The sequence below is a fragment of the Neopsephotus bourkii genome, unplaced genomic scaffold (assembly GCF_033783945.1).
Source record: "Neopsephotus bourkii isolate Nb327-2 ecotype Australia unplaced genomic scaffold, CSIRO-AGI_Nbou_v1 NB_1060, whole genome shotgun sequence".
In the NCBI taxonomy this organism is placed as follows: domain Eukaryota; kingdom Metazoa; phylum Chordata; class Aves; order Psittaciformes; family Psittacidae; genus Neopsephotus; species Neopsephotus bourkii.
The window spans coordinates 3044852-3116940 of NW_026901548.1; the positions used below are offsets into that span (position 1 = coordinate 3044852).

General features: G+C 45.8%; 1 long non-coding RNA gene across 6 annotated transcripts; it reads right to left on the reverse strand.

Annotated features, from left to right (window-relative positions):
• Positions 1-564: 564 nt before the first annotated feature.
• Positions 565-45569, reverse strand: LOC133216666 (uncharacterized). Of its 6 annotated transcripts, XR_009726692.1 has the most exons (5): positions 45345-45569; positions 44888-45046; positions 41782-41869; positions 4973-5102; positions 1880-2517 (listed from the first exon to the last, which is right to left on the reverse strand). It is a non-coding gene; the product is annotated as an uncharacterized LOC133216666 (long non-coding RNA). The 6 variants fall into 6 exon arrangements; XR_009726693.1 differs by lacking the exons at positions 4973-5102; positions 41782-41869 and adding an exon at positions 565-1857 and having other exon boundaries at positions 2331-2517; XR_009726691.1 differs by lacking the exons at positions 1880-2517; positions 4973-5102 and adding an exon at positions 24983-25161 and having other exon boundaries at positions 45345-45568.
• Between the last annotated feature and the right edge of the window lie 26520 nt (positions 45570-72089).

Consider the following 72089-nt stretch of genomic DNA (forward strand, 5'->3'; position numbering starts at 1 on the left):
TGGTCACAGCAGCAAAGAGGTGGCAGGCACTGGGGACAGCAATGACAGCTTGAATCATGCCAGAGCTAAATCCAGCATAGCTGAGGACCCAGAGTCCCTGGTGGTGCTCAACCAGTGGGCAGCAGGGATAAGACAAGGTCCCAGCCTCCCAGCTTCAGGAATGGACCCCTAAATTTACAGCTTAGATTCTGCGATTGAAGAACCACAGTGAAATCACAAATAAGCAGTGGAGGGGCTTAAAAGTCTTTCTTTGCTCATCTCAAGTGAAGATAACAAATCACATCTTTTTTATATTCTTTATATAAGGTAAAGATTTGCTTTTAAAGGTAAAGACCTTATCAGAACATAAAGTCTCTTATATATAAATCAACTATGAAACAACTTTAAACATCCTGCTTTTGGATATCATTTATATACTCACCTCTACCCATCACAGTATTTCTTTGGAAGGAAGATCTTTTCCTGCCACTGTTTTCAGGCTTGAAAACATAGAAATAATGTCCCAGTATCCAAATGAAAAAATAATTTAAATTGCATATATATATATATATATGTATACACACACATATACCTGTGTGGTTCCCAGTACATCCGGATGCACAATGAGATGTGTGCTTGGGTTTGTGGATCAGTCCCAGAAGAAGACAGTGGGGGGCTCCTGGAGCTGCCCAAGTGAGGGGTCTGCAGCCAGGCTCCTGCTGAAGAATTGCCATGAAAGGAGAAATTCCAGCAGCTCCCAAGCCAGAGAGCAGAGATGTGGAGGAGTTCCTCCAGAAAGCTTCACTGTGCACGATCGTGGCTCTCCCATTCCGCGATTCCCTGGGTGTAGATGAGTGTTACCAAAATACACATTTTTACTCACAGTTTCAGCACCTTTTAAGGATTACGGATGTGTCATTTCCCTGAACAGTTTTATCAAGCTGAAACAGCAGACAGGGATCAGCACGGTTTAACTGCACCACTGCAGGTTCTTCACGTACTTGTTTCGAGCTGCTTTCTTCGGCACTGCGTTTTGGGGTTATCTTATAGCAATGAGATGTCGGCAGGGATGGTTTTATTTGGGTTTATAGTACCTTTCCAGCCTTTCCACTGCCAAAGATGAGGCATTAATAACATTGAGGTGTCTGGGTGAGTCTCCACCAAGGCCAGATCAGTAACTCTGACAAAAGTGAATTGTCCCACTCAGTGCTCTAGGATGATGACATATAGTTGTTATTAGGAATAGTGTAAAATCAAAGAAGGACCACCCCATCTGTGTGGTGTGGGTGTCTCTTTGTTAATTCAGTGATTTTGGGTGGAGGCAGGATATGCCTTAAAATGTCAAAAAAAACCCAGAATTGCTTTGAAATGGCCAGTGATGATGAAACCATCTGTGGGGAAGTTGCTCTGATGTTACTTCTCCCAGTTTAAAAAATATACCCTTCCCAGCCTGGATTTTACAGTGTCAGCTTCCAGTCACCGGCTCTTTTTATAGCTCTGTCTATTAGATTGAAGAGCTCTCTCTTTCTGCATTTCTGTCTGAATACATCTGGATTGTCATTAAGCCATCCCTTAACCTTCTCTTTGTTAAGCTAAGCGCATTGGGGTCCTTGAATCTGTCACTATAAGGCATGTTTTGCAATGCTTCAGTCATTCTCGTGTGCCCTCTCCCATTCATCACCATCCTTCTTGAGTTGCGGACACCAGGAATAGCTGCAGTGCCCCACTAGATGTAACACTGGAGATACTTCACTCTGCTGCTTTAGCCATTTGTGCAATAGGATCTTTCCTCCTCCCAGTGAAATACTGGTTCCTGGATGTGTGCCCACATTAAACCTCCTGGTGTTTGCTTATATCTGGTTCACGAAAGACACAGGTCTGAAGAAGATGCAGAGCCACATACCAACAGTGCTTCTACTCCAAATCTTACCAGCAAGCTTTGACTGTAATGAGTTTTGATTTTCTACCATGTGCTTAAAATGATGAACTGAAACACAGCCACTTGGGATGATTCTCTGATATGTTTAAACATATCAGCGGGGTTTTCATCCGTTTAGCTCATGCCGTGTTGATTTCACATTGTTTTAGCTTCCTAATAAATGAGACAACATTAAGTTAAACACCTCGCAGAAGTCAAACTTGGCCGTGTTGATGAAATGTACTAAATCAATCAAATCTATAATCACATTCTTGAAAAATTATATCAATTTCATTTAATAAGATCTATTTTCCATTAGCTCATGTTGATTGTAATTAGTTATTCTCCTTAAATTGGTATTAATCAAGGCCCTTATCAGCTCTCCCATTCTTTCTTGCAAAAATCAACATCAAACAATCAGATTTATAATTACACAAGTCATCCTCCTCATCGATGTTCAGGCATTGGCACAGTGTCAGCGCTGCTTCGGGCTTCTGGAAAGCTCCTCACCCTGGAATGCTCCTGGGAGAGAGTCTAAAACTCTCAGGCACTGAATACTGAGGGCTGCTGATCACAATAAAAATCCTCTAGCTGTAGCTGCAGTTGTTTAACATCCTGAGCTGGAACCACAGATATTTCACATCATCACATTACACCGCTACCTCCTCTAGCTTTTTTCCCCAAAATAGAGAAATTAAATATTTAGCGTCTGCCTTTTATGCATTCTTTTTTTAATGTCTGCTATTCTGTCTAGACAACTACTTTTAGTCTCATGTATCTAAAGAGCGCTTCCCTGTTGCCCTCGGCTCTGCAAGCCATATGTTTCACCTAACAGCCTTCTGCCTGGGGCTGGGTTATGTTCATTATTACTCACTTTCTTTTCTTTCCTCTCTGTGAATTCCGACCTACTCTTGCTCCCCTTTGAGCTTCTCTTTTTAACCAGAACAACCTTCTCTTTCCCAACGCTGAGGTTTTCCTAGATTCCCTAGAAGCCAGCGTGCCTTTAAACAAAGAGTTGCCCAATATCATTCACATTTGCTGTTTTAAATCTTTCAGGTGACCTGGCTTACACCAATGAAAAGCAAAGGGACCTACTGTCAGCTCAGCCTTTCTCCTGTCTGTGCCCAGCACGTGTAATCGAAACGGGGTCACCTCTGTGCTGGCTGCAGCTACGTTTTGGATCTGTGATCAGCTCTCCAGCTGTCAATATGATCTTGTTGAAGAACCATCTGGTTTTGGGGAGGAAACACTCTTCTATGGCATATAGAAAAACCCAAACCCAGCAGTGTGAGCCCTCCAGCTCACATCATTTGAGTTGAGGTTCCCCAGAACATTGTAGGGAAATCTTCTTAAGTACTATAGATATGTGACTTAAGGAGCCAATAGTTCCTGTTTTCTAATGAGAGTTGATGGTCGGGAGAAGCATCTTCTTTGGCTTTTATTTGTACTTGAGGTCACTTTCTCTTATGTTTTAGTGGTGCTCGGAACACAGCAATGTCACTTCTCATATTGATTGTCCCTCCTGCACCTTCTTTGCCCACTCAATTCTTTCTAAATAGGTTACAGCTATTGATTTTAGTATTCCAGGCACATGGATTTTTCTCCCCAAGTTTAAGTCATGTTCTCCAGGTAGAATTTGTACTCATAAATTAGTCGTTCCCAGCTTTTTGCATTGCTCAGGCTCTCCGCACTGCTGTACAGGCAATTAATGTTCTCCCCATCATTTCCCTAGGTGTATTCATTAGCTCTTTTCTCAGTAGCTTAATTTTCTTCCTTGGGCCAGGGATGGGGGTGGATGCTAAAGGATTTCTGTGCTTCTCTATGGTCTCCAGTGCCTGTTCCTGCTCACCCAGTCCAAGTATCCCTCCTTCCAGAAAGGCTACCAGCCTAGACAGCTAGCAGGAGAAAAGGAAATCTTCAGTAGAAGGGAAAACCTCAGCCCAGTTGCAGCACAGATGGATTTCGGGGTCAACATAGCAGTGGATGCAGAATGAGTCAAAAACCAATCCATCATAGGTCTGCTTCAGATGGTCTCCAACCTCTTTATTACTCGTGGCAGCCACTTCCCATGTTCAGCTCAACCTGCTGTGACTAAAGGCTTCATTACAGTCTAGGTAGACAAACATCCACAGCCTTTCCCTCACCCACTAAGCAGGTCACCTTGTCATGGAAGGACATGACGTTAGTTCAAGCAGGACCTGCCTTTCTTAAACCCAGGCTGACTGGGCTTGATCCCTGGTTGTTCTGTATGTGCCACATGATGGCACTCAAGATTATCTGCTCCATAACCTGGCACCAAGGTCAGGCTGGGAGGTCTGCCATTCCCCGAATCCTCCTTCTGGCCCAGTCTAGCAGATGGGTATCACATTCACTATCACCCAGTCTTGCAGATGGACATCACATTCACTATCACCCAGTCTTGCAGATGGACATCACATTCACTATCACCCAGTCTTGCAGATGGGCATCTCATTCACTATCACCCAGACGTGCAGATGGGCATCTCATTCACTATCACCCAGTCAACTGGGACATCCCTGTTGAGACAGGATGGCCAATAAATGATGGAAAGAAGAATGCTCCCACCAGCACTGTGCTCATTTTAACAGGCTTTATTGGAAAGCAAATAAAAAAACACAAGACACCCCCCCACACACACCTGAATCTGTTCTTGCAGGTCCTAAACAGGCTGCAGCCAGGGCTTGGAACAGAGACTTGTGATGGTTTTGAAGTGTCCCATCGGGGTGGTTTTATTTGCAAGTTGTGCACATTAATGTATGGTTAGCATATCAAAGCACAGCAATTCTTCAGGCTCAGCCCTTGCTGGGCTCAGTGGCTGGGGATGTGCCTGTCCCTGCTCTTGAAAATAACCCTCCATCTTCTTGAATCCAGCAGAGAATTTAGGGGCAAGACTGTAAGCAGAGAAGTGGTGAAGTACAAGAGAAGAGAGCAGAAAGTCTGTAAAATAAACAAGCTACAAAATGCCTCCAGGTTGCTCTAAATTATGCATCCTTCCTGTGGGGAGATGTTCAAGGTTGTCTATTTCTTTGAATGGTTTTCCTCCTGGATACTCACCTTCATTTTCTGGGATGCCTCTGCAGTGGGGTTATGCTTATTTTTCCTTCCCTTTCACTGTATTTTAAACATCTTCTTTGTTACCTTTTAAAACGCAGAGCATGATGAGTGATGTCCTCCCTCAGCTGGGCTGCGGGGGAATGGGAAAGGGATAAATGCTGTCTAGAGAGGTCAGTGACTGCTGCAGGGCTAGCAGCATCCCGAACCCCTTGCGGCAGTTTCCCCCTGTTTAAGCCCAGGACAGATGGATGATGCAGTGTTTGCAGAGACCCTGCACAGACCCCATTGCTCCCAGCCCTGGTCCATTGCTTGTGCAGAGCCAGGAGCTTCACTAATACAAGCTGAATCCCTGAGCCTCCTGCCAAAAAGCATAGGGGCTGTTCTGGGAAAAAGCCTGAGCAGCTCGTTTCCTTAATGCAATCGGTGCTCTCTTCAGTTATGAATTTCATTTTTAAATTGTAGCTTCTACCTTTTCTATTTTTTTTTATCATTTTATTATTGAAACCTCTAAATTTCATTAGTTTGCACTTACAAAAATAAACCTGGCATCAAGTAGTGAGCTCTCTGAGATTGTGTCATCAATTTACCCTGCCACCGAAGCAGCCCCGTGTCACGCCTGGCACGGTGACAGCACCCAACTTCAGTCCTGCGGCTGCCTGCGTCACCTGCCCTGCCTGGAGGCCAAGAGGTACTTTCATGGACTTTCGTCATTAAGAACTTCAGTTTCAAGGTTTCAGGGGGAAGAGGAAAAAAACAGCCAAAAAAGGAAGTTGATTGTAAATTTAATTCCCGCATCTTAGTCATTTCTGGACCACGGGTCATTAACCACACATTAGTACCATCAGCCATTTTTCATAGGGGCTACAGCAGCCACATGGAGCACGGCTGCTGCATCCTGGAGCATCCTGCCTGCAGCCTGCGGGAATCTCAGTGTGGAAGGGGGCACTCAAAGCCTGTGGGCTTGGCAGTGTTTTACTAGGCAAATTCCAGAGGAGAGCCAGAACAGTGGCAGTGCTGTGTGTGTCTGGTAGCATACCAACATCCTCGGAGTGCTGAGTGTGTCTGGTAGCATACCAACATCCTCGGAGGGAGGACTTCTCTGTATTTTACATTAAAACACCTCCTTGTCTTATAAAACATCCCAGCACTGTCTCTCACCCTCTCTCCACACTCTGTTCATTTTTAACCCTTGCATCTATGTGATGGTTTAGTGTGAGGTGTCCCTGTCCATGGCAGGGGGGTTGGAACTGGATGATCTTAAGATCCTTTCCAACCCGAACTATTCTATGATTCTATGGTTTAACACTTCCAGGCTTCAGGGATGTGGTTGGCGACTTGTCCAGTCCTAGCAGCACAAGTGCTATTTGTTACCAGTGTAAAATTATCTCTTCTTTTAACTGAAAAGTTGCATTTCAGCATAAAAGGTAAATCTGTGCATATGTGAAAGACCCATCCCGAGACATTCAGCACTGCCCATGCTCAGCACCAGCCGGAGTCATCCAAACACCGGCCATGTCAGTCTGTCCACAGGCTTGACAAACAGCCCGAGGAAGCTGGCTCCTTTAATAGGCTTCAGGGGTTTATTTATAGCCCCTTTGAATAAGTGCAGCTGATACTTAAGATTGGCAGATTTAACGACAGCGAGCTGGCGAAAGGCCAGGTCTGCAAATAGTGCCACTAAAAGTCTTCTCCTCCATAAAATTTGTTTAATGTAAGAAATCATATCGCGCAGGTCTTTGCCTGCCATCTTTATAATTAGCAGGAGAAATCTCCATTTCACTCCAAAGAGCAGACAGCACTTTATGGGACTTGGCTGTCTGTTAGTAGTAGCTTCGAGATTTATCTCCACGTTTGGAGGGGTTCTTGTTCTGTGTCCCATGGGAATGGGGTCTTGCCCACCCTGGATCTCCTAGTGCTTCCCCAGAGATGCAGGGAATAGGAAAGAGCAGCAGGACCTGTGCCAGGGCCATGTGGTGGCTGATCCTGGAGGAGGATCACACGCCATATATGCCAACCCCAAGACCAAATCCTTGCCAAGGAGCCACAACCCAATGCATTGACATCCCTCACAGATTTGACCAAACCCCCATCAAATCAACCAGAAAAGCAGCCCGAGCAGGGCAGTTTGTGAGATATAGACATGCAAAACACATTGAGACGATCACATTTTGGTCTCACTTTGTCAATGTTTGATAACTTTGAGATGTTTTTCTGTAAAGAAAGAGCCACATTAGATTTTGGCAACTATTCCTGCTTTTTACAGACCTCTCAATCATACACAAAATCCTTGGCACCATCCAGCTTCCTCCATCAGCAGAAGAACTGAGAAATAGGGTTTTGCTGATCTTATTTTCTGAAGGATCCCCTTGAGATATGTCCTCTACCTGCACACCTCAAGAGCAGATCCTGCAGGTACCTTTGTCCTGAGATGTCCCATGGGATTGTGAGAGAATCTGGATTATCCTGGGTGTCTTTGTTGGAATAGCTTTCCCTGGTGTTTGAACTGTATATATCCTCTGCACCTCCTGCCAGCTCAGCTATGCAGAGATTTCGGTCCAGCTCCCTCCTATTATAAAGATTAACCATAGGCGAACCCTGGCCAGCTCCGTGATTTAGATTCCCTGTTTCTGTAATGGACCGAGCAATTGCCTGGCTGCGAGATGGGCTGATATTTATAGACACACTCTGGATCCCAGATAAAATGCTGTGTCTTTAGCTGAAGATGCGAGAGATGATTAGTGTCCTTTCCACGGGCTATGGTTTAAAGTTGAGGTACTTCCGAAGTGCCTTAATGCCTGGCTGACCTGGGACCTACATTCAGAAGAAGCTCTAAAATTAAAAAAGGCAGAGGAAGGAAAATAATTGGTGGATTGTGCTGAAAAAGGTGCTACCTATGGCTGTTCACTCTGTCTTTTTTTAATTTTTAAGCTTTCCCTATCATATTTTCCCTCCAGGAGGATGAAAAATTGCAAGAGCCGGGTGCACGGTACCTCCTCTCCAGATACAAGCAAGAAGTACACACACAGACATTTATTTACTGCAAGGAGGATAACTCCATCACACAGAGACATGAACGTGTCTCCTTCAATTGCCTCAGCACTCACAGAGCCTGGGAAGTCAGAGGGGGAGCTGCCAGTGCAGGGTGGGGGGTTCAAGCACAGGGAAAATGAAGTTTGTGCCCTTACAAGACACCACGCACCCTATTTCCAGGTAACAACAGGGTGTGATAGAGGCACCTTGTTGCCTGTACATGTGTTTAGACCTGAATTTCAAGCTTTGTTAGTCTTAAGGGTCCCAGGAGGCTCCTTCATGCTGCTTGTAGGGATTTGACCTTGGGAGAGGTTTGCAAGGTGGCTGCAGGTTGCGGCTCATGATGCCTCCTGCGATGGCAGGATCCGTGTGGTACCCACTGGGATGCTCAACGCAGCTCTGCATCAGCCAGGGCGCAGCTGTTAAATCCCCTTTGGGAGAGGTTGGTGCTGCTCAGGTGCAGCCACTTTCCGGTGGCATCAAGGAGCGATGCTCTGCTGTGCCTGATAAATGAACCCTCCCCTGACACCCGCAAGTAGGACCAGGCCGTTCTGCTTTCCACCAGAAAACTCCCTTCCAAATACACGTGAGAGGTGTTTGTACTGATGTGATCAGCAACGGGGGCTGGCAGCTGTATTTTGAGCCCCAAAAAGGTCTTTCAAGGCTTGAAAATGGAGTGCAAAAATCCTCCAAGGGACCTGACCCCTGAACAACTGATGTGCAGCAGCTTCAGCTGCCCCAGTTTCAGGACACCGACTCCTTCTCCTCTCAGTAAATGCTGCAAATCCAGAGGCTTTTCCACTAGAATGTATTAATTCAAGTGGGGTCCCTGTACAGTTCTCACCCACGATGCAAAGCCAGTGATCAGGAGCTTGCTTTTCCCAGCCTGGGGTGATGCAAACCCACTGCAGTCCTCTGGGTGGGAGCAGGAGCTCCTCAAAGGACTTCAGGAACTTTCTGGGGTGCAATGACTGATGTTGCACCCAAGGGGGTGCAAGGAGGATGATGTCCCCTGTCCCTCCATGCTGTCCTGCAGCCAATGTGCATGCAGCAGAGATCTCATACAATCACAGAACCCCACGCTGGTTTGTGCTGGACGGGACCTTAGAGCTCATCCAGTTCCAACCCCTGCCATGAGCAGGGACCCCTTCCACTGGAGCAGCTTGCTCCAAGCCCCTGTGTCCAACCTGGCCTTGAGCACTGCCAGGGATGGGGCAGCCACAGCTTCTCTGGGCACCCTGTGCCAGCGCCTCAGCACCCTCACAGGGAAGAGCTTCTGCCTAAGAGCTCAGCTCAGGATCCCCTCTTTCAGTTTCGGTCACTCTGGTACATGCAGGGTGGTTTCAGCCACTGGGGTTTGCACTGATGTATAGAAATTAATACTGTCTGTTTAGCGGAGGGCAGAGGGAGCAATCCGATGGATTATCCACCAGTACTCAACCCCAGGTGAATTCTGACAGAGCCCTGATGCAGCCCTGTCACACACATCGGAGCAGATCTGCAACACAGCTATGAGCACGGGCACCTGAAGCGAGCTCTGGTCACACCACTACATGGCAGAGGAGGAGGTCTGAACCTTGATCTTCAGGCACCACTTTGAACATGCCTGAGCTGCTCACCACTGCATCCCACCCTGAGCCTTAGCAATAAATGGTTGCATCAAAATAGCCGCTTTTCACACCAAAAGTGATTCTGCTACAAAAGCTACGTTTTCAAGGGGTGAACACACCTGATCCGAGCATGTAATGCTTTATTAGCATCCAAATCACCAGCAGAAGAGGGCATTTCACTCAATAAAGCAGCCAGTTTTGAAATAACCTGAATTATTCCGGCCCAAATTAATAATTGCAAATTATTCACCCAATTCTGGTAGCATGTCCTGGTTTTGCTGAACTAAAACCAAGTGTATAATACCCTCTTAGCCTACTGGGCTTATCTCCAGAGCTCAACGCTGTTCAACTTCCTTGTCTCTTTTTTGCTTCTCATTTATTTTCTATATGATAAATAATAATAAAGAAAGGATTTTTTTAACCAGAATAAGACAGAATTTTCCTTTCCCAGTGCATTGGGCATGGGGGGGGAAGGCTGCAGAACCTGAAGTATTATCAAGAACGTCACTCAAATTACAATATAATAGTATGGGGGGGGGGGAATATTCTGGCAGCTAATTCTGATTGCAGTGCACATTTCTGTGCCAGTGACAAATGATTTCTAAAGTTAGACTCAAGGACACCAAGCTTCCAAGAGGTCACTCCTCAATGGTGTTTATTTTATTTGCCACACCAAAAAGAAGTTTCAAATTCAGAGGAGGGAAAAGGGAACACAAAAGAATGGGAAGAAAAGCACGGATGAGCTGAGCAAAGATTGAAGTGGTTTTGTTTTAAAAGGACTGATGCTGGGAGCCATAAAGTATGAAATACAGGAGGGAAAGCAGATTTGGGGCTAACCTACAATAGCACATTAGACTTTAAAGCTGTTCCAACAGACTAAGCATTTGAGAAAGAATCGGAGCCGTTTGTGATAAGTTGCTCCTCTTATCGGCAAACTGTCATCCGTCTTGAGTGAGAACATTTTGTCCACCCTACCAAAACAAGTCAGAAAAATGGGATAAAAACAAAAATATAAATCAGAGCGGTAGCTGGGAGCAGGACTGAAACGATGGCAATTCCTTGGCAGGGATCGCCGTGCAGCTAAATGTCAGATGTGGCAGAAAGAGTTATACTTTCGGCTTGAGGTCAGGAATTACGTGCCAGCGTGTGGTGGCCAGACCCCCGGTGACCATAGGACCTGTGGTGACAGCCCCAGTGGCTTACATGGGCAGTGCAGCTGCGTGTCCTGGCTGCTCTCCTCCATCACTGTCCCACCAGAGGCTTTGCTCAGTGCACAGTCCAGCTCCCATGAACATCCCATTGATTGCAGCAGGGTCCATGATGCTGGGTCAGGCCCCCCTGCTCACAGCCAGAAGCAGAAGATCGCGGTGCCTGCAGCTTGCTGTCTCAAGGCAATCTTTGTGACTGGCTCTAAATGCTGCTGGAGCCTCCCTGCCCCACGCCTGGCTCCCTGCAGACACTTTTCCATGGGATAAGTGGCTTGCAGATAATCACGGATTAAGTGCTTCCCAGGCTTTTGCTAAATCTAATCATTTCACTGCATTCCCAAAGCACCCCTGGAGCTACACAGTGGGTGCAGAATGAAGGTACACCCTCTCCTGGGTATGTGCGTGAGTGTGGGGTCGTGGGGACCAACTGCACCTGAAGTGCTGGGCTCCCCCTCTCTTCTGGGTGTACTTCAGGGAAACCCTGCTTGGATCAGAGGAAAGCATCAGGGTACAACCTGCTCCTTGGCAGTGACAGATATGGGCAGCCCTTCCATCCACCCTCCCCTTTTCAGCCCTGCAAGGGGAGGCATTTAGCTGCACCTCCAGTTCTTAGTGCTTCATGTCCTCAGGTCAAGGGGATGAGGTGCATGTGTGCCTTTGGAGCATGGAAAAATATCTAGGGACATGGGCACGATATCACGGCAGGGCCTTGCCATTTGAGCTGGAGTCAAGGAGGGGTGTCCGTAACACCACGGGGGATGAGCTGTGCTCATCATCTCCTGGGCAGAAGCTCGGCATCCCAGGAGGACAGACATTGCTTTGAGCCCAAGGCATGCCCCAAACTTAGATGGGCAGCAGCAGGAGGACCAGAGACCTCGATGCCCAGGGCAGCAGGGGTGGAGGGCAGCCAGGGTGCAGCCTGCCAACCCCTTTCCCATGCGGCACCTGATGCTCCCAAGTGTTTCTCTCCTTCACGTCAACACATCTAACACTGTGTTCCCACTGCAGCAGCGAAGCTGAGATCACTGGAAGCAAGACCTGAATCAGATCCTGAAAGAATTAGCTATTTAGATGCACCATAGGTGCTGCTCTCTCGGCAGCAGTTAATCCACAAGACACCCAATTACAGTGTGGAAGCAGAGGTACAATGAGGGGAGAGCTGGAGACACCCTTTTACAAAATCACTGACTGGGAAAAGAGGTGCTGGGAAGAAGTGAGGAGTGTGGTACATCAGATCCTGAGTGATAAAGTTGTGGCAATGTGCATATGTGGCAGAGAACAGCACCTTCAATAGCAGGGGAGGAAGGAGGACATTCTCTGCCCCTAGTAACTGAGCAGTAACTGAGGGGAATCACTGGAAAACTCCCCAAAGCCTTTTGCAGGTGGGGAAAGGGAAGTTTCCACAGGGTCTCACAGCATCACTCCCTGCCCAACCTGCCCCAAGGTCACTGCACCCATCAAGAACCTGTGTTGCCAGAGTGGAGCATCTGCTATAGCAGGGATCTTGGAGCTGTGTTATGGTGCTTTAATTTGATTTTTAAAACTTCTTCTTTAAAATATTACCCATTTTGCAACAGTTTGGTGCTCAGGGCATTGCAAGTGCTTCTGTAAATGCAGGTGACTGAGCAATAGCTGAGCCTTTGCTTTCACTGAACTGGGAGCAAAACACCCTGACACACCAAGGTTAGATTGCTGGGTACCGCAATACCTGCTACAAATGCCAACAGCAAGTGCCCATCTCAGAAAGACCAAGCAACTTGTAACAGGAGGACTGGGATAAGGGACAACAATTTGTTCCCTTTTGGAAACATCCCAATAGCAAGGACATCAAAGCTGCCCTTTGAGCCGAAGCTGCGGAGGGGCTGGTGCAAACTCATCTTCTAAGAGTATCATTTAATGCACATTCTGTTGCAGAGAAGGAGTGACTCAGGCAAGGGTTAACCAAGGCTGTGCACCAATATATACTGCATTTGCAGCAGTGTGGGTGCATATCTCTCTCTCGCACATATACAGGTATTTAGTTATCTATGGCATGTGGGCTGGCGAGCAGACAGGCTCTCCTCTCACCACGGTGGGGTGTGGGATGCCACACAAATTCTCTCCATCACTTGTCTGGAAATCCTGGCAAGCCCATGGGAGCCTGCAGTTGATCAGAGCTGTGTTACTGAGCACCACTGCAGGCAGTGGGACTCCACTGCTGTGTTTCAGGGTGTCCTGGAGCAGCCATAGCCCACACAGCCCCATTCCCCCAGCACCCCAGGGATGACTGCGCACTAAGCACCTCCTGGGCTTCATCTGCCAGGTCCTGGGTTTGCTGATGGGACTTTTCAGTCCCGTTTACTGGCTTTTTTTTTCACTGTAATGCTCTAACATTGTGGCAGGTACAAAAGAGCTGGAATATCAGCAAAGTCACAGCTGGTCCCTCTCTGCCATCAGAAACACGGTAGAGCTAAACTTCTGCTCTGGTTGCATTTGGTTGTGCTGTTTGCTTGCTTGCAAGGATCACAATATTCCCTGCCTGTACTGCACCACTGACAATAAATCCAAAGCAGCCAGGGCCCAAGTTATTGAAGAGGCTTCCCGAATGGAATGTCAATTACCTTTCCCTTCCAGCACCACCGACATCCTCTGGCACTTACAAATCCCAGCTTTATTTTGAGAAATGCAGCCTTTTGCTCTAATTATTCAGCCTGCACTCTAAGGCGAGTGAGAGAAGTAATATTTAGTAGGTAAACCTGAAAAGGCAAGTGGTGGTTTAAATTGGTACTGCTGGGATGAGAGGCATGAAGGAGTACAGTCCCTAACACAGCCAGCCCAGTGTGTATGCAATGGTGTATGTGTGAAAGCATGGAAGTAGTGGGAGAATACCATAGAGTAACTCTTGAGGTCTCATTCTGGGTGGAATTCCTTTCAGAGGCAGCTGGGATTGCTTCTGCTGGTGAGGATCTGGTTAGAGAAAACAGCGCCATGACCTGGATGGGTATTTCTCTTTCTGCCCAGCACAGTTACTACACTTGGGCACGCTGAGAGCCCTATGGGTTGCAACATCATCACCTCTGGAAAGGGAAGCCCCTTTGGGTCTGGAGGAGGATGGAGGAGAGGAATTGATATGCCATCACCACAGGGACCAAGGGGTCCTGCTGGTGCTGCTGTGGAAATGCAGGAATTCCCCTGGGAGGAACTGTCCTTCTCTGCCCTTGGGTGAAGTGTTCCCCTCTCAGAACTCATCACCCAGGTGCTTCGTCTCTCTCCGTCCCCATCCCTTCCCCAGCTCTCTCCTCATGGGCTGCCACCCTCCTTCCACATTTAGATGCCAGTCTGTCCTTGCTCATTGCTATTCTCCACCCGTCTCCTTAGCTCTGCCTAGTTTCAAACGGGAATGCTTTGTCAAGGTGCCAGGATCCCCAGGCGGAGGTGAAGGTTGGTAGATCAATGCCATGAATGCCTCCCAGGGCATAAGCATCTCTGAACCTCTTATGCCCAGAGAGAGGGACCAGCCCTGGGGCTTGGAGGTGCTGAGGACCCTCCTTGCAGTGTCACTTCCAGGTTTGCAGCCCAATCTCAGCTGCCAGCTTTACTCCAGCACTTGGCTTTCCCCAGGGCTCATCAGCCCAGCCATGAGCACTGTGGTATTTGGGAACCAGCAGCCCTAATTCTTGTTTAAGTTTCATTAGCCTCTTTCCTATGGTCTCCTCTTTGATCCTCCTTCCATCCCTCTGTGTCTGCCTTTCCCTGCAATTCCCCATGACACCTCCACGTTCCCAGACAAATTGTGCATGAGCCACATAGGATTTTCATCTAAATCACCCCAAAACCAAGTTCAAAACACAACGTTCATCACTCCTGAACTGCAACTAGACCAGAGGCAGCAGCACCAACTCAAGAAGATACAAATGCCTTTGGAAAATGTCTTTGCCAAGAATGTGCCCCATTTCTGACAAGGGCTTTCCAGGGATTTCCAGCCTGGTCCCATGGGAGAAAGAAGTGCTATCATCTTGGGACACAGTCTGGCTTTTAAGGTTTGTATAATCTTTAAGGAAAATAACCCTGTTTTTCCCAGACCAGCTTGTTCTGATAGCTCAGAAATTAGGTGCCATTACCAGGTGTCATTACTCTAAAGTCATACCTAGCCAGCAATACAGCTATTGCAGATAGATGAGGAGGATAATTTGATTCCATCTTTGGAAATGTCAGACTTTATGGGTGAATAAAATACGTTCCTTTTTTCTTCTTCTTCTTTCATCATTCTGTTTATCAATATTGGGTGAAAACAGACTAGAAATTGCTTATAAATGGGCAGTGTCAAGAAGGAGGCAATCCCTACCCCTAGCATGTGCCCAGTGCTGCCACAGCCACCTCTGCATAGCATATAAGAACCATGTAAAGCAATAAAACAAGGCACAGATGGAGAAAGAGTAACCTCTGATATCTTTCAGCTATTGCTGTACAAGTAAGTCCAGGCCGTGCAGATGATAATCATGGTCACACAACATAAGGCAGTCCAAAAACCACTGCGAATTCTTGGTTTTAAAGGGAAACCTGAAGAACCTTGTCAGGATGTGCCAGAGGCAAAGCAGAGCCCTCGGGGTGAATAAAGGGATCTCCATGTCCTGCAGAACTGGGAGCAGATGGGGCTGGTCCAGGGAAAGGCAGGATGCTCATGGGCTTCAATTGCTGAGCCCAAACCAGGACAAAACCCTGACTCACAGAAAGCATGTGGTCCCTGGCAGCACAGTACTGGCAAAGGGAGAGATTTCAGGAAGGAGAATAGAATAGCAGTGAATGAACTTTTCAGATAAATTATAGCTAAAGGGGAATGAAACATTATAGTTTCAATTACTGCTGTGCCCAGCCACGCAGGTAGTAATTCAAACAAGAAACAATTGGTGGATTGTCACCCTCAAATCAGACACATACCATTTAATTCCATTTACTGAGGGTTCACTGACTGTATTTTGAATCAAATACAGCCATTAATGTGCAAAGATCTGAAAAATGCTTGTGTCCCTTTTACAGATGTGACAGCGAGACACTAATTCCTGTAAAACCCTTTTCCTTCAGGTTGGGCTGCTCCTATTGTCTTTAGTTATGCAGATATCACTTATTGAAAGTTTTATTATGTCAAGCTAGGTCTTATGAAATGCCTTGTACCTTTTTGTTACGGGCACATGAAAAGCTTGGCCAAATCCAGTCCCATTTTCCACCGTCCAAACTTAGCAAATTGATTTGGATGCAGAAAAAGTTACTTTCATTAAAATGGTTAAATCCTTACTCTTATTGCCATATCTGGCTATTACAGCACAAATATAAATCATCAGATATGGGAGCTAAAAGCTTTCAGACAGAATTGCTCTAACAACTGCCCCACATGATGGGCAGTGGAAGGAAGATGTGCACCAGGCTTCTTCATGGGCAATATTGCTGCCTAAGTAAAAACATGTCATATTTATGAAGTGAATATTATTGCGTTGCCCTGTTTTGCTCCATCAGGAAAGCAATGCATGCCTATGGGCAGGGAGAGTGGGAGGAACAGAGCTTGGGATGAGAAGAGCTGGCACCCTCCCTGGGTGATGCCTCCTCCCCTGCCCAGCAGTCACAGGGTGCGTGTGACCCTGGCTGGATTTTGCATTGTTTGAACCCTGCACTGGCACTACAGAAAGCTAAATCTATGCCTTCCCTCATCTGAAAATCAGTTTCAACAGAGAAAACGCCCTGTTCAGTGTGATTTGGTGGGATGGATTTGGCACAAAGATTTTGGGCATCATCTGGAGTACTTTTGCTTTCCTCTATAAAGTAATACCTGCACAGATCCCATGGGTCTGCACTGTCACACGCTCTCCATGGAGCCACGAAGTGTGCTGCCTTGTTAAAACAGAGCTTTCCACAAGCTGTACTTGCCCTTCTGATCTGGTTGAGATTGCACCAAAGGGCAGCTTGTTTAAATACAATTTCACTGGTTATTGAGTGGGTTGTCAGAATGGGATATGAAGTTTCGAAGTCTTCCCATCATTCCAGGTCACACTTCCCTACAGGAGCTCCATGTTGACTCAAGGACACTTCCAGGCAGCAGAATATGAAAGGAGCAGCGATGGACAGGCCAGTTCATCCTACACATTTTAAATGGCTTGAAAAGACCCAGAAGCCGTTTTGCAAAGAGAGGCTGTGGCAGGGACTGAAATCAGTGCTCAGCATGTGGCTTAGACAAACAGAGTGGTCATTAGTGACTGCTGTCATTGTCACACCGGTGGAGACTGTTAATTCAGCACAGGAGTCATTAAAAACAAGCCTGGGTAGAAAGAGGGGGGTTTGTAAATGCTAGATGACTTGGCAAAAAACAAGGAAGACCCACAGCATCCCACATTGCTCTGCTTGTAAATTCAGAACAAAAACTCCCAGGAATTTGCAGGGGATGGGATTAGGCACAAATTATTTTCTTATGCTAAAAACCCTTCAAACCAAACCTGTCCCTTCCGCACCCCACAACCAAGCTAAGCTTGGTTATCCACCACATCCCCCTCTTCCTAGAGGATGTCACTCACCACTTCCAAAGCTTTCACTGTGACATTGCTCCTGGGTTGAGAAGGGGATCTCGCCACCCCAGCAGCTCAGTAGGGACACTTGGCTCCATCACACTAAGCAGCACTGCTCCCATGTATCCAAAGAGGAAAGGCTCAGCCTGCACCCCCTCCTGCTCCAGCCTGATCCCTGGGGCTTTAACTGCCTCTGAGCTTGCAATTAAAGAGCAGCATTTGCTATGCTGAATGGATGTCCTTCTGTTAGAGTTCCTCCTACCAGGTACTTTTAATTTATTTGTATTTCCAGCAGTGATAATTGAGTTATCAATTTCAGGCTCTTTTGGGCCAGAAGCAAGGAGATCAGAGGCCTATTTTATACACCTAATTATAGATTGTTTCCCATAGCTATAAAACCACAGAGAGACAGATCCAGGAAACGTGACATGAGGTGCTCTGGGTCCTCTTCATCTCCACTGATGTCTCCCTATTGCTCCCTTTCACTCCAGGCTGAACATCCTCCAGACAAAACAGTTGTCAAAAGCAAGGGATACCTATTTCCCCACAGGGCAAAATCCTTCCCCACCCCAGCAGAGAGCTGCTTAAAAATCAAATTCAACTTACACTTAAACGATGTGTTTAAGCCTTTAGCACTTCATAGAGTCAGACTGAGATTTATTCCGTTTCTGTGCAGTTTGGCTCTAATCTGGCTCAAAATGGTGACCCGGGGTCTTGCTGAGGAGTGAAAACTTGAGTTTCTATCCCACTTCTTGTTTTTGGGGGGTTACATTTTGTATGTCTCTGTTAGCTCCCCACTCCCCACGTCTGGCTGCAGTGCTGCAGAGCCACCCTGCATCTCACATGGGTCCGAGCTGCCTTCAGCATCCACAAACCAGTACGAGCTGCTTGGAGCACTGCAGTGCAGAGCAAGTGCTGAAGTCCAGCAGATCCTATTTTTATATTTACGGAAAGAGATGGGAATTGTCTGTGTGTCAGTATTATGTTCCTGTCGGTGACACAAAGAGGCCATCCAAGATGTATGACCTAGCAAATGTACAGTAATGGACACATCACATTTGCTCTCTGAGTAAATAGATATTGTCTATAGAGTATGTTACAGCTGTGCTTTCATGTTTAATTTAATGTAAGTGAACTGCCTTAATTTCCCTAAATTGTAGTAATAAACATAATGCTAACAGTGATATAGCTAATAATTTCTTTCGCAAGTGATTAATCAACAATGAACTATTTTAATTACCTGTCCTGAAATGCCAAACTCTAAATTAATTATGTGTCATTATATAAATTCATGTGTGTATATATATATACACTTATACATTAATTCCAAGGCTAATTAAAATGAATAAATCACTGGATTTGGTGAATCCATAGAGCTGAGGGGGGATCTGCTCTACTCCTGCTCCTCTACCTTTCTGCATTGCATCCTCAGTACAAAGAGAATCACATTGCAGTGCTTTGAGCAAGTCATTTGTGCTCCTGAATGAAAAGGAGAAAGTCACAATCTCCCTGGTCCCACACTGGAAACAGAAGTGCTGCTGCGTGGCCAGTGGGTTGGGACGGGGACTGCATCTAGAGATGCTGCAAGGCACAGAGCTGACAGCACTGGGGCATTCAGCAGCGGCAGCATCCCCAGGAGCCCCAAGACAAGGCTGGGCAGAACAGGGAGACCATTGTCTTTGCATGAAGACTCAAGTCTAGAGCTCACAGCCAAAAGGTCCCCAGACATCCAGCACTAGCCCCACCATCAGTAGTGATCCCAGTGGGTCAGTGCTCCCTGTGGCATGTGCAGCAGAGAGGAGCAAGGAACTGCAAGGGATGGAAGCTCTAATTTAGGGATGGGGAATGAGACAGTTCTAATGGGCTGTAGCACCGGCTTGAAGAACAGAATGATTAATGAGAGCAATGGCATGAAGGAACCAGAAACAAAGTAATGAGACCTTTATTTGATACATAATACCACTGGGACCTTCTATAAAGAGAATATCAGGAGTACGGCTAAGTTTCGCCGGTTTGGGAATGCATCAGGAAGGGGGAAATTATTGCTGACTTTGCAGTCAAATGCCTGAGCTGTACACAACTGGGGCTGCAGCGTTGTTCAAAGTAAGCCTGGGACATGTTAATTTGGTCATATATTTTCAGATGGTAGAAAGACTTTTGATATAGTATGCTGTGTGGATCTGTGCAACGTTGTGGGTTTAAAATGCAGTGTCCAGAGCCTGATTCAGTCATCTGATGGTTGAATTCCAGCTGGGAGAAGAAGCCTTTATATACATAACAAGAAGCTCCAGCCAAAAATTACTTATGGTTTCAACTGAAGGAGAAGAAGTTGCTGATAGTTTAGGTATGGATGTCAGAAACACAGCAGTTAACGGTGGAGATGAATGAGAGATTGGGAGGTGATAACTTAGATAAATTGGTATCTTATCCATATTAAGGAGACAGCTCATCCTCAGTTGCTGCTGGATGACATGAACAGTGGAGCATATAGGGATACTAAAATACATTGGTCTTAAAGTTAAATCCCCAAGAACCATCAGAAATAAGTCTCAGAAGCCAAAGTGAGATTTGATGCACCCTGCAAAAATACGCAGCCTGTCAGAGCACACCACCCTCTCCATATAACTTCCACCAATTGTGGGACAATTACAGAGAAAACGATACTGTGATCTGCAAAGCAGTTCCTGGAGTGGTTTTATTCACTAACTCAATGCTATGCATAACCGTTGCCAGCAACATCTCCAGAGGTGTGTGCATAATAGAGAGACATCAAGTCAATGAGTCAAAACATCAGAAAATAAAATTCAGATGAACATCACATTCAAAAATTGTATCATCTGTCATTTAACACTGTCTGAAGACCTGCCTATTGAAATAATACATCGAAACCAAAAGTCACCCCAGGCAGCAATACTGTATTGTGCTGTGTTTAGGATCTACCACGAACTGGGGTTTTCTGCAGCTGGAGCTGGCTGCCAAAGAAGGAGAGCTGCAGTTGCAAGACCTCTGGGGATCATCAAACTGAAGCCCCCAAGAGACTTGTAGAGGGGAAACAGTACCCACTTTAAAACCTGCCAAAGTCAGTAGTAACCTCACCAGTGTCACCCATCCCCTTTGCTGTGTGGATATGTGTAATAACTTCTCTTTTAAGACCCAAATTAGCCTTTAAAAAAGGTGTTATATTCAGCTGCAAAATTAACTTACCCTCTCTGACACTACACTTGACTGGATTAAAACCTTGATTGCTCCAGTTCCAAAACACCCATCGAGGTAAGAAGTTTCCCTTTTTGAAAATGCAGGCCTGGAAGATGCTTTAAATCCCCTAACTAAATTCTTATCATGCCGTTTTCCTCAAGCACCACGTACAGCATCATCTCTGCGCTACAGCTTGAAAGGCACAATTCCCTGCAGATGCACACATCTGAGGCCAGGAATATCTGCTTCCAGGTGCGTTAGCAGGGATATCACACCACAGGCCACAAGGTAAGTATATATATACACATATAGACATGCATATTTAATGCATATGTACATATATATGCATTTTTTAACAAGATATATTGGATGGTGGTCTCACCACGCGTGCAGGCAGGTGCTGGTGGGAAGAGCAAGCGCCGCATAATGCATCCGAGTTGCTCCATGGTGTGAGAATGAGCAATGAACATCTCTGCTGGAAGCAAAATCAGGAACTTGGGTAAGCTTTGCCACTTCGACAACAAATCACGGGGTGTGCTTGAGGGTTCATTTTTCACTGGGAAACACCGGTGAAACGAGTACTTTGCTGCTTATCTCTTTATTGCTTATCACTGCTTCTTTGCCCTTCATTTCTTGGAAAAGGCATGGTGTTTAAATGGGTTGAAGGGTGGACACTGCAAAAGAACTTAATCCCAAAGGCGTCATAAAGGGTTCATTTTGCTCTCCCAGAAAATCTCTGTCTTCCTAGATCGCTCTCCTCCCTCTCTCTGCTGTCCATCTAGGTTGCCTGGTCTGTATCTGCAGGCATGCTTGCCATCCTTTGAAGAGGTAGTCTCCTCTAAAAAATCAATAGTTAACATTGTCTTTAAATAGTCTGGCATTTACCTTTACTGCAGTTTTCATTTTTTCCTGGGATTGCTCAGACATTTGTATTTCCCATGTATTTCTCTGCCTGTAGCCACCAACCAGGAGCTTTGCACGGCTGGCAATCATGGTGTGGTGTTAGCTCACAGCCACAAATAAGCAAGATAATTGAGAGGACTGGAGCTCACTAATAGAAGCATCTTTAATTTATGGAAGACATCGAGTGAGAATAATTACAAGCAAAAGGGTAGCATAAATCCCTGAAGAAAATATATCCTGATGCACTTTTCCCAACAAGCAAATTTGAACACTAGCCCAAAGGTCAAACATAAAAGACTGAGAACTTCAACCTCCCGAGCCATCCACCTTTCCTTTCCCCTCTTGTCAAGAGCTTGTCTGTGGGTTCATTTAGAAAGCTGCTTGTTCAGAGTTGGGCTGTTTGCAATCTGGGGAAGTTAAGCAAATTAGCAGAATTATTAGGTAAGAGGCAATTCTCCACAGCCTGCAAAGCAACTGCTTGTTAAATTAGCTCACACAAGAGAATTGCACTGATCGAATGACAGTTGCAGTGTTTGCAGAGAGAAGGCTGTGCAGGCGTTTTCTTTGCAATAACACTGCTGTACTCCAGATGAAAAAGGGGACTTAGTGCAGCTTCCCTGGCAGGCTGGGACAGGCTCCTTGCACTGGAAGATGCCTTTGTCTTTTACACACATTCCGGCTACGTGGCTCCTTCTGCAATAATAATAAAGAAATTAATAAAGAAGAAAACCCCAGCACCTTCAGAGCAGCTCCTTCTAAAAACAGGGAGGGCTGCAGGAGAGCTGAAGCCATGAAGACCCTGGAAGCATGTGGCTTGCTGCACCCGCTGCCTGCTCCAGGGGTTTTGCAGCTTCCCTGTTCCAGGGTGATTTTGGGAATGGGTCTTTCAACAGCCGAAACAGAGTCTGGAGTCCTCCAAGAAGCCACATGGTTTCTGATCACTCAGTCTCATTTGTATATACTCTTTGGCTATTGATTTGATATTTTTATACCTTATGTAGTGCACTTAGTACAGAAAAAAAATGGATTAACGAAGTAAATGTACTTTATTAGCAGGTCTCTGATGGAAAATTATGTCAGTTTTCCATTTAAAAGATGCATCAGATTAATCCATTCATGAATCAATTTGTCTGTGCTTGAGAACCTACTAACGCCCCACATAAAAATTTCCAGTGTCAAGCTGTATGCTGGACATAACAATCAAAGCTTTAAAATGAAGAAGAGGTATTACTGGGAAGTCTTCAGCCACTCCAACACAGCTGAGAATGAAATGCTCATCCCCAGAGCAAAGTGGGGGTGTTAAACCAGGCTTAACTCCAGTTTCACTCACAGCAGATGAAGCAGTCTTAGTAAAGTCATGGAATTGCATCTATTAACATCAGCGCAAGCAACAAACCTCTGGGCTTTCCCAGCCTCACCCTGCCTATTCAGAAGTACAAAAAGCACCCACAACTGCCAGCAGAAAGGATCTGGAGACCAACAGTGTATAAAACAAGGGCCAAGACACATGTCAGCTCCTTCCTAACTGCACCACATCGTCTGACAACCTGTTACAAGTGCAAGGACCTGACAGTATTGCGGCTGGATCCTGCTGGCAGATAGATGGGGAGGCTTTGGCAAGCACCATCCTCTCTGCAGCCCTGCACAAGAGAAGCCCTGTGGGCATTAGGGGGGCATTTCCCCAAGGCGAATCTGCAAAGTCAGGCTGGCCACGTTAACCAGATAAATCCTCCTCAACTGACGGCATGGACCTGCGCCATGATGCAGAAGCTGTGGATCCAGATTCAACTTATCTCCCAGGTGTAAGAGGTACAGGGTCTCCAGTTTGTCTCTGCCCAGCTCCTTGTAGCCCACCTTCCATGCTCAACGCCAGCTCTGTGGTACAACCCCACCTTGCAGCCCTGGGCCTACTTGGAACATCACAGTGTTTATTTTTGGTGTTGTATAATAAAAGACAGCTACCTATACCCAGCTAAGATGCCTGAGTGTGCATTAATATCACAGGCATGGGATAAATAAGAGCAGATGACCATTAAAACAGGGAGTCTGTCCAACCCAGGCAGAACAATTGCGTAAGAAAATAAATGGGACATTGACAAGCTGTTTTCTGTTGTAATTCTGTTTGCTGAATACCCCAACGTGAAGGATTTTATTCTTTGGGAGAAAAAGGATGTCTTATCCACACTGCAGGCTGGGGTGTTACTACAGCTCAGCACTGCCGCAGTAACTGAGGTAATGCATGAACCCGCCAAGATGCTAAGACCAGCCCTGTGCCGTCTGGCCACGTCAAACACAAAGTAAAGGACATTTGCTTAAACCTCAGCCAAAGAAGTACACATGGGCATGTTTTATCTCATGGTTGCAAATAGCTCATTGCAGGCAGTCACCGTTGCACAGCTCACCAGGGCTGGGTGTCAAAGGAGCGTAGGAGCCAAGGCAGCCTTCTTCTGTTCTTGCTTGGATCTACAGAAGATACCATCATTCAGCCCTTTATTCCTTTGGAAAACATGTGCAGCACATCTCGCTGTTTACATTAATCCAAACTAATGTCCTACAGCTATCGCATCCATGATTATGGCAGTCATTTTTAATTAAGGGTTGTGTCAACAGTATTGACATTTTCATTGCTCTGGGAGGAAGTAGAGGAATTTTCCTGCAGGTGAAGGCCCCTCCTTGGAGTTCTCTATCTCTCCAGCTGCACCCCTGTATGAAAGGGCTGTTCAGCTTATTAAGGAAAAGCAAGAGTATTAAGCCCATTCTCTGTGCAAGTAAGCTACAGTGATTTACACAACACCAAACTCAAGGAATGCCGAAATTCAAATTCCCTTTTTCCTATGGCAATATTTGCAATCTTATTCTGAGTGCAGTATTTATCACTAACAGAAGCCCTGGCAGGATCTGGGAAACACTGGTGCCTCTGTGATGAAGAGGATGCATTCAATAGCCTGCTGGGAAGTGGAGTTAGACACGAATGGCTCAAGCCCGTCACTGCACTCAGTGATAAACACCCTGCAGAAGCTATCATTCACCCAGAAAGAAAGGGGAAGGCAGATCATTACATTTATTGGTCATAGTTTTTCAAGAGTCAATAAAGACCCACTAGAAGGGCATGGTTAGTAGCAGGAATATATATATTTTTCACTTCTCTCAAAACTACCTTTAGCTCAACAGCTACACAGAACACCAGTAGAAGGTCTGTCTTCTGCCCAATATGTCAGGATGAATCTTCCTCCTAGATGATGGTCCTGGTGTAGATGGTGCTCGCACTGTACGGTTTTTAATGTCTTTAACCATCTTTAGCTTTATATCCTGATAGCCCCTTCAGGCTATATGTCAATGCCATCTGGGAGGAAAAGAAGAGACTTCTGCTCAAGCGCTGCTGTAACGCTGATCTCTTAACTAAAATTGTGCTTCCTTCACTTGACAAACTGTCAGCACAGAACAATTACTGCCTGTTGATTTTGCTTGTCCTTCCTTTTCTCTTCCATCCAAAGACAAAAAAAAAGAAAAACAGATGAAGGAAAAAGATTCACATCATAAAACTCCACAGACAGAATACAGCTGACCTGATTGCACCACGCATAGACGTGCTTGCAGATGTATCAAAGGTAGAGGTGCGTCCCTTCTTTATCACCTTTCTCTTACTACACTTGATTGATGAATGCTTTCAGGTCTGTAGGACAGATAATGTGCTTGGTTTTATGCCTTAAGTCCTGTATAAATACGGATATTAGAGTATTAGTGTATTTAGGCTGATGTATTTAGCAGCTCTAGATTATGAATTGCTCCTCACAATAATGTTTGCGTTTGCTGACAAAGGTCTTTATTACAGAAAAGGGTCAAGCAAAAAAGGATTATTCCTACTAATTATTCACTGTTATTTAATATTTGCACAAAGGGTTTGCAGGACTGAGTCCTCAGGATTGCCTTGTTTGAGAAGCTAATAGGGTTTCCAGGAAACCAGCAATGTCTGGTGGGCCATCAGGGCAGCCTTTTCGTGGATACGGAGGACAATTAGATTTGATGTAGTTAAGGGTGGTTGGCTAAAGGCTTATAATGACTTTGCCAGGACCTGATCCTGGGGTTTTCAAAGTCAGTGGAAAAACTTCCACCCAGAGCTGTGCTTTATGGGAACTTGACTGAGGCAGATCCTATTTTCAGACCATGAGCCTCATGGCCTGTGCCTTAGTTTGTCCTTATGTATTAGCAGTCCTTTCGAAAGTTCCCCTGGAGCCTACCTACTGCCTTCTGCTTGGGCATCACATTTCCTTGACTAGACCATAATTGTACTGTTAAAGAAATTTCTTGCTAAGTGAAATGAACTTCTCATTCCGTAAAGATATAATTAGGCAATAAAAATACTGGCAGAAATCTTCAAGCATGGGCGCCTGAAGGTGGGATCCACATTTAAGCATCTAAATATATGGTCCAACTTTGAAGCTTCCTATGTATTCATACCTTCTCTACCTTCAAGAGAACTGGAAGCTTTCCTGCTGGTCAAGGCTCAGGTTGCTTTGGGGGTACCTAAATATGGATCACACTTCTTCAAGGAGAAAACTTTTTCATTTACATTCCATGGTTTTGTTCACGTTGCAACTCCTCCAGCTTCCCCATTTGACATTTTTTAGTAACTTAATTATCCTTACGAAGGAAGAATTTTAATAATGGTGTTGTTTACACTGGATGCAGCCCTGGGGAACAAGAGAGAACAACCCAGATTGCAGGAGCAGGGGGGAAGAGGGTGGTATTTTGGAAACCCAGGCCACAGCCTGCTGGAAGCATCTGTTTCTGCTCAACCTTTTCCTCTAGAGTCCTGCTATCATTCACAGCCCAGACTGCCAGCAATTAGGGACTTGTGCTGAGGATTCCCTTTCCCTTGTGCTTTCATTCCCATTCTTCTTTGTTTATGAACCTTGGAACTGATGGCAACAGCGTTAAGGTGAAGTTTGCTCAGTGACTGCTGCTCACACAGTCATTCCTGTCGCAGCGGATACTTCACTTGATGCTTCCAAGACGGAAATCAGAAGGTGAGATTGTGTAGTGCTTGGAAATCAGCACTGCTAATTGCAAAGCAAATAATTGGCTGAGAAAGACAATATGTCACAATGTGACTTGGAGCTTCAGAGGTGGTGGCCACTTGGCTGTTTTGCTGAGGACAGAGCTGTGCTGTGTGGCATCCTCACTACCCATGATGCAAGCTGGCTCCATGCTGACTCGGGGGTTTGTTGGAGCTGCTCATTTACCTCTGTTTGCAGGCACAAATGTCAGCAAATGCATATTGCAAAGGCTTGTGTCTCTTATTAGGCCAGGTCAAAGCCCTTTGTAATGCATTGTTGGGTGTTTGTTTCACTTGTGAAAAATAAAGAGATTGAAATAATAGTAATTTCCAAGAAAACAGCTGGTGGCATGAAGGAAAACATCCTTCTCCAAGAGTTCATCCTTGCTTCCCACTTTTGCATTAAATAAAAAAGGAGAAGAAAAAAAACCCCAGGAAATATTTCTGATCAGTTCTGGTAACAGCCCATTCTCCTTGCTGCTGTGTTCATACTTCAATACTGATCAACCACAGAAAGAGAAGAAAAGAGAACAACTTAGTATCTGCATCTTCCCCGCAGCAACCTGGAAATGTATCAGTCATCACTGTTGTACAGATCTGGACTCTAGCAGAAGGGGGTTTCAGCACGGAAGATGGTCTCATTGCACGGCAGCAATAGAGGCACTAGTGACACTGAAGTTTTGCCATCTTAGCAGTCTTTTCAGTATGAGAAGTGATCACTGCATCCCAAAAGAGAGAGCTCTCAGCTCCACAAGTGCTTTTCAATCTGCACTTGTTCTCAGGCAGAAGTACCATGTACATGCCTGATCTAATTGAAAAATGTGGGGAGAAAAAAAACCATGTCGACTTCAGCAGGATTTTGGCAAGGGTGTTTAGGCACTGTTAAAGTGCAGAAAAATGAGCTAGCAGAATTGGGTAAGCACTGTTTTCCTTTTAGCTGAGGAAAGGTGCTCCTGCAGTAACACTGCTCCTCATGTCTTTGCCTTTTAAATACTCAGTAATATAAATATTAGATGCATGTTAAGCCTCAGACCCATCAAACAGCTCCTTATCTTAAAGCACATGAATACTTTTGGCCCTAGTGAGCACATTGAAATGGTAGCTAAAGGACCAGAAATATGGAATCAAGCACACCAAATTTCTGGTGTGTGAAAAGAGATAAATCTCTGCACTTTCCCATGTCAGGGACTGACTTGGGCCAGGTGTCATTAAAAAGTAAGTCCATGAATAATTTTGTATCAGACTTTTGCATCCAATCCATCATTATACCAGCAATACTCAGCTTGTGCTAGTGCTATAGATTTACAATGGTTAGGAAAAGATGGTGCCCAGCTTATTTTCCCACCAATCATTATTACATGGGAAAGTGAGTGATTTTCTTTAAATCCATTAGCATAACATCAGTGCTTATAAAGACCAGACTGGAGCAGACACTTTAGAAGTCTTTCAGGTTAACAAAGTCAAACTGGGGACCCTTTTTTAGGAGCACAGCTTTTACCTCCCAAACAAAAAAACCACTGTTGGCTAGTACAGGCTGTGGACATTTGCAATCTGGGGCAATAAAGCTGGTATTCCCAACTCATTCCCAGCTCTGTTCGCCTTGTAACAACCCATTTCTTCACTACAGCCTATTGAACAAGCAGCTCGGCACGTGGTACAAAACACAAGGAGGGAGCTTCAGATCAAAACGTTTATTCTTCGTTGCAGCAGATGAAACACAGGGCTCCTGGGTGGGCATAAGCCAATACATATGAAAATGCACAGCATTTGCAGTTGAAATACACAGTCCTGAATTACAGCTGAGATCAACAGAGGAGGACGATAGAGGTTATCAATCCTGAGTGGTCTCTGATAGGTAGAATTGACTGGCAACTACATAATGACTCAGGCTCAGCCCACCAGTTTAGAGCCCAGGTGATAGATCTGCAGATGCCAGTCATCATCATTTCCTTATCGGCAGCATTCACATGGCCATTTGTCTTCTGCTACCTGAGTTGCCTTGGTCCGGTTCAAGTGTTTGATTCCAAGGTGCGTCTGAGAGATCAATGCACAGCTACAGCTGGTTGAAGGGGACCAAATCCATTGAACAGTTGATTTGGTTCCATTTTACCAGCTTTAGCAAAGCATTTGGCCTCATGGGCTGTGGCCAGCAAAGGGAGGAATTCCTCGGGGTCCTTTCTCTCCCAGCTGCCTGGACCTCTTCTGAACTTGCTGCCTGATGGTGCACTGGTTCAAATGGCTTCACTTTCAGGCAGTCAGGATTAATTTAAGCTTCTTAGAGGCTACGGCTGAAGAGCAGGTCTGAATTAAAGAGGCAAGTTTAATAGCAGTGGAATAGTCTGCAGCAGTAACCACCAGCCTGGAGCATTTTTAAGCCTGATATTTGGCTCCATCTGTTTTGAGAGCCACACTGCTATTACAGTGTGACATAAGTAAAAGCTATTGTTTTAATCCAGATACTTTAATTGTCACCTCCTGCTTTCTTCTTTTCGGGGTTTTATGATCTGCTGTCCTCCTCCATGCCCTGTGTCTCGGTATCTGAAGTGCCACCCAGCACGCAGCAAGCAGGCAAAGCAGAGATGTCTTTTGCTACAACCAGCCCAGCCTGCAGCCGAGTAACTCAGGGCTGCAGAGCTCTTTTCCCCTTGGGATTCCTCTTGGCAAACAGGAGGGAAAAGGCTGGAATACCTGAAATCCTTTCTAGAGGTTAGCACACTCTGCCTTCCTACCCTACAGCCTCCCTTGTTTTCTCCTCTGGCATTAAAATCAGTGGTTTCAGCAGTTTTAAGATCTGCTTGAGGCAAGCAACGGTTGTATTTGCCATCACCAGAAGCCAACAGAAAAGAGGTGGAGAGGTAAAGAGAGGGGAGGGAAATGAAATGAAAAATGAATCCCCCCACTTTTCTTGCAATCTCATAATCAGGCAATTTGCCCCCAGACACTGAAAGCTCCTGCCCCATTGCGCAATGGTTGGTGTTGCAGCACTGGGGAGCTGGTTTCTCCCTGCAGCACCAACACCCCACTGCCAGAAATAACTCAGTAAATCAAATCTACAAAATCACAGCCGCTCCGACCATTCCTGCAGTGGGAGCCGATAAAGTCAGGCCTTTCCCTTTCAACCGAGAGCCATGCTCAGATATTGCACATTGCCATGTGCATAACCTATTTAAGGAATTTACATGCGTCATAAGGCACCGGTGACTTTTTCCCCCTTTTTCCTTGTAGCCCACCACGCTGGAAGATGATATTAGGAAAAAGCACCTGAGCTTGCAATCACTGCTCACAGAAATACTGCAAGTGGGCCAGTGTTACTGCTCCCCAAGAAACACGGGCTTTGCATCGAAACACTAAGTACTGCAGATCACTCAACTGCCCAAACATGTTACTCTAAGCTGCCTATAAATAAATGGAGAAAGAGAGGGAGAGAGAATAGCTTTTTAAAAAGAGCTCTACAATTAATTTAATCAAGTTATCTTTAGGTACATTTTCAAGAGACAATCAAGCCAAGGAACTAAATGGAAACTTAAACCAGTGAAGACCTGGAAGTATTAAATTCATCCTTTGGTAAGTTACTGGAGAAAAAGGAAAGTAGTGATTGGGTGGAGGTGGAGATGGAAGTGTCATCAGTGACTGAAGCTGCACTGAACCTGCAAGCTAAACCCTGACAGGCACATGGATTTTGGGTTAGAGTGCACCAAGCTGCTTAAGCATCACCACTGTGCACTTAAAACACGCTCTGCTCCTAAGTATGCTTGCTCTGTCCCTGTCCTGTTGATTTGGGGAGAGAGATTAGAAAGCAGCACTGTGAGAGAGCAGTGTGGGAGTTATACTGAGCATCTTCTGCGGAGGACAAGTGCTGTTCCTGCTCCTCTTTACTTTGGGGAGTGCCCAGGAGCGCATCTGAAATCAATGCAAGTCGGTGTGGATGTTCTGTGCCATTTTCTTTAAATCCTGCAGTGAGCTATGGGTGAGGTTTTTCCTTTTAGAAAATTAGGTTTTCTCTTCTGGATGCCATTCATCAAAGCTAATGATGTCTCGCTGGTGGTGAGGCCTTCTCAGCAGCTGAGAAAGAGCAGACCACGTTATGGGCTGGAGAGCGTTATGACCCACTTGTAGCCTCCCGGCAGGAAAGCAAAGCTCTCCACCAGCTGGGAAACACCAGTCCGAGCTCTCAGGCTGTACAAGCCATCCGAGCAAGATGAATTACAGAGGCTTTGCTCAGATGTGTTCAAAGGTCTGAGCTGTGATGAAGCTCCTGATCTCTCCTGCACAGCAGTGCTCATGCTCTGAATGCCTGTGGATCCACAACCCTGCGAAATGTGGGGGTACAGGGTTCAGTGCTGCCAGGCTCAGCAGGCAGGATGTCCCAGCCCTAGCAGCCAGGCAGGGGTTAGTGTCACTCTGTCTTCCTGCCTATGCTGATGTTATAGGAGCAGCCTGCAACAGCACCATGTCCTGGATTCAAAAACTCAACCATTGACACCACCAAACATAGTTCTGCTGTCCAAAGGGAAGCCAGTTCTAGACATTTCCTCACGAAACTGGGTCTGACACTGGAAAGGTCCTTTCTGGCCCCCAGGTCAGGATCAAGTGCTGGTGCCACCCTTCACAGGACCCTTCTCATACCCCTGCCTGCCTTTTGCACAGTCACATCCCCGAGTTGAGCAAAGTCCATGCATGCTGCAGGACGGCACTGAAGAGCCATGGGCACACCGAGCAAGTGATGCGTTAGAGGCAAATCAAAACCAGAACAACAGATCAAACCTGTGCATTGCTTTTCCCTCTCTGTTGGCCATTGCCTAGTGCCTCTAGCTTGCTTTTGTCCCAAGGGTCAGCTACACTGTTAACAGTAACAGGCAAGAGAATAGGCAAAAGCCCCACATCACCAAACCACTACCATGGCAAGTAGGATCAGTAGCAGGCAACGTAAGAGGATTTGCTCTATTGAAGATGTTTCCACTTTAGCCTCAATATTCTAATAAAGATGTATTATGGACAGTCCAGAAAAGCCAAAGAATTTATCAGCATTTGTCGATATTCTTAATGAAGCAGAAGATTCAACATGCAATAGAATTAGCCTACAATGAACCCTTGCATAGGGCCCATCCTTCTGAGTCCAGAAATCTCCTGCCTATTCCAGTCCGATACCCTTTTGAGAAATGAGCATCCCTTGAAGTCATTATCATTATAAGCTAAAAGGCCAAATGAGACAAAGTACGGTTGCTCTTCATCTGAATAAACAAATCATTTTTAGATCAAATGCATTAACAATTTATCATTCTAAAATCCAATCAAAAGGAAAAAACAACAATACAGAAAATTGATTTCCTACAGCTTTATCTTAATGAAGTGTACATTCCCTTCGTAATTAGCTTTGGAAGGTTTTTTCCCTTTTCCTCAAGCTAATGTGTTATTTGATTTCCATCCAAACATGACTAAATCGGAGGAAATTTCCCCCAAATGAAGTGGTTTCTGATAATACAGGAAGATGTCTACTCACTCACATTGCTCTTTTTTCTACCAAAAAGCCATACTTGTACAGCAGATGATTCAACTTTATTGCATGGTGTCTTTGCGTGGATGCTTAAATCAATGCCACACTCATTGTATCCTGCACAATGTGCCATTTGGAAACCAGAAAATACAACCTCGCCCCTTTTATCCTTTTCCTTACAGACATCAAATATTAATTTAACTTATATTATTGCAGGGGAAAAGTGGACTGTGTTTTATTAACATCTCTAAAATTATAGATATTCAACCCCAAAAAGTAGACTCCAGACAAGGCTCGAGAGTCTTCCGCTTGGATTTTATTTGACTTAATTAAAAAGCACTCAGTTCCTTTGTGCACTAAAGTAGTTGCTGACATTGCAGTAGCCACTCAGTCTTTCAAACCAGAACTATTACCTGAACTTAATAAAGTGTCTATTTAATTTATACACCCCCATGAACTCACCTGTCTCCCACAGACACAATGTGGTGCTTGCTAATGACCAGCAAAGGCCGCAAGTTAACAGCAAACTCCCCGGCACCTCGGGGGAACTTTGCTGCCCCATAACATAATTTCCATCACCTTTTATCTGCCTTCTCTGACATTAATACTGTTATCCATGATCCAATGATCCACTGTGCATTGCTGGAAACACTTTTTGCCAGGCCACCTCCCTGTTCCTCCCCTAAATCTCTCTTTAAAATCTTTTCTTCCTTAAATGATGCTGAACAGAGGACTATTGCTTTCATCCTGCTTCACTGAGTATTTGCTGAAATGCAATGGCTAATTCGATAGTCTGGTTTTATTTGGATGTATTGCCGAGATACACAGCAACATCTATGATAGAGAATAAAGCCCCAAACCCTATAATTATCACCTTATTCCTTGGTTACACAGAACACCAAAAGTCACCTTACCAGAATCTTGGCTTTTAATATGAGAATCTCGGCTTTTAATATGAGAATCTCTGCCTTCATCCAAATTCTGGTCCTATGTAAAAGAACGGTCCTATTTCAAGCACAGACCTGATCTACTCTAGCAGAGCAGAGCACTGATACCTGGAGGGAGCTGCAAATTCTCTGGCTCCATACGCGATCTAGACAGACCCTCCATTTGCCTGAAACACAAGGCTCTGAGCAGGTTTTGGGACACATCACCTCCTGAAACTGGTGGTAACAGTTGTAGGATTGGGTATTTGGGGGTTTTAACTCACACCCTCCAAAGAGAACAAAGCCATTCTCTAATACAGTTTGTGCATTTTATGGACCGAACAATTAAAGAGGTTTTAAAACATGTGCTGACTGCATGATTCCATGCAGGGCCGTGTACTCAGCGTTTTTAAACAGCAACTGATACGAGATATCACTTAATAGTACAAAACACCAGCAGTCCCGTTAAAATCAATAGAAAATTAGATGCTATGAAAATGCAATATGTGTCCAATTAGTTATAATTGGAGCAAATGGTGGTGCAGATAAACTGGAAAAAGACGTATTTGGCCAGAGCACTACCTGCCTGCTTTCGGCACGGCACAGTAGCGGCAGTGGCGGGCTCGGCTGTACCCTATAGCATGAAGAATGATCTATCTAATACACTTACGTTAACTGTTATCTAATTACAGAGTTGCTCAGAGCCTGCAGGACTGCCTTGGTGCACCACTGTGCATGGTGAAAAATGATCCTCTGTCACACGGAAACCTCCCTGTTGGACTTGACAAATTATGCCAACAAACCTGCTTAAGAACTAAAAAATCCTTGGACACGGTGACAGGCAGAGAAAGATGCTGTTTTGGGACAGGTATTTATTTATGCATCTGGCACAGTTCAAGCACTGTGCCTCAGTCCTGTGGATACTCACTTTTCCCCCTGCCTGTCTGTTGTTGTATCAATTTAAACCTCCTTCCCACCGATTATTTTTCAGGCTTCTTTCAACTCCTAAAAACTCAGCTGCATGGCAAAATGGGAACTAGGTTATGCAATTCTAACGCTTTATTTTTAACATCTTTGGTGCAACATATTGGCCTCCTCTTTGTTTCATCTCATGACTAAAGAAAAAGAGCCATATCACAGCGGCACAAAAGGTACAGCCCCAACCAAGCGACACTCCAACCTCATCCTGCCCTGGCAATGGATGGAAGCACATCACTTGTGGTACAGCAAACATTATTGATTTGGAGGGCATTTTTTCATATCAACTCTATGAAATATCAGTTATTTTACCAAAACTATTGACTCAGAGCTAAGAAGCAATAACTTTCTCTAGGGTTTGTATTCCAGTCCTGTTTTAGGTTAGTAATTCAAATTATTAAAGACTTATAGCTACAATAAAAAAACAACCAACTCCCGTTTACCCAGACCCGAAATGTTTTTGCATCATTGGACACTGTTAAGAGAACCGTCTCTCAAGAAGGGGCAAAGAAAAAGAAGTGACAGCTTTTATTTGTTACGCTGACTCAGACGAACAGTGGAACAAGGAATATTAAGACCCAATCCATAACTTTTGTGGCCGCTCAAAGGACGTATTCCTCCTCGACACTGATAAAAGTTTAATATGTAGTTGCCCAGGTTTTTAATAAACTTGTCAACAAAAGAGCAAGGCAAATTGATGGGGACTTTCCCAGGAATAAATTCAACTTCAAATAGGCCAAATGAGTGTGGAGGACGGGGAGGGGACTGCACATGGGCGACTTTTGCTGGGCTTTGCAAAAACAGTGCAATAGATTTCAGCGGGTGCATCTTATTGTCTCAAAGACAAGGCTTTAGGACAAAGCTGGCTTCATTTAAAGAGACAAAGAGGTGCAGCTCCCCATGCATCACAGCTTGACACCAGTGAGGAAGGGAAGGGGCAAAGCCTGAATAAATACCCCTCTGGTCCTGCCTGCCTGTGCATCCCAGTCCCCACCCCACAGCAGACCTGCTCAGGGGCAAGCTGCAGGGCTGCTCCCTGCTTTTGAACCCCAATCCACTGCTGCACCTATTTCAGGACATCCCCTCCAAGTATCTCCTGCACAGCCATCCCCTCTGCTCAGCCAAACCATCCCTGCTCCATGCTCCACCTTTACCCTTCACATACTCAAGGCTGAGCTTAATTCAAGCAAAACACAGTCCTTTTCCACCTCTGTTACAGAAGCTGGATCACACTCCTGCAGTCTACACATACCCTTCGCATATAGGGACCAGCTATATTGCATCCACATGGACATAAACCACACACACTGTCCACCTTCTGCAAGGTTAGACGTGAAATCACTGCAGGAGATTCATTATTTTCTAATAGTCTCAGCCAAGTTGGTACCTTAAATTATTATGACTTGAGGGGTTTTTTTAATTTGTTTACCCAAAGTAAACACAAATATTAAATCAGAGCTTCCAACAATCTCACTGCCATCAAATTAACCCACAGATCACCAGAAGGGAGCACTCCATCTCAGCAGCTCCTTACAACACTTTGCTTCCTGCATCATCAGCTCCATCCTGACACCTTCCTTCACTTGCACCTAACAGCTTCAACAAGTGGTGCCTCCAACCCCAGGTCACTTCTCAGATTGGAAGTGCTGCCCCAGCCATCATGGTGAACTTTATTCTTGATTGCCCTTACGTCACCGGATTCCTGCTCCCATGGCTTTATCCAACTCCACAAATGCCAGGGTTGACTTGCCTATGTAAGGGCTTTGCAGGGATGGCTCCGGTCCTTTACAGCTGCTGGGTGACTTCTGCACTCGGTGGTCACGAGTCCCACACTTCTTGGCTGCCCAGATGCCACCTAATCCGGTCCCACCAGAAGGGCAGCTGAGAATGAGCACTATTTATAGCAGTTGTTTCCCCCATCCCCCTGGGCTCATCAGTCTGCCCAGGGCTTTTTTAGATAGCGGCACAGGTCCCAGCACAGGCCATATCTGGGCATGGGGAGGCATTTACATGCACAGCCCTGGGCTTCGTGGAAAAAAAAAAGGGGAAAAGGAAAACTCTACATCTGTTGGAGATGTCAGTTGCTGAGCTTTCCCCAAGCACCAGCACTTGGCTTCCTTCCTGAGCACCACCAGTTCCAACTGCTGAAACCTTTGACTGTTAAATTCTGATTTATTCAAGATAGATCTGTGCCTGGAAGCCTTCCCCTTGTACATATCCACCAGCGGCCTCTGCTCCTCCATACAGACTGCTTGGCAAAAATAAACCTAAACCCGGGATACATGCTGATGCTGGGCAAACAGTGCAAGGAAAAACACCTTCAGAGCACCACAGAGCACAGCAGTGGTAAGGGGGAGGCAGCCCATGTGACACTGCTCCACCTGCACACACAGGTACCCACCAAGGTGCTCATGGGTATGGTGCTGGCATGGCACAACCTCACCTAGAAACACAGCACTGTGCAGTATTGCACCCAGACTGCAGCCCCATGGTGCTGGAGCGTCTCATGGACCCCATCGCTCAGCTCACTCCCGTTTGGATACCCCCACATAGACATGGCCCTGCAGGGTCCTGGTTGAGCTCTGGCCTCAGCACCTCACACCCTGCATGCACTCAGAGATGTTGGGCTGTCCAGACAAGTCTTTGCATTTCAACATGAGCACAGAGGCAGCACAGTCCAGCCAGGCTGTGCCATCTCCCCAAAACACATGCCATGCATCACAGTGCAAGCCAATACCAAAGCAGGAAAGTCCTTACAAACCCAGAACAAGCTTGCCCTTCAAGCATCAACCCACTTTGGCCTCCTCCAGCTTTAGTCTTGCAACAGCTTCAAGAACTCCACAGCGAGCACCTACTCTGCCTCTGGGGGAAACTGAGGCAGGAGAAGCTACACGACCCATCTGCAAGCCCAGCAAGCTGGCAGTGAAGCCCATGCTACAGCTCCCATCCTTGGAGCACTGGGCTGCTCTCGTTGTGACCCCGTGCATCTCACAGCATCGCTGCCCACTCAGCCAAGGTCAAGAGCAACTTCAGCATCAAGCAGCAAACATTTAACCTGGCATCTTCTCCGGGAGGCAATTGCAAGCGCGGTGCTTAAATCAGCCCTGGGCTTTCAGGGGAGGGATCGGAGCTGAGGAGCGAGGATATTTCTCTTGCAAGGAACACACCACCCCCTCGCCCACAGTCACTGCTAAGTGCAAGATGTGGTGAAAGTCTTTAAAAATAGATATATTCCCAAGCAATGCATGCCGCTCGCATCTGGCAGGGCAAGCCTAGCATGGAAGCTCTTTCTTACTGACTAAAAAGGATCATTAGCAGCAAGAGGCTCGTGCAACCTTGACTCTCTCCTTTTCTCTTCAGGGCCTTCTCTTGTTCTTGGCCTAAACCAGTCCTGGGAAACACAAGGGAAGCCCTGCCCAGCTAGGCTGGTGTCAAAGGCAGGGAAAGATACTGCAGTGCAGTGCTGATCTCTTCTGCAATCGGACGTGCAGACTAGCCCGAATGCTGAGTCAGCACAATTTCTTTTTTGATTGGTTGATCTGAGCAACATATTTTCAATGTATGCTAAAGGGGCAGCAATTAATACATTTCCCCCCTTTCCCCACCTTTCCAAACCGGTCCGAACCGAATGCACAAATCTCACCCCCAAAGTCACTCTCTGGTCCTAAATATTCTGAGGTTCTTTCATTTTTAATTTAGGGCATAAAAAAAAAAAAAAAAGAAAAAGAAAAAAAAAGAAAAGAAAAGAAATTTGCAATCTAAGCGATGCTCACTTTGATCGACTTGTGCTGCTGCAGCTAAAATATCTGTCCTGCAGGTCAATCTAATCATGCTTAATAGCAGTTTATTCTTCAACACAACATTTTTCACGTTGGGTCGACAGTTTTAAATGAGATTGCTGATGCACCCCTTTACTAATGCTTTTACCAGGGCCAGCACATCCCTTGAAATACTTGTGCAATAAAATGCTTTATTGCTCTTGATGAATGCACTATTAAACTTGAATTGCAAACATACACCCCCCCCATCCTTTTTTTTTTTGTGTGTTTTTTTTCCAAAAGAGGGTGCTGGAATTTATGGGACCACCTGTCTTCTAATATTAAGTAATAGTAACAACAGTAATAACAGATCATCAATACAACAAACACGGAAAACTAAGACAAAAGAAACCCGCTGGGGAAAAACCGCATGGATGGCACAAATTTGTCCCTGTGCTCTCGTGTGCACGTGCAAAATATCCATCTTCTACCTGCCGGTGGTTCCGCTTACATGCGGAGAATCCATCTCGAGAACGGCTGGATTTTGTGAGGCATAGAATAGAAAAATTTAACTAATTTGGTCCACTGGATTTATGGCTTTTACAATTCTCAAAGCTCCCGTTCCCGTGCCCGGCACTGCACAGCCCTCAGTCTGCAGGATGGATGGGAGCACCTGAGCATCCCGGTGCTCCCCGCAACAGCACTCAAGGCTGGGAGATGCTCACCAGTTTATAATGAGCGGAAGGAGAAGTGGCATCATTTTAGCTACCAAATAGAGTGGACCGAGTGCGATGCAACGGTCACAGCTTTAACCTAAAGAGGTGAAAAAGGGAAGAGAAGCTGCCACAACGCTGAAGAACAGCGCAAACCAGTTGCTGAAGGCCTCCAGCCATCATCTGCTTCCATTACTACCAACAGCAAGGGGCTGCTGTGACTTGCGGGGGGGGGCTCACATAGACACCCCATTTCATTATTAACATCATCTAAGCCTGGGTTGCTGGGACACGTGCTACAGCAAAGCCTCCCCGCCACCTCCGCTCCCATGCTGCGAGACAGCGCTCAGAATTAGAGCTTTGAAAATATTTACATAAAAAGATAAATCTGAGCACTTAGTGACTTCCTAAAGTTAGCAATTCCATGTGATTAACAAGCGTATTAATTCAGAGAAGGGGGGGGGAAGGAGATAAAAACTGCATCAGGAATGCAGGTATCTACCGTAAATCAGACCATGAGCACCTTCGCGACAGCAAAGCGCAATGGTAAGGGAGTTTTAGTAAAACCTGTGCTAAGGAAAGAAAGAAAGAAAGGGAAGAAAAGAGGGAGAGAGACATAAAGAAAACAGAAAGAAAAAAAGGGAAAAAAGGGAAAAAAGAAAAAATGAAATGAAAAAGAAGAAAGAATGAAGCAGAAGGAATAAAGATAAAGACAAGCAAAGAAGGTAGGAAAGGAAAGCAGGAAGGAGAAGGAGAAGAAAAAGGAGAAGAGGTAGGGCAAAGGGTCAGCAAGGAAAGGAGTGAGATTTTATATATAAATTATATATAACGTATAATTTTATGCTGTATCCAGAATGGTGAGATTTGTCCTCATTTTTCATCACAGATTCAAGCTAACATCGGCAATTTACAAAGGAGCGAAACTGCAACCCCACTTGGGCCCCAGAGCTTCCCTCCTCGGGGTCAGCTTGTTTCCCAGCATCCATCAGCTTCACATCTAAATCTGATAACCCACCAAAGTGGGGCTCAACACTCCAGGGCCTATCTTGTGGGGACCTGGTTGTTGAGGACCCTTCTCATGTAAGGTGACTGAGCTCAGGGGACTCTGCATCCCCGCAATGAGGTCCTAGGAGACACTGCCATTGCCAGCCAGCAAAGCCCAGACTTCCCAAGGCCCAGCGTAACCAGAGCATCACTAAACGCAAACAGGATGCTGTGCAAACCAACCATTCTCCAGTGCAAACCAAAGCCACCTGGCAAAGGGAAGGCTCCTCCTCTGCTAGGAAAGACTCAGCACTTCCCACACCTCCATCAGCCACAGTATTTACATTAAACAAATAAAAAACCTCTTAATAAATCCCTCCAAATCTCATACATAGGAAATCTTCCTGATACGCAGCCTGCGTTTTCAAACCCATATCCACAAGCACCTGCTTAGAGTTAAATCCCCTTTGGCATACCTGTAGCAAGTGATGACAGCGCTGAATAGAGCTGGATAAAGACTCCACAAAATCCAACCTTCAAGTCTTGTCCTCTCCCCATGCCTAGGAGAGGATGCTGTGATGGGCAAGGCTTGGTTAACCTTGGTGCAGGGTGTGGAGGCATCACACCTATCAAATGATGCCTTGGGAGCCCGTTAGCCAAATGAAGAGGGCTGTTGCAATTGCTGGGAAATCACCCAAAATCAAAACGCTGCTCTCAGCTGCCCCATGGAGATGGGACTGTGAGTTAGGGCAGCTGAGAAGCGGCTATCTGAGGAGTTCGGCTTTGCCTGGTGTTAAAGGCATCACAGAAGAGTGAGGACGTTTGGGACTGAAAACTTTAAATCCGCAGATACGACTCCCACCTGCGTGTTAAAACCCATCTCCTTTCATCTTGCCTGATTATTGTAGGATCCTGAAAAAACACCCAACTATTTTACACTGCAAAAGGTTAACAAGGAAAAGCAAAAGCCAGTGAAGGCTTCCAGAACTAAAGGAGCTAATTTTCTTATTTTCCTTGGGAAATAAAACCCTTGTATCCAAGAACACTCCTCTGGCTTTAGCTGTGATCTGCAGACTCGCCACACCGATAGGGAAGATCTCCTTCTCTCCAGTTTCAAGCACAAAAAGTTTCAACATAGGAAAGACTAGAGAAGCGGAATTTGCACGTTAATTTAAAGCTGGAACACTGCACACCCGAGTCACAACTGTTGGATCCTTTTTCTGTCTCTTCTCCCTCCACCTTCATCTCCTTTTGTTTGTCCTATATTTAAAGATCAGCCGTCTCTGTTTGCTACCTATTGCCCTGGTTTTGAGGTGGGGGGAAAGGGTTGGTGGGGAAGCAGGAAAAAGGAGCGATTGGCCTGCATCCCTGTTAAAACCCAGGAGCGGCCAGCCAGCTTTCCTCTGGCATCGCCTTTCAAAGCCCATGCCGCAGTCAGCATATTGAATATTTAATGTCCTGATGAGCATTTCCACCTGCTGACACAGGCAAAGTGACAGAACAATACACGCGCTGGAACAAGACCATCAATTGACTCCCCAGTCGGGCTGCCAGGTCAGGCAGTTAAATAAGAAATAATAATATCAAATAATGTGTCTGTCTTTCTCCCCCGCTTTGCCCAGGGTCACACATCGCTCCTCTGAGAAGGGTTCCCACCTGAAATACATACTTCTTTACATTCCATAGCTTGCCAGGTTCATATGGGCATATAAAGAAGTATGTCTCTCAAGCAGGTAGTTTCAATATGCGCATTTATATGGTCACAGGAGGAAAAATAGCGCTGATTTACAATCTACATCCCGAGAGCGAGTTACGGCTCAGTTTAAACCAGCAGACTTTCCTCCTGCCCAGCCCATGTGCAGACACACACACACATACACACACATACACCCAGCTCCCTCTCCTCACTGGTAATTCCAGGCTTTGCCCTCAGCAGGTGATGGATTTTGGTCCCTGGGAAGAGGAACTGGATAATTCACCAGTCACAAAGCAGCAGCACTCCGGTGGCTGCTCTGGCAGGGGCTCTTTGTCACATAAACGGCACAGAGTCAAAGCCAACCTCCCACTCCACCTCAAAAGTAGGTGTTTCATTCAAAATGGTAAACTTTCAGCAATTTAAAAGACCAAAATGTGGTTTAGTGGGAAGGATTTGCTTTATATGCATATAGAGATAATTGCAGACAAAGCCATGTGGGGGAAAGTTAAATATCTAGTATTTCCCAATTGCCTCCAATTGCAATTTGGAAACAAAAAGCCAATTTGTTTTCAGAAAGCTCAAAATCAAATGGCCAGCTACTGATTTACAGACCGACACTGGGAAGGACTGCTCCATTTGCCAGAGTAAGAAAACTCATCAGCCCCAGACAAGCAATTGCTTTCATCAGTAAGTAGAGATTAAAGCATAGGAAGAAGAAAGCATCTTACCTAGCGAATCCAATGATTTTTCCTCTGCTGGTCACTGTGAGTGAGACATTACCTCGCAGATAAGCAAACCCAAAAAGACAGCACATGCCTTTTGGGGAGTTCAGGGTATTGGAAAACAAGAAATATTAAGATGCTTCTAATAACTCCTCCGGTAGCTCCATGCTAAAGGGTTTCAGGGATACACCTGCAGATGCGTGACGGAAAAGGCAGCCAAAGCAAGGTGCTGGGAGCTCGGATCAAAGTCTCTTTGAGTTATTCCCACAGCCCTGTGGGGTTGCTCGTGCACCCATGGGGCCGGATCCCGCACGCAGCCATGAGCTCTCCCCCTGTCCCTCGCCTCCCCGCAGCAGCGCTGAGCTTTAAAGCTCCTGGAACAATGTGGGCCGAGTGGCAGGGCTGCAAACGCCACCCGGGCTGAATGGGAGACTATTATAGGCAGGATTTAGGCAGGGAGCGACGGCGGAGGTCACGCCAGACGCTGCCTGCTCGCTGCCTGCTCGCTGCCTGCTCGCTCAGCACGGCGGGCAGGGCGAGCTCACCTGCGCCCGCTGCCCCTCGCCACAATCGATGCCAATTTACAGGCAAATGCAGGATGGCTGCCTTGGTGTTAATGAATTTTACCGTTCCTCACAGGCTTCTAATGAACCCTTTAAAGAGGGTTTAAGTAAACTTAGCAAGTGGCAAACTAAGCACTTTGGAATACCTAATTGCATCGATGCTTTTCCACTGCTTTATAAAATATCACTGGCAGACGGGGAGTAAATATTTCCCTGCTACCCACTGACTTCTAGCACCACCGAAAAGCAAAGGCCATGCGGAGCCGGGGTGTAATTCTACTGTTCTCAGCCCCCAAAATGCCTTTACACCACTCATACAACACCAGCACATGCTTTGGTCCTGGCTCGGTGCAGCTCTCCCCATTCCCTGAGTTTGTTGGCCTTTTAAACCATCATTATTTGCCTCATTCCAAGGCAAATTTCTACCTTTCGTTTGGATTAAGGGGAAGAGAGATGGAGCTGTGGCACCATTGTAATGCATGACTGCAGTGAAATTAAAGCAAAGGGAGAGCTGAGGAGTGTGAGGGAAAGTCTGAGTGCGTAAGATTCAAAACTAAAACCCAAACCCAACAAAAATCAAAGTGCTGGTGGGAGGTTTTGTGCAGCCAAGGCACTCCATGGTACTGAATTTCCTTCAGACTGACAACAGTAGGAGAGCTACTGGACTTCTTGGACCATTAAACATCTGCAACTCATGCCTAGTTTGCTTTCATCTAATACATCTGACATAGGTTGTCATGAGCAGTCCCCAGCTTCTGCAACGAGCGGGACAGTAACTGCCAGCCACTAAAAGAGCACTATATAAGAGCTAAAGAAAAATGACCTTTTAAAACTGAAGACAATGCCACAAACCCGGCAGAAAGTTCATCCCGGACATTTCAATTTGCCTTGAGGCTCCATGTGGAAGCTGGTGCTTTCCAGGGTTTGGAAGAAGCAGATAAATGGCGTAATGGAGCTTTTAATGGTGACGCCAGAGGCACCCTGTGGCTCCCATCCTGCAGCTACCACCAGGAGCAAGTGGTGGTGGGTGAATGTCATCCAACATCCTCGACCCACCTAGGCTTGCTGTGCTCCTGGGCTTGCTCCCAGCAGAAAAACCTGGGAAGTAAAATTCTCTGGGGAGAAAAATCGATGGAGACATGGACAGTGCCAAGGCCAAGGGGCAGAGAAAAGGGAAGAGCCTGAGGTATTGCCTGGAGGTGAAGGGGGAGGAGGATGGTGGGAGGAATGGAAAGCAAGGTGCTGTATATTATATTATATTATATTATATACCTGCTCTGCTCCAGATGCTGCTCAGGTCCTGGTGGCAAAGTCGAGCACAAAACTTTGGGGACTTTGAAGAGAGCCTGTGTTTAGGGCTGGATGCTGGGGAAGGGAGAAGCAAGCAGGACCAAGGCAGAGGTATGTGCTTGCCCCAGCACAGCCCAAGGCCAAAGGGGTGGGCTGGGCACAGGGCTCAGTCCTTGGGAGACACTGACACAACCATCGAGAGAAACCACCCAGCACAGAGCACAGATCTCTGCCTATACAATTACACATCACTGCTGAGTGTACGCTCTCCCCGGCACAGACATAAACCCATACCCATATTCTAAACACAGCCTGGAGATGCTTGTACTTGGATATGTTACACCTGCTAATAGATAGCACATATTACTATGTATAAAATACCCATATGCATGCTACAGAACACACTTAAATCTGTGTGCATGTATGTGTCACAGTATCCATCTCACAATACCGATGCCTATATATTTATGTGACAAGGTATCACCGCTATCATATAAAATATAATGACCACAGTCAACTCTGAGCTGCAGAAGCTGTAACAGTCAATTGATGTTACACTTCATGTAACCTGAATTCCAAACCCTTGCAGGGAAAACCTAACTTCTCCTCCTATTCCCTTTCTGCTCGTCCACAAACCACACGCCTCTAATTAATGTCCATTTCTCAGCATTTTAACAGTTAAACCCCACAGCACTGAGATCATTGCAAGTTTAGGCTAAGTTTAACCACATTTCACCCTTTTGCTCTGCCTGGTATTAGCTCATAGCACTAGTTTGTTGCAAATAAATAAATAAAGCCCCAATCCCCCCAGGTGTCATTAGCCAGCCTGTGTCTGAATTAGGCATTTAAAGGCCAGTTTAACCTTGCAGAACGGCTGCATGTCAAAGTTCTAACATTTCAGTTGAGATTATTCCAGTGCACTGCTTGCTCTGCAGTTTGTTCGGGTTTGGTTTTGTTGGGGTTTTTTTATATGCAGAGTATGCCACAGCAGAACAAAAAAGAAAGGGAAGGCGGGGGGGGAAGGTCTCTTAACCCATCCCCACATGAAACACACACCCAGCACATCCCTGCACAGACACACACAGGCAACACACACACACATACATTTGCCGGATGCAAAAGCCCAGATTTAAGTCCCCGGGTAAGTTGGATGGGCACTTAGTCCTGCATTGGCCAGGAAAAGTGTTTAAAAACAAGCTGAGCTGGGAGCGGTTAAAGGCAAGGCAAGGGAGCAGGAGGAGGAAAAAAAAAAGACATACCAGTTAGGAGCTTCTGTTGCAGCAGAGGACTCACCAGAGCACTAGCTGAAAGCTGAATCAGCTTTCGAGAGTTAGGGATGCATAGAGGAGGGTCATGGAATCACAAGGTAATAATGCGCTTCATGCTGCAGCCGTCAGCCTTCTCCTTATAGCCAATCTCTAATGCAGGAAGGGAGAAAGAGAGCAGGCCCGGGGATGGGATTAGTCCTCACTTGGAGAAGAGAAAAAAGACCGAAATAATAAAGCCAAGAGTCCCCAGGCAAAGGCTCCCTCCCCATCCCCAGCCCCATCCCCAGCCCTCCACAACTCCGGCCCCGCGGTGCGGCGGAGGCAGCGCGGCGCGGCGGGGGCGAGCGGCGGGGCGGGGGGAGCGCGGCTCCGCGGGGCTCCGCGGGGCTCCGCGCAGCGCGGCACGGGTTAAGGAGAAACAACCTTGCCCGCCCGGATTGCAGCACACCTTGATGCGAAAAGGGCTGCGCCTGCAGAAGTGCCTGCGCGCTCCCCCCCCCCCCATCCCCATCCTCATCATCATCCTCATCATCATCCTCACACCCACCCCGCATCCAGCCCCCGGGTTGGGGGTCAGGATGCCAAAGTGGGGGGGTGTGCACACCCCGGGGTGTGGGGGGGGAGAGGGTTGGTGGAGGGGAAGGGGGGGGCAGCGCCGGTCAGAAAGCGAGTCCACCTTTCCAGTGCTTATATACCCAGCGAAGCATCCGAAACACGCACTCCCGGGCGAGTGGCCCCTTCTCCTGCTCTTCCCTCCCTGACCATATTTAGTCAACCACGGCAAAAAATAGCCCGTCAGCTGGAGCCTGCGGAGCAGTATTTGGAGTTCAATCACTCCTCGCAGCCCATTGACTACTGGTCCTGCAGGGTCCTGACTCTGCCTTTTTTTTCCCCTCCCGCTATTTTTAGCTAGGCCAAATACAGCAGGAGCTCATCTTACTACTCTCCGCCAGCCCGAGGGTTCGTGGGGCCCTGGCTATGTTTGGTAAGCACCGGTGTTGGGAGACATGGAGCGGAGACCTTGTCAGTGCCGGAAGACCTTTGGGTTGCACCCGTATTCATTTGTTTCCTCTCCTTTACCTTGTTCCATTTGTAATTATTCCTCTGTGGTAGAAAGGTGTCCAGGTGAGAAGGTGGGGAAGAAGCTCGAGGGATCCTGATTTTCACCTTACATAGGGAAGAGCCAGGATTCAAAGTCCTCACACTGGGGCCAAGTTCCTCACCATAAGGTCTTGGGTACCTCGTTGTCCAGCCGTGTCTGCAACAGTGCTGAAGGCTGGGAAGGTGTTGAACTCTCCGCCCTCCATGGGGAGCACTGGGGAGCCCCATCGCCAGCTAAAGAACACCCCTTGTTATGGTGGGTTAATGCAGGTCATCAACAGAGTGCTGTCCCCTGGGCCTTGGGGTCATGGGAGCTTTCCAGCCTCCAAAGCTTCACCCAGCAGTACGCTGAGGAGGGCCAGTTTTGGCAGCACGGGCACTGCCTTTGGCTTGCACCCAGAAAAGCAGGTGGATGTGCCTAGAAACTTGAGTTAGGCCCAGCTTCAACGTAGAGATGTCAGGACAGCAGAACCCTGAGGAGGTCACCTTGAGAGAGCACATAAATGATGACAGAAACGGCATTGGCTGCATTCAATGCTTATTTGCAGCAGACCTCCATCCTGAAACACCTCCTGTATCCAATGCCCCCTCCTGGCCTAACCACACCAGGTCTCTAATACCATGCCACCTCATCCAGAAGGTCCATGTCACCTCCTTTCTCTCAAGAGCACTTCATGTTGATGGACCACTGCCATGGGCAGGCTTTGAGGGATCGGGTCTGGAGGGACCAGTACCTGCCAACGCTTGTTTGGATGCTCAGGGTAGGAACCCCAATGAGATGCCCAAGACCCTCTGTTCCCATCAGCAGTCAATGAATGTGGAGCGACACATAATAGAGACACCCAGCCACAGGGTCTGGGCACTGCCGCACAGAGACCCGGCAATGCTGATCCCGACGGATACCTCCACTTAGGACATCACGTGAGACTGTCAGGCAACACTCGCCTGAGGGTGTTGTACTTGTTGGGAGCTGACAGCAAGTCATCTAAGGATGGGAAACGCCAGCAGGAACCACCCCATAGTGCCACGAGGTGGGAAGGGCTCCCAGGAGGTCCCAGCAGTGCTTCCCCATGCCCTGATGTCTGAACTCCCCAGCTCCGAGGGCACTGCCAGAAATAGCCACAGTGGCTGACGGGTCTGCTCCCTGTCCTGGGCTGCTTTAGCTCTTGCTCTGTCTGAGCCGGCAGCTCTCCTGAGCCCACACTGGGAACATGGATTTCCCTCTGCCCGCCCAGTCCCAAGGACAGGCTATTCCACACCAGCGCGGTCCAGACAGCCCAGGACGGGGTGTGTGGCAGCAAACCCAGGAAGTCTGGTGTCTCTGAGGTGCCAGAACCATCACTGTAGTGGCCATAACACAGAGCAGTGCTCAGGACATTGTGTCCGACCCTAGGGTACAAACTTGGAAACAGCAGTAACGAGAGGCCATGCTTCTCACTCCTGTGCCCCAACGTGGTCCTTGTGACCACCAGTGTCCCCCTTTGCACCTTCAGGTTATTTCGCTGCAGAACAGCCAAGAATCTCCTGCAGTGGCACAAACCACATCCTTTGGGTTTTAATTCCTTCTCTTTTCCATCACTGCAGGGATGTCCAAGCTGCTCCCCCTCGGGCATCATCCTGGAATTTCAGTGCTTTCCTACACCATGCCCTTTCCCAAATGAACCCACAAAATCCCTTCTGCACACTGGCTTACCCCAGGGCCACCCAAATACATCCAGTGGGGGCTTTACCCAAAATACCAGCCAGCACAGGGGTAGTTCACTGCCTGTTACCCTCTTGAGTGCATCTTGGGGGGATTTGAGAACCCAAGTGCCAAAAGCGACAAGTTCTCATGCTATTTTCAGCCCCATCCAAAATCACAGAGTCCCCTTGAGGAGCAGCTCCTCGTGCTCCAGCAGAACCCACCACCAGCAGCAGGGGAGCTGTTAAGAGCCGCTGCTATCACAGGCACAATTGTGCCCTTCTTTGGATTGAGTGAGTTGTTATCACATCCCTGACAGGTTCCCTGGGGTTGAGAATCCATCCCAACACTAAGATATGTTGGGAACAGGAGCAAACTATAAACAGAGATGAACCAAAAGCAAATCTCAGAGATGTGAATGAAGAGATTGTTAAGAACACAAACCTGCTCTTTGCACACAGATTTCCTCCCTTCACTAATTGCTTTACACCACACTCACCCTGGAGCTTGCAAGGACTAAAATATCCATGTTTCTCTCTCAAATGCATTGCATCTTTTCATCAGGACTTGGTTTGGAGCCTGCACCATGCACTAATAACACTGGGAGTTTGGCATGCAGAATGCCGGGAGAGATGGGTCTGAATGTGCAACCACCACAGACTGATAGACTTTGCATGTATATATATGTATATATATATTTACCTACACACATACATATATACACATATACCTATCTTCATGTGCATATGTAATAATAATGCACGTGTGAACGCACATCATCATTCTGCATTAAAGCTCCTTTAACCAAAGAAGCCTGAGGAAGATGCACGGCAGGCTGTAAAACTGAACCAGTTCGAAATGTTATGTGAGAGATTGCAACGCTCCAAACAAAATGCAAGATGTTACTTTAAAAGAAGCAGGCCTGGGCTTTTGAATTTATGTAACCTAAACTGATTTTGTCTGTTTGAAATTGTTGTTGCGTGTGGGGAATCTCAAAGAGGAGAGGAGCAAAGCTGCAGACGTTTCCTTTGGAGTCCAAGATTACAAGCCCCTTTACTTCTCCTTGCAGCTCCAAAGCTGTTAATGGTTTGCTTCATTTTATTAACAGCAGACAGGGAAAAAAAAGAGAGATTCCTCCTCGGAGCATGTGTGAGGTGACAAGTTGGATAATAACAGCTCCTTTGGAAGCTTTTATAGTACATTAGGCAAACATAGTGGATGTTTATAGACTTTTAAAAATGCTGATTATATAAAAATGCATTTTTAGCCTTCTAAAATACCAAGCTACTGTAATATAAATATTCCTAATAATATTAAAAAAACCCAACTAAAAATGCAGATTATTGACCCAATTGGAGCATTATTTATTTTTTTTTATTGATTTCTGGTTTGCTTTGGGCCAAAATCTGATCTCAAACCAAAAGACTGGACAGTACCCTGTGACAAGAGCCAGGTCAACCAGGTTTTCTCTTCCCGCAGATGCTTTGCTTTCCTGGGATGAAGCCAAACTGACCGAGCCCTGCACCTCATTTACGCTCCCAGCATCCTCCACCACCTCCATCTCCAGGAGCTCCTGGAAAAGCCAAGCACCTCCCAGCATCCAGCTGCCCGGCCGCCTTCCCACCTCGCTGGTGGTGAGGAAGCTCATGGTCACCCAGGGGTTGGGTTTTGTCTGTTCTCCATGAGAATTTGTATGAATAATTAATATTTTATTGGCACAGCAGCTTGACTGTGGCTCTCTCCTGTTTCTCACTGATAAGGTTCCTGGGGATGCGCCTTCTCTCTTTTTGGTCTCTTTTTCTTACTTTGCCTCCGAATTCCATCAGTACATGGAATTAGCTTTTGCCAACAGCAGTTGTCTCAACACAGATAAATTCTTTCCAAAAATGAAGGGCTTGACAAATTGGCACATCCCTACCAAAAAACACACAATACCCCAAACAACGAGTGAAATGATAAGTTATTCTTTGGTTTATAAAAGCAAATGTTGGCTTTGTCTTTTATTAATGACTGGGAAAGACCAACTCTGAGCTTTGGAGCTGCCTGCAAAGTCCCCTAAGTCAGTGTGAGATCTGGCTTTTACATCACACGACTATAACGCCTGTTTGACCCCAAAGAAGGGTGTTTATTTCATCTTCCTGCAGTTAATTTTCTTCCCTTTGGTAATTGAAGCTCAGTTTTTAAATAAAACACAATTTTTTTCTGTGTGCAAGGTCCCATCTGTCCGTTAACTGAGCACATTCCACATCACTTGGGAAAATCTCAGCCCCACCAGTGAAGACAGACCGAGGGAAGGAGCTGCAGCAACTCTCCCACCAGATGAATGCAGCAATCGCAGCACTATTTTGCAACGTATTTGTGTTTCAAAACACATCTCCTAACCCAGATGCCAGCTCTGGCCTTATCCACTGTACGTGGATATAACATGTCTGTGTGACATACAATTCATTCAGTATGATGCAAAAGGTGCTTTATCCCCACTTGCCCCAACTTTTGTCCTTTTATTTGGTGTTTCTGGCAAGAAAAAGGAAGAAAATGAAATAGTTTTCAAAACTAATGTCAAACAAAAGGAGTGTTCATTATAGCACAGTAGTAACATCCTTTCCTCTCAAGATCCTAATGTGGGAGACTGCTGTGTGATGCTCTCTCCTTTTTAATTGGGCAACTGAAGTAGAGATGGGGTTGCTTTGCTGGGGAGCCAGGGCATGGCTGGTGGGTGCTGGGGCTGCTTCTCTGCATCCTTCCAGTGAGCTCAGCCACCTCTGGGGCTTATCAGCATCCCACTGTTGGTGGATGAAACGGTGACATTAGTGATAACTTAGCCAATACCCACTGTCCAACTTGAGTTCATTCACATGTTGTGGGCTTTTTTTCAGTTCAGCAGCATGGAAGGGTTGGGTTTTTCTTTAACATTCCTGAAGTTGTGAAATACAGCTGTCAGATGCTATTGGAATGATGGAATACAGCTGTTTTCCCTGGCTGGCTGGGAGATTTCCAGTGTCTATGTATGAGCATATACACAAAACCAGCATGTTGCTTCTGTAGTTTGTGTGCATAATATAGAGCTCTTTGTTTTGGAAGCTACTCCTCTGAAAACACTCCCCACCTCACCACCAAACACAAATGGTTTTCACTTATTAGATGGGTTTTTTTTCCCTGCATTGTTGGAGCAAAAGTAACAATGGGCAAAAAGGCAGCAGAACAAAAGGTTTTCATAGCGGTCTATCTGTTTAAGTATTTATGAAGCACCAATCTCTCAGGTACCTGGCTCTTACTGTGGTTCTAAAAGATTATTATGCTATCATACTATAAAGCAAAGAACAAAGGCCCACTCATAAATTTAGACAAACCCCCCATATTTTCCCATTTGCATGATCTCTCTGAAACCTGGGATCTTCTTTGTGTCAGGGACATTTATATCTTCTCCGATGTCCTTCCAACAATAAGCGTTCCAGCAGCTGAGATCACGTTATATACTGTGGTTTTGTTTGTGGCAGAACAAAATTAAATGAGTACATAAATTACTCTGCTCTGGAATAAAGAAACAAGCAAAAGAGCATTTCTTTTTTAAGTGGCTTTTTTTTCCTTCCCTGATAGGATGAGTTAGATTTCCTGAAACCATGTGCAAATTAAAAAGTTCACAGTTCAGGCTTATTGTGAAAGCTAAATCTCAGCCTCATTTTGAGAGGCGGCATATTTAGGAAGACACATTTGGATTTATATAAGAACTTGTAATTGGTTTCCCACATCTTCCTCGAGCGAGCACGCCTCCCGCTCCCTCCCAGATTAACATTGGTGGTGCTTAACAGCAAAAAGGACACTCGTGGCTTGGTGCACGCTACAGAAATACCTCCTGATGCTAATGGAGCACTGCAGAGTTCCTCTCTGAAGACCTGCTGCCTCAACTCACTCATACCTGAAATACAGCTGTGCCCTTTGCACCCCCTAATGCAGCCTCTACCACCCTCAGCGAGTTTTTGAGGAGCAAGAAGAGCATCCTTGAAGGGATGAGGGCTGTGGCAGTGACACCAGTGGAGATGGTCCAAGTCTCCTTGAGCACCTCCACATCACCCCGTTGAGCACAAACCTGCTCTTAGGTTTCTTATCAGGCTCCTCCACTGCAAATCTCAGGCCAGGAGTGCCTGGAGTCACCACTGATGGCTGACCAGAGCCAGGCCTGTACCAGACTGGTTTGGGAGCAGAGGAACTGGGAGGATGGAATATAAACCTGGTCGGAAACTGACACAAGAGAGGCACGGGCTGGTGGGAAAACCAAAGAGCTGGAAGGACTCCACGCTTTTTTGCTCAGACACATCTTTTCCGTGCGTACAGGGTAAGGTAACAAGATGCATGATTTATTTAGCACAGAGAAAGCAGATGTTCAGAGGAAGTATGGGAGCGTTCAGGCAATCACGCTCAGTTCCAGAGGAGTCCCATTTACAAACACTCACTGCTTCATTTTACCCCATCCCTGTGCTTATCTCCCCATCAGGCTGTGCCATGCAGATACCTTCAGCTCTCAGTCTTTACTTCTGCCTTCACCTCAGTTCCATGCAGTTGCCGGTACTGCCTGGGTGTGAGGGTCACCCCACCACCTTTATCTAATATAAGAGGCTGTTTCTGAGTTTCTGACATTGTCTGAGCCAAGGAAATCCTGCTGCGTTCTGTCAAGGGTATTAAAAACAAGCAACCCACTGCAGCCAGGGGCATCAATGAGACTCCACTGCCTGCCCAGGAGGGGGTGAGACATCTTCAGAGGGACCTGTATCAGCAGCTTTGTGCCTGATGCTCTGCTGAGCCAAGCCCTTGCTCAGATCAACCTCTCTACAAGTTCACCTTTCATACAGGATCTATGTTCCCCCCTCCAAAAGAATTACAGAGGACTTGTGATGCTGGATGGGGTCAACCTCCTCCATAAGGTTAATATCTCCTCTTTCTTTGTTCAGAGCTGGGAATGAAACTACATCACTTCTGCATAGAGTGTGGATGGTGCAGAGATAACCAGTTCACCAGGCTTTGAGGCTCAGGAGCTGCCCTGGGAAGCATGGCACGTACCCTCAGCCCTTCTGCAGAATACCTAAGTGGTCTGGAATTAACTGTTCTCCTGCAAGTAACTCACTAATAGACGTGATTAGCAATTAAGAAAAACATTATTATCTGTCACATGGGATTGGGGAAATATTCATTGCAAGCCTGTGCGTGACAGCAGTAAGAAAAGTGTCCAGGAAGGCTAAGAAAATATCAGTGAGACAATGTCAAGGAGGTCATCATAAGGAAAGAAGTAATGATGGGACAGGAAGCCAACAAGGTGATCCATGAAAGATGGTAATGAGCAGCAGTGCCAGCCAGCAGTGTGCACAGTGTTGCACTTACAAGACAAGATAATTTATCATCAGATATAGGTAAAAGTTCTTCTGGAAGATCCAAGAATTCCTTGCTAAATCAGGAAAAAAAAAAAACATCAGCAAAAAAAAAATCACAGGGGAAGCAGTGAGCAAAAATCATTGAGCAAAACAAAGGTGCTCTGTACTCATCGTGATGGGCAGCTCAAACTCTGCTGGTCTTCTTCATCTCTGCCTTGTGCAAAGCCATCCACACTGGTCTAAAATGTCTGAGGAGCTTTTAATGCAGTCCCTGCCTCTGCCAGACCTTCAACGGCAATTAGGCACCAACCCATGCAGACAGATAGGTGCTTGGTAACATTTCCAAAAGCACAAGCAGTGAATTAGATGCTTACTTATAGCAAAGCACTTCTGAAATTCAACTGAACTTCCTCCCACACTTAAAAGGCCCAAATATGCTTGGAAATCTGCTCCTTCCAGGCACACTGCTATGCCTCCAGCTAAGCACAACGCACCCAAACTAGTGTGACCAGATAGTTCTAGAGGGGCCATGTAGTCAGAAGACATCTAGACCATGCTTAGACCCTGGTCAGGTATCTCCAACCAGAGCTTTCCCAGACTAGTAGTAGGACACAATAGCTTGATGAGAGCAATTTCATGCTTGCTAGATTTCAAACTTACAGTCATAGCCTTCGCTCCTTCTCCCTAAAAAATATGGAGCCAATATAAGGGAAAATAGATGTTATTTCTTCCTCAAGCTGCAAACGTTAGGTTAGTTTTTCATTCTCAGACTGCATCAGGATGCAATATAGGCAAGAATAACTTATTACCTCTTGGGATTGTTGGAATAATTGGAGCGAAGCCTGCTCTTTAGGAAGGACACAAGTAGTTTTTAGCCGTGGTCTGGCAGAAAAGGATCATCTCACCTAAAATTCTAAAGAAATTCCCTTCTGGAAATGAATGCAAAGCTTTAATGAAAATCTTCTTAAACCAACTGGTGTCAGAGCCAAGCCTAAGTAGGCTGGTTTTTGTGAGGACATACCTTCATGAGTTGTGAGCTTACAGTGGCACTGGCGGGTTTTTGCCCAGTCCTTTTGGTCATGCTTCTCTATTTATTTAACATTAGCCAATTCATTCAAGTGTAAGTTAAGAACCAGTGGATTATAACAAATATTTGTTGAAGTTTAACAAATCTGTAGGACATGTATGTATATTAATCCTCACTGTAAGTGCTGTCAGTTGCCACTTGACCTACAGTAGCTGTCTTCCAAATTTATTATATTAAATACATATTTGAGAAGACTAATTTACAGCATTAGCAGAATACATTTATGTCACATCCCATATTCCCTGCCTCTGCAGGCTCCTCAAGGGGACCTCTCAGGAACCAGGCAACACACCCCAAAGCTGCAGTGAAATGAACACTGTGAAAAGCTCATTGACCACCTTGTAAACCAGGATTCCTGAGAGAAGGAAACCCTAACCATGTGGAGGAGCCAAAGCAAGAAGACATGCCACAGCCACCTTCTTCATGGGGCCATCACAAGTCCATGTTTTTGCCACAGCCACCTTCTTCATGGGGCCATCACAAGTCCATGTTTTTGCCACAGCCACCTTCTTCATGAGGCCATCACAAGTCCATGTCTTTGCCACAGCCACCTTCTTCATGGGGCCATCACAAGCCCATGTCTCTGCCTCAGCCACCTTCTTCATGGGGCCATCACAAGCCCATGTCTCTGCCTCAGCCACATGTTTTGCTGCAGGCTGCTGGAAGTCAATGACCTTCTACCTGCTGTTCCTCCAATGAATGGGCTGAATTTAGCTGTCAGGTTCAAAACTTACTGAAATGCCCACAGATCATGAATGCTTAACCTACCTTTCCTCAGGAATCCACCTCAAGAAGCCTGAGGGTCCTGATCCAAAACTTGCTGCAGTCAATAGAAGGCTCATTTTGATGCCATTGACACTAACAGAGCTTTTCTAACAAGTCCAACCACTAACAGCACGTGTGGGTTTTGCACACATCTGACTTGGGGCTTGCAGTTTTTGCTTGCAGTTTCCCAAGCAATCATTTCTCCTTGATTTTTGAGCTTGAATCGAGCGTGCACCACAGTGCGTGTGCAATGAGGTGTGTGCCCATTCGAAGGTAGCAGTGAGGTGTGTTGTTCTGAAGTAATGGCATGGTAACTCCATTAGAAATAATGGTAATTAGGTTGTGACTCACCTTAACACTACCACATTACATCCTAATGGCTGCTCAGTTAATTCATTTTTATTGCCTGTGTCTTGGAATGGAGTTTTGGAGTGTGCTAGTAATGCATTGGAAATCAGGAGTGTGCATGGGCTCATGGGGTGGCCCAGCTGCATTTTGGTGCTCTTACCTATAGCAAAGAGATAACGAAATCAGTAGGAATTTATGCAAGGACTAGAGAATGCTACCTTACCATGGGTCCATCAGCAACGTCACCCTTGTTGAGAGGCGGCAGGAAATACAAACAGGGCTTCTGCTGCAGAGAGAAACTCAAGTAAGCTTGGAAAACTCAAGGAGGTGTCGTTGGACACAGGGAAAATAGAGCAGCAAATGAATCATTGCCTGCTTTGTAGGGGAAGGTGACTGGGAGAGACACACTGGCACCTAGAGAAACTGGGTCTGCCCAAGCTGGAGCTCCAGCCTGCCTGCTTCATTAGCCCTTGTGCTATAGAGGGATGATGACCAAGCTCCTTGCTGCTGAAGCCTTCCCTCCTGCTCCTTTGTTTACAAGGGCAGGGCTCCTTTTGTCTGTTGTCTTTGTGGCTGTTATGACCATTATTTGGGGACAGGGTTTTTGCAAGGTGCAAATTACCTTGCAAAGGTGCGAATTACCTTCCTCCAGGGAGGACCTGCCCTGGAGCAGAGCCTCCACCTTTGTGCTCTGTAGCCATCCAGCCTGATCACCGCAGGTATTTTTAGAAGGTCATTCCGAAGCAGTAATTTCATCCAGTTATTTTATCTTCTGCCTTTTAGCAAACATTGTTATTTGCCCCCTCACCCCCCGCTGTTTCAAACGGCGACAGGTTTTCATGTCAACATCAAATTACCCCATATTTCTAGCCCAGTTCCTGAGCCAAGACCTTTGCTGACACACGGAGTCACGCTGGTTGTCATTCTCAGCAGAGGGACCAAGACCGTGTGAGCCTGGATGAATAAATATCTTTCTTTCCTTTAGAGGTGGTCCCTCGAGGCCAGTTTTTCAAGCAGAGGGATTTTCCACTCTGCAGGACAAACAGTGCCATTCATAGAAAAAAAATATGTTAATGGAAGGGAGCTTCATGCCAGCATCTCTCTGCGTGTGTATCAGCCTCAGCAGCAATGACTGTGCAGCTCCAGCAACAGGCTGCTTCAGCCAGCCACGCTTGGAAGCTGCACAAGGAGAAATGTCTGTGTTTCTGCAGACCCTAACAAAATAAAGAGCACTTTTCTTTCTCTTGTGATGTATTTCTTTTGTTTTCACCTTTCTTTAATTGCAGGCATCAAATTTAAAAGGGACGAATATAATTTTCTTCTCAAAAAAATAAAAGGATATCTGGATTTCAAATGATTCTCCCAGGTGTTTTAAGGGAGGTCAAACCTGAGGCCCAAAAACCCTTGACACTGTCCCTCTGATACATTCCATTAGCCAGCAAAGGGTTTGATGTAAGCTGACATGCATCTTTTAAAAGAGCAACCTGGCTTGCGATAGCTGATAATCTCATTTTGTTGAAGGATTTCTATCACTTTACCTTTAGTTTGAGGCTGAGGTCTCAGCAGGAGTTGGAGATAGCAGCAGGTTGGTGAGGAGCTCTGCTTCAGGCTGGGTTGGAGCATGGGGTCACTGCCAAGCCCAGCATCCACATCTCCCAGGGCAGCAAAGCATAGTGATGCTCTTGAAATCTCTGCAGAGGGAGTGAGCCAGTCACCCAGCCAGAGCTCATTTAAACCAACAGAGCTTTATCAACTTCTTATATTGGTGAGAACAGCACCTGGAGGCAGTCACAAGCAGCTCAGAAAATACTGGATTTGGTTTTTCTGCAAGGTCAAAGAGAGCCAGGCAGGTGAGACAGTTTCCTTGTACCACAGCTCCGTCCAGGCAGCATGAGAGGTGAACCAGGCATGATGGAGTGGTGTAAGCACTGCAGGTGGTGATGAGCTTCTGATGGCAAGCTCAGCCCATGTTTGCCAACCTTGCCTAACCCTGCTACTCATCTCTCTTCCCAGTGCTGGTGTGTTGGTGTTGCTTTCCCCGTGTGGAAGAGTGCCCTGATGGAGGCAAGGAGAACTGGAGGACAGTGCTGTTCAACAGGTACCAGTGATAGGTCTTCGCTCAGAGCAGAACCTTGTACCACACTGAAGTGATTTTCGTGCCACTAATGAGACATGTACTTTGGTCCTGCAACCTTTTCCAGTGCTGGGAGCACTATTAACAAATAATTTTGTCCAATGTGTTCTAAAGGTATTAGTTACATTTACTGTTCTGCCAAATAGCTGTTTCTTTCCGGTTTGGCAGGGAGCATCTCATTCAGGAGAGAAGATAATTGTCTGGCTCAATAGCTGATCTATTTTCTACCCAATGATGGTTTCCCTTTTTGAAAACTGATGATCGATCAGTTACATTCAGAATCACCAGGTGTAATGTGTTTACCACATAGCATGTTTTTGTCTAGAGTGAAAGGAATGCATTAGGCTTCGTATCATTATCAGGGGATATTTCTGATGTAAAACTGTTCTGTATTAATGAGACTACCCATCAAAATGGATGGGTCAGATTAAAATAGGACAAATTGCAGGCTCCTGCTTAGAAGTCACACGGGAACCTCCAGCCTACATTATCTGTAAAATTCAAACCAAGCCCATTTTTGGCTCAGACATGTTTACATTCTCATTGGAAAATAGATTAAACTGGTTTTAATGATATTCATGTAAAAGGTTGTCTCATGTTTCTGCTTGATGCCACCCAGGTCAACTGAACCTAGAGCTTAGGACTTTCAGATACTATTATAATTCTAATACTGATACTATCTCTGCAAGATAGGTCTGGGCATGGAAGCAAAGCCTTTACTCTTTTCCAAAAGAATCACAGTGATTTAGGAATCATTTTGCCTCTTTTTGTTGCCTTTCAAGTTTTACATTATGTTTTAATAAGTCTGTCATACTGTACAGACAAAAGGATGTTCAGCTGCTGCTGTAATTAAAGAAAATCACTGCAACAGATAACATCAACTCAGCAGATTTCAATGATCTTGCTCTCCCTGCTCCAGACTCCGCTGTTCCTTGCATACTGAACTTCATCTCCCCTAACTTCAGCTTCTAAAGACAGGCACTGAGTCAGTCCTATAGAGTCTCACTGTAGGATAATTTGTCCCATGTTAGCTCAGCCACCTGTGTTAAGCCTATTAATTTCTTCTGTACCAGCTCTGGGAGCAAACTGGGCAGGAGGCCGGCAATGTGTCTCCAAGCAATGGAAGAAATACCACTTTGCTATATCCCAAGAAAACTCCGTGAGAGAAATATGCTTTTGGAGCTCCCATTAGCATCTCTGGCTGGTATCCAGAATTTCTCCTGGAATTTCGAGCTGCATTCAGCTTCTTTGAGCAGACCCACCCTTGTCTTCAACCAGCATCACCTGGTCAGAGAATCCCCTGCAGACTGTGAAGGAAATCTTTCCAGTGCTACATTTCGTAGGTTTAAATAGGCAGCAGAACTCCCCATTAAGATTTTACTTCTTCCTCTCCTCCTTTAGATGAGTTAAGTGTGGAAAAAATCACCTGTAGTTAAACTTAGTCCATTGGAAACCATGAATTTTATATTGTCCTTTGTGCAAGAAGGGAATTAAAGGAATGCTTTTGGCCTTGATTTTTTCATTTGAACTTCTCTGCTTGAGCTGCACTTTTCTATTACCTCTGCGACTCTGCCTTCTTTATGTTATTAAAACAAAAGTAATTTATGATTGCCAGTCTTGCAGTCTCTAATTATTTCTGGCTGTGCATCACAATTATTAACTTGAGAACCCATCCTTTTTCTAACAGGATGAAAGACACTTAACCTTTTTGGAGTGAGTTACTCGTAGGTAGCCATGTATCCATCACTTCAAGCCACTGTGTCCAGTCAATAACAACACTTTCCTGCTTTGCTGTGTTGTTTATACTTGGTACAAGCCACATGTTGGATTTACAATGAAGATGAAACAGTCACAGGTTACTTGAGTATTGGGTTTAGTACCTGGGTGTTCTAAAGTATCTTGCACTGTTCATAGTCTCATTTGAGATGAGGCAGTAAAGTAGCATTCAGCATGAACTAGAATATCATGGAATACCATCATATCACTGCTGTTCTCCTTTTATTTTTTTCTCTGGATTGCACTGGTTTTCCATTTACTTCTGGTGGGTAATGAAGGCATCTGTTCTCATCCCAACAGCTGTTTGCAACTTGCTTGCTGAGAAATAGAATAGCAGTATTTCAGCAATTTTGATCAACTGAGAAAATCCTGCCATGTGTTTATGAGCAGGACAATCATTGTATGCAGGAAGTTTCCATAAGAAGTCCCAAATAATGGATGATGAATGGGAAAATTAGGATTCTGAGATGAGTTCAGGTACCCCAGAGAGGTTTCGGAGGTGGTTCTTGGGTGCGAATATCACAAGCAGAAATGCCCTGGCCAGGTATAGTGTTCATGAAAATTAAACCCAGAAAAGGCTGGGGAAGCCCCCACCTTTCACTGCAGAAACCCCAAAGCCACTGGGGAAACCCATTTTGTGTCCATGAATGTGCTTTCCACAGCCCCCGTGGCCCCTCGGCTGGCTCACATTGGAGTAAAAGCCTGGGCAGTGCTTTGCTGAATTCCAGATTTCATCTGTATCAATCATTTCCCCATGTACCAGCACTAAAATATGTTACCTGGCTCAAATACAGCAATCAAAGTGTTCCATGCCAAACAACACATCTCCATCAGTGAAGCCAGGCTGGCCTCCTTTTTGGGTCCAACCTCTCACTTTTCTGTAACAAGACCATTTGTCTATAAAGCACAACCTCTTTCGTATCATCTTGCAGGTAGCCTTTATGGTAGGTGTAACTACATGCAAAGGAAGGAGTGGGGGGAAAACCTTTAAGTATTTTGCATTTATAGTTCTATGTAGCTTTATTGCATAGTCAGTAAAAATCCCTGCTGATTATGTCATTGCTGAGGCAATCAGGTGCCAAAAATACTGGGTTTTATTTCATCTGAGCAATAATCATTTTCTGCCTGAACGGTAGACCTGGTTATTGTTTCTTTCCCTTATGTTTTCATTAATTAGAAGGAGGTGGAGAGGTAACAAACGACTCCCTGGATGCTGAAGTGTACATTTTTCACTGTCAGGTTATAAGAGGCAATGGGCAAAGACAATATATCCTGTCAGATGTGAGAGTACTTATTGTCAGCGTGGTTTGTAAAAATAGAAAGTGAGGTAGCGTTTCTGGATGGAGTTGAAGCTATCTATGGATGGAGTTTAATCTGACTAATTATAACTAAAGGCTTTGGCAAACAGCATCATATAGCTGCAAGAATACTGGATGGTGCTTTTTTTTTCCTTATCAAGTCCGTGTGAATGTTAATGTGTGTCAGTGTAAAATCGACTTCTATTAAATCTTCTAAATTGCCATGCACTCCTTCACCCGCAATGCCTCACTTCTTCATAGCAGCGCCGCGGAGTTACTGGTAAAAGTATTAAAACTCTTTGAAACAGTCATGTATCTTCTGGTTTACAGGAAGTGCTTCAAGTGAGGGGAAAAGAAGGAATAATTTCCGAGGAGCACTTGTCTCTTGCAGCAGAGCAGAGTGGAGAAAGGGGTTTCATCTACAGCTGAATGGTTGGCTAGGCTCCGTTTTATCGAGCAGCTCCCTAAATCCCACTGCGATGAAGGCAGCCCTTCTGGAGGAAGTGTTCTTTCCTACTGGAGAGGCACTAAGGAATAAACCCTGCAACCTGCATGGGAATTTTAGGGAACTCAAGGAGCTTCTCCTGACTCTGTCTTGCCAAGGTGCAGCTCCTCATGTCACGACTGAGGGGTGCAGGAGACCAAGTCAGCCAAGACCCCTGATTAACTGGGGATTCATGGAGAGCCTTTGCTCCTGACAACACATGGAGATGAGCACAGCCCTTTTTCACCCTGAGCATTGTTCCAGCCCTGGCTGCATTGCCCTCCCCGTGACCACCGCACTGCTTCCCCAGGGTCCTCTCTAAGAGCTGCCAAGCTACTGCAGAATATGAAAACAGGCAAGAAAAAACCAAGATGAAGTTTTTCTGGCATGCAAATGATGAGTTGAGCTCTGCTTTTTTTTCTGCACTGGCGAATCTTATCTTAATTGCATCAGGCTGTTTGAAATTCCCATATGCAGAGTGCTCTGTAGCCATAACCATTCCCACCTTCCTTAACCCAAATACTTCGTTACAGCCACTACTCACCCTTTGCCTTGGCAAGGTATGAGCAACCCATAAGAGCCAGGGACAGGCTCTTCTGCATGCTGTCTCGTGCGTTTCTCAGAGCACTGGGAGAAGAGCCCTCTCCATCACCACCCCTGGGTCCAACACCCTGCAGTGCAGCCTGCTTTCACAAAGGACTTCTACTCATGTACAGGCAGAGTAGTGCAGGCATCTAGAAATCTAACAAGCTGAGCATTAGCAATGCAAAGAGAGAAGCAAGAGTGGAAACTGGCTGTGTGAAGACAGATGTGGGGTGTACTGCTTGATGCATACCTGGTAAGGTGTGTTTTCAAAGGTGGTGAATGGAATAGGATAGAATCAAATGGGATAGGATAGAACAGAATAGAACTCATTATGTGTAGTGATTGTGTATCAGTCTGTGCTCTGCAGGCTAACAGATTTACAGGTATGTCTCCCAGACACCTATCTTTAAGATGTCTTATTTTCTGTTCTAAGAACAGCAGCCTGAAATCCACTCTGGATGTCCCAGGAAGAGGGTGATGTTTAGGAAACTGAAAAAACCTCTATTTTATTCTGATGATTCACTTTGCCTATGTGAGATGGATCTGAGACCTTTTCTTAGTTTCCTTATTAACAGATAGTTACTGACTTAGAAGCAATGTTAATATGCGGTTAGAGATTAACCCAGCCAAAATCTGTCCCAGCTCTCTTGGCAGTATCAGTCCATAAATGCTATGGTAATGTTTCCAGTGTAAAGCTGTGGGTATTTCACAATTTCACATCCCAGAACAACTGTGATGACTGCTGAGAGCATTTGCTTGATGGCATTGCTGCTGCTGCTTGGATGGCTCTTGCAGATATGTGTATTTCAGGAAAAAAAGGAAAAGGAAAAGAGAGAAAAGAGAGGATGTAGTAAAAAGAAAATTAAATTCTATATGAGCCGAATGAAGATTTTATCTTCCCTTCTGCCTAATCCTAAATGTGAAAGGTCAGTAATGACAGCGTGCTATGAAAAGGAAAAGGCTGTGGGGTTGGTATAAGGGAGGCTACCAGTAAATTGCAGCAGTTTTACATAAGACTGCAGCTCCAGCGTGGGGAATTAGACGATGCCAACCTCACCCCTGATGATCCTCACCCCTGATGGCCGGGGAATCCTGGGTTCTGGTCTTTGGAGTTGCCTTGGCACCATATGTGACGGGTTTTGAAATGAAGGATGAGGACTGAGCAAACTGTGTGGCCATCAGGTTGTTCTTTGCCCAAGGACATCCCTCCTCAAACCCACACATGCCTCTGGCAGCTGCCAATCACTGCGAAGAAGCTATTTTACAGCAACAGAAATAGGAAGTCTCTTGGTGCAGTTTTTATTTCCCCTGCCCGGTTGTCGGTGGCTGTTAAACACGATGGACACTGAAGGCCTGTTCCCAGAGCATGCTCAGCATTGCAGCTCCCAACGCCAGCGCTGCCTGCAGTAATAAAAGGTGATTGTTTACAAAACTGAATATCCCCTTCCTTTGGGTCACTCTTTTAATTGACTTCATTAATAAAGCAAAGGCCCTGTTTAAACATAGCTTCATCTTCCTGGCAGAATATAAGCAGATGTCCTAAAGAAAACAACATGCACTGTTTTTAACTCAAAACTTTAATATTAAATTGCATTAACTAATAACATAAAATCCAACCATCTGGCTTTTTGGTGGGAGGACTCTAATTCCATTAGGACTTTAATAAATGTACTGCACTGTAGAGACATTTTACTTTGATAGCCTGGGCAAAAATGAGTAGCGTTTACAAGATTAGTATATGCAGCAGCCTCAGGATCTCTGCCTTGGAATGGCTTTAGATGTAGCCAAGGGGACATCACTGAAGGACAGAGATGATGTAGGAAGTACCAGCAGCAGGGGATGGATGTATCTGGGGCTTTCACATGCCCTTGGGTGCAATGCCCTGGCACATGGATGTGCTGCTGCCTAGGGGAGATAGCTGGTGTCTCTTGCACTAGTGCGTAGTTCAGCCTTTCACTGGGGTAGCAGAAATGATGCAGAAAAGGAGTTGATTACTCTAAATCCTGACATATTTGTCTCTCTGGTGTGACCATTGCCATCCCCAGCACGAATAGTGGCTTTCTTGTGCCTCGTTCTACCTCCTGCCAGCCTTGTGTGTCTGCCCTCCCAGTACATAGAATTATAGAATGGTTTGGGCTGGAAAGGACCTTAAAGCTCACCCAGTTCCAACCCCTGCCATGGGCAGGGACACCTTCCCCCAGAACAGGTTGCTTTAAGCCCCTGTGTCCAACCTGGCCTTGAACACTGCCAGCGATGGGGCAGCCACAGCTTCTCTGGGCACCCTGTGCCAGCGCCTCAGCACCCTCACAGGGAAGAGCTTCTGCCTAATATTTAATCTAAATCTGATCCCTTTGGGCACTGGAAGCAGCTTCAAGGTCTCCTTGGAGCCTTCTCTTCTCCAAAATATCCCCAAAACCCTCTTGCCGTGAGCAGATCCCACTTCTCATTTGAGGCAGCCCATGCCACCTGTGAATCTGTCTGTCTATGCAAGCCGTTATGCCCACATTAGTCACTTCTTCTTCCCTTTCAGGAAGCACAACATAAACATCTTGCTATTGACAGTGATGTCCATGCAAGCAGCACACTGATTGCACGAGAGGTGGAGCCTAAAACTCACCCAGCCACCAGTAAACTGAAGTGCTGAACTGGTTAATCACTGGTAGCATTAATTACTGGCAGGAAAAAGGATGCAGAGTCCCATTTTGCTCTTAGGATGTTACTAAGGTGAATTAATCTGCATATGCTGTGAGAGTAAGGGCAGTTCTGTGTCCTTCAATAGGGTTGATCAACAAACCCTGACTAATACAGCGGGCTGATTTCTGGCACACCAAGCTGCCCGGGATGAGTAACAAATGGAAATCAGTGACAGCATTATCTGTCACCGGGAATTAACATGGGGCACACAATTATAGGTCCTTCTTTATGTCAGTTCTGTTTTCCCCGGCTCTATTTTCATGCAGCACACTCCTAGCAAAGAGCATCCATGTGTCTTATTATTAATATTTTAAATAGAATTTATTAATGCCATGCCTGTTTGGGTTATTTTGGACAATATGTTTTCCAAACTGGTCTTCATGCCAAGTGACCCTTGTTGATCACCTTGCCTCAGTAATTACTGGGGCTTCTTTAAAAGGCATCCTCTGCCCAGAAATGTCTGTGAGCAAAAGCACATTTCTATGGAGGTATCTTTGGAACACAAAGTCGATTTGCAAGGAGCTGCAGTGTCAGATGAAGCTTTTAAAAACTTGGACATCTTCCAGATTTTAATTTACATGATCATTAATACTGACTTACTCCAAATATATCAATCGGTTTAAAAAACACCACATCTCATTCCCAGTTCAGGAAAGAATCCTTAACCAGGTGAATGCTTAAGCACTTTGCTTAGCTTTAAGTCTTTTTGAATGGCCCAGTGTTAAGCACATTTTCCACTGAGAGAGGGTTGGAGTTAAACTTTCAAAATGCAACATCCAGACCTGGCTTGAGAACAGATTCCCTGAGAAACCTCTGCATGGGGCACAGGTGATGCTCTGCACCTCACAACCCCTAAAATCTGAGCCTGAGCCACCCTGGAGCCAACACGTGGATTTCCAACAGCCTGTTTGAGTTTGTGTTTTGACACACTACTACAACAGAGTGGATTTAGCTCCTTTCATTAATGCTTCTTATTATCAGCTGAAATAATATTTCCCTCTGCTGCCAGCACTTGCACAGCACGGTATTACCATCAGCTGGGAAACCCCTGCAATCCTTTTAACCTGGCGAAGGATGAACCTGTTTCATTTCAGATGTGGAAAGCTATAATAAAGCCATCCAGAAAATGACAGGTTACAGGGCTCTGTGATTTGGAAACCGTTTCTATTAAGTTGCCTTCTTGTCTCGTGGAGGGATGCTGATACTTACACTGGGACCCAGCCGAGCCCTCGAGCACACTGCTGCGAGAGCAGCTAATGCCCCGTCTCTCATGATCCTTGTACTTCTGGCTGTTAATGTCATTTCTCTGTAACACATTGTAAAATAAACACCCTTTGGGTTTTCTACCTAAATCCACAATACAAAAGCGGAGTTGACTTGAATTGCCCAGCTGAATCATTAGAAAATGAATGCTTTGGAGAGGAAAAAAAGAGAAAAGTATTGCATTAGTGATCCCCCAGCTTGTCTTTGTGCCTTTTCTCTTTCAGAAATATCTCATGTTGCTGCTGTCTGCATTTTTCTCTCAGTATTGATACTTGAAATACAGCATAAATAACCTCCCTTTCTATTCTTAAGCCTTCGATCCTGGATCACTCCAAGCCTCTTGCCGATAAGACCATTTTCAGCGTCCGCTGGCCTGGAAGTAGCCAGCAATGGTCAATGAGCTCAGGAAAAGGTCTGAATATCTGCCCTGTCACCATTCAGGATATGCTGTCATCCCATCAGGCATTTCATCGGGCTTCATCCAGGTGGACAATGGGAATTTTTCTATCCACAGATGAGCAGTCATGGGATGTGCATTTTGGGGCTTTGATGTAAATCAGTGCATCCCAGAACTGCCCACGTAAATAGGTAGTTTTACATTAATTGATCTTCTGCTCATACACACAAAGGTTTCCATTTGCAGTAAGGTCACTGATAAAGGTATAAAATTGATGATATATAAAAGGGGAATAGATAGTTATGTGGTCCAAGTCCATCCCCATTTTACTGCTGCCCACCCTTTCTGGTGTTTATGTGGAGCTCCCACCGATGCTGCTAGCCCTTCCAATGAAGTGATTGCAGAATGATTGCTTTTCAAGGTCAACAATTTCAGTTTTACCACTCTTTCTCCAAAAGGACAAGAGAACAGCAGGTAGGGAGAGATGCATAGATTAAGCAACATGATCAGCTGTTAATTAAAGTCCTCTAGGAGAAGGAAGAAATGACTTAACCCTTCCCATCATCACTGGGCAAAGCCACTTATTAGGGGCAGAGTGAATTGTACCCTTCCTTTCCTCTTATTCCTGTGTGTCAAAGCCTCTTACTCCCTTGCAGTCCCCATCAAAGCGTCTCATGTGTTCTGCTCCTCAGTTTTCATTAGAAGCTCTCAGGCAAACACTTAATCCTTACTCAACATTTCCTGACCAGTTCAGTGTGCGATTGGGTCTCCTCTTCCCTTTTGGCAATGAAACAGCAGAATCACAGATTATGTATGTATATATATATACAGAGGGTGTATATATATATATGTATATATTTATAAATAAAATAACTAGAGGAGCAAAAAGACACGGGCTCATTCAGGGTCCTTCCAGCAACTCCCTGAATTAGATATTATATTTCTGCCCTATGTTTTATCTCCCCACTGCTCCCAAGCTGACACTGGAGACTGAGGACTCCTCAGCTCCTTCAGCTCAGGAAGAAGAAATCCAGAGAGCTGTAGCTGGCAGAAAACATTGCAGCTCTCTTAGGTAAAGCATTGCAGACTTACAGCAGGTGCCATGACCTTCTTGCAGACTGAATTTACTCCCTTCTCTCTGGATGGAGCGGTCACAGCTTCATTTCTGCCTGGCTTTCAGGTTTTTCCTCTGTTTTCTGTGCTGCTGTCTTTGGAGTGTTCTTTAACTGGAGAAATGAGGCAGATCTCTTGTCTGGGTGGTGTAGTGGCCTGGAAAGCAACCAAGAGGAATAGTCCATAACCAAAGAGATAGGAAAGAGGAGGCTCAGGGTCTTGTTGGAATTAGGACAAGTGATTTATGGAGCAGGGAAGGAGAGGGAGAAAGACTGAGCTGCTTTTCTCCCACTCAGAGGCAATGAGGGAGGTGTTGTAGCTGTTAGGAGGAGGTGGGTTTCCCTTCTTGCTTTTATTTTGCCTTTAATCCCCAACACCTGGGTTCCTTTTATGACAGGTGCCTGTTCCTGTGCATAGGGGCAGCTTTTGTGTGATGAGCTCACAGGATCAAGCAGCAGAGCAGGATGCATTTTATTCTCTCTGTAAACCCCACAGGAAACTCATCGCATGGGCTGCGTACAGTGGTGCTGAGAAACCATTTCAAACCGCTGTGATTTATCTGCCTGAGAAGACCACTGTGCTTTGGTTCAGCTAGCATCGGGGCAGTAAATTCATCCTGCAGTGCTCCTGTCCAAACTTACATCGATTCAGATTTTGTTGAAAATCATCCATTAGCCAAGAATTACTACCAGTGTTAGTGGCAATGCTGTAGTGTCATTAATTGGAATTAATGGATGGGTAGTTTTTATAAGAGATTTGAATGAAGGCAATATTCCTTTCAAAAGCCACTTTATTAGAAATTTGCTTGCCAGCTGTAAAAGGCAATGCCACAACAAGCCGTTCCCCAATGCTTTATCCACAGCTTGATGCGGTTTTAATTAAGGAAAAGCAAAGCACTTGGAAGTGTTTTTGTTCCAAATAAAAATAGCCATAGAACAGATAGCTATTTATTTACTGCAGAATGGGGAGCTCGGACCAAGAAAGGCTGGGCAGGGTCGCAGCATCCCTGCCCCTGTTTATTTACTGGACCCTGAATATTCTCTGTCTTCTGGGTATTTGCAAGTGCTGCAGGTAATTTTTGGTGCCTTATAAGTTGTCACATTCCCACACCTCTCAGGTGTGGAACAGGTTATAAACCCGGAGGGTTAATACTGGAGCTGCTGGAATACCCCCACTCCTGGCTGAACTGGTTTAGAGTGACCCATTTTCTGCCCTTTCCAAAGAGGAATAAAACAGAAGAAGAGACAAACTGATGATGCTCCACTGAAGTCAGAGGGGCTCTCCTGATCCGTGATGTGTGAAGATCTTCTGTCCTGCCCTTCTCATCTCATGGGGATACATGCGCTGTTTTATATGCCTCTTCCATGACATTTGGAGTGTTTTACCAAGGCAGGATAAGACTGGTGCTCTCTCTTTATGCTTGAGGAGGCAGAGGTAGAGGAGGTTAAAGGTCTTCCTCGAGACCACAGAACAGGAGCTCACCAAGCTTATTGCAATAAAAATCACCCTCCCACCAAGAGAACAGGTGAAGGTTCCCTATAGCATTTACTTTAGCTTTTAGACAAAGCCAGATATTGTTTTTTTAACTGTTTCAATGCTACCACAGCTACTTGCTGTCTGCCCTTGCCTCTCTTTTCATCTGGGGCTTATTGATCTGCTCACATCTCCCATGAAAAAACCTCCATTGGTGCAGCATCAGCATCCTGTACCTGACACTGGCAGTAGGAACGCACGTGTGCTTTGTATGACCCATGTGCAAGGATGCTTTTTCTGTGTTTCTTTTAAACGGGGGGGGGGGGGGGCTGTGTGTGTTTGAAATGTCAAAGACTGAAGCAGGCGCATCAGGGTCTTGCAAAGGTCACAGTAGCAGGGTTAAGGCAGAGGTAAGGACAGCCTGTATTGAGCCATGTGTATGGACACAGGGAAACTGCACTTTAAAGCAGTTAAAGAAGGAGTTTGCTCATCATTTAGGCAGATGGCTCATACAAAGAGAGTGCTCACACCTCGGGTCCCTGACCTGTGGGGCTCACCTGGTGCAGCGGTCCCCAGGCTCCTGCCTGCAAGGGATGAGGAGCGGCTGCTGCACATCAGTGTGCTGTCAGAAACCCATTGCAGTCATGGTCAAGGACACTTCTTACAGCCGAGCCTACTTGGAAATGATCTTATTCCCTTTCTTTTCCTACATCCCTCTAGGTTTCCCCTCCAAACAACCTCATTTTTCCCCTAAACCTACACACAAATGTACATTCTAGGAAACAGCAAGGAGCAAACCACAGTGCACCCCTTCAGCACGTGGAAATCTCTGTTCCTGTTGTTAGAAACAGGGGCTGGGGCCAGTTTCTGCAAGCACATTGTGGGCTTCACATGCAGAAGGGGCATGAAGGACACATTGAGTGTCCTTGGATGATGTGGTGGATGCAAGGGATGCAGGGCTCAGGTACCCACAGGCAGGGCTGTCCCCGCCTGCTCCTCCCCTGTGCCACTGAACATGACCCTTTGCACAAGAGCTGCGCAGGTTTCAGAAAGCCAAGGGGAAGCACAACAGGAATGAAATGGGGTTGTATGATCAGAATCCTAATTAAGGAGAAAATATTGGAAATATGCCATATTAGAAACGCTATTACGATTAATAGTGACAATACCACTCTTGGGAAATAGGCAAATTTACACAGTAGCTATACATAAAATTTACTTTAGCATATTCCCCTCTCTGCCTTGTTTGCACACTGTAATAGCAAATTGCTTGTATACTGTATGATGGTATTCTTTTTATATCTAAATATTTGAGCCAGCTATTCACTTTGCAAGGAGAGAAAGGCATGAGGAGCTCTTGGAGCTACAGAGCAAAGTAAATGATGCGCTGTGATATATTTAGCAAAAGATATTGTGAAAAACGTTAAACCCCCCCCAAGTGTATGTGGACAGGAAGGTAAATGCAGTAAGGAAGAGCTTAGTTTGGGATTTCCCCAGCAAGAAATAAGAGATCATGTGTGTAAGATGTGCATCTGTCAGTCACGGTGCCACGTTTGCAAAGTGATTTTATCCTTCAATTATTCAGTTTCCTTGTTAAGGGGGAAGGGTGTCAGTGAAGTCTTTAGATAGTATGTGCACATGTAGCAATGAAAAGTACTTTTTGGTGGCAAAGATGACAAAATTATTTGCTGTTGCTGGTTCTTTGTGCTGTTTAACTGGATCATTGCCCTATCAGACAAAGCAGCCAACACATTTTATATATGGTTACATTTATACATGGACATGTATGTTTCTATACCTATGCAGTATATGCTATGCACATATTCCTCTCACTTTCTTTCTCTCTCTTTATATACCCATATGTACATGCAGAGAGGAAGGTGGTGTGGACAATGATGCTCGGTCATCATTAGTATGGGATAGCTGTGGAGCTCTCTGCTTCCAGGTGTAATTAAAAGCTGCTCCGTGCTTTGAGCTGTCAGAGCCAGGAAAGGTTTCATTGGCAAGCAGTCCTGCAGCACCCGGTGAGCCAGAGGCAATGAGACCCCTCCTGCATCCATCCCATGTGGGGCTCCCAGGATGTGCCAGGAAGGATGCTCAGCCCTGCGCCAGGATGAGATGCCAGATTGGATTTGGTTCTGTGCTGCACCAGCATGAGCAGGGATGTGCAGGAAGATCTCCAGCGGTCCTGCTCCAGACCAGTGCTGGGGTAACCGGATTTCTTCCAAATAGTGATACTGGTTGAGAAAGAAAAGAGAATGAAGGATTTCTATGCACAGAAAAAGAAATCAGAGGAGAAAACAGCTGGAAAACAGCTGGAAGCTACACCATGGTGCAGGCACAGGCAAACTGACTGCCAGGGCTTGTCCTTGGGATTAGCTTTATCCCATATAACTAGCTTCATGGATGCTGCTTTCACCTGGGAAGGACACAAGATGGACTCTAGACCCTTTGAAAGGATAAAAGGATTACCTATTGCATCCAAAGATCCTGGGGCTCACTGCTGGCACATGACAGCACTATTGAGCACAAACCCTTTCCCAGCCCCACATGAGGAGCAGCCCCAGCAGGGTCACGGTGCTGCATTCACATACCAAACTATTAGTCACACGTAAACTGATCTTCCCTCTCTCTTGGGTTGTTAGGGGACATCCCCTTACCAAAATACAGCCAAGAATGCAGTGCTGCATTCATGCTCATTGGAAATGCAGGACAGATCCCCAGCTGGTGTAAGCTGTCAGAGCTCCCTGAAGCCTACAAAGGTTTCATCATTTGGATCGACTATAGATTGCCCCAAAGGCTTTAAAATCAACACTTTGCAACATTGGTACAATGCCCATAACTGATCATTCTCAGGACACCCACCTTCTTATTTAATAAAGCTTTCAAGTCTCTTTGTGTTTTATTCATAGGAGCAGTAAAAAATCCAAGGACCCGGTATAAAGACTCATTTATTCTCTTCTACATGGCACTATAAATTTACACTGCGTTTGCAAACTAAGAGCCCATATCTTAGGGCAAACCAGAGCTCCAAAGTGAGAGCAAGAATGGCTTTCAAAAGGCCAATCTGTCCCAACTAGAGATTGTGTCGAGAGCTAAAATTTACAGCCACAAACCCTGAAAATGAGAAATTACATCTAGAGTTTAGTTTTATTGTTGGAGCCGGTCTGGTCTTTACTAGTTTGCAAACACAGAGCTGTTTCTGCATTCATCCCTCCAATGTATAAATGTAATACATAATACAGTGAGGGGAAATGGGGCTGGAGGTGCATTATATGGGGCACACTGAATGCCCTCGGCCATCAGGATGAAACCCATCACATGCTGGATGCATCCCTTGCATCCCATGCATAACAGTGACATGCTGGAGAAGTCATGCTCTCCATGCTGTAAATACACTGGGGTGGCTTAAAACCCTCTGCATGTCTATTCCTTGTCTCCTTGTCTCCCTTCACTTTCAGTCACCAGAGAGCATGACCCAGGAGCCACGTGAACCAGCGCTAGGATCTTCAAAGGGATCAGCACCCAGCTCTGCTCCGCTCCCTCCTGTCTTCAGCTCCCTAATGGGCAATGAGGCTGTTTCCAGCTGACCTGACCGATGGAGCCACTGCTTCCCCGTTCTGGTTCTGGC